The following is a 72089-nucleotide window of genomic DNA, read 5'->3' as shown; positions in this document are numbered from 1 at the left end:
GAAAGATGCTCGTCTGGGTGAACTAGTAAGTGGGTAGCTCACAGCTTTATGGAGCACTCCCCATGGGCTGGGCCTTTTATTTGCATTACGTTGCTTATCCTCGCTTTACCCCTAAGAAGGTATTAGCATCTCATTTTAGAGGGGAGGAAATAGGCTACTTAGCCCCAAGTCACACCGCTAATAAATTGCCAGGATTCAAACTCAGGTCTCCCTGACTCCAGAGCTCTCACTAGACTGAAGGCCCTTGAGGTCAGAAACCACGTTTACAGCTTCTGGTATCCCCGTGGCACCTTGGTGAACAAGCTGAGCACGCAGTAGGTGCCTGGTGACTGCTGAGTGCCTGGCGGACTCGGCCCGGGCACACACTTGCCCCAGGAGTGCCTGCCAGCCGGGGAAGGGGTTAACAGCCCCGGCAGAGGGAGCCTGGCTCCGGGCAACTACCCTAAATAGTAAGCGGCTGGTACTCGTGCTAATGACACGCTCCTCTCACTGCTCAGGTGTACTTGCCTTAGTAATGAATTCATTAGTGAATATGGGTGAGGAGCTCTTTGAAGTTGCAAAAGCCCAGAGTACAAATACTAAGAAAAGGAACCACATAGACTCCATCAGATAGCCTGTGATGGCCGTTTAGCTCACGGGGGCTAAACCACCAGCTCCCCCAGGACCCGTGCAGACAGAACAAAGGAAAGGAAGAAGGGACCCCCCCAGGGGTGCCTCGAATACATCCAAACACCAGGGCAGTCTCCAGAGGCTCCCCGTCACCTGGAGTCTGGCGAACAGTCCACCTGGGCTGCTCCTTCCCACGGAACACCATGGATCACCCGGCTGACCGTGTCGGGAATAATCTGAGGCCGCCTAGAGGCTCAGCAGGCACAGCGCCATGCTACCGGTGTCCTAGAAGTTGTAGGACCGGTTTAACTGCCCCGACAGGGAACAGGATCCCTGCATAACCAGGCCCCCAAACCCAGGCCCTTACTACAACCGTCATTGACTCATAACCTGCAGGTCAGCTGACTGAGGAGGGGCGTGGCTGGTGTGGTTCGGCCCTGCACCCTCTCATTCCCGTGATGGGATCAGCAGCTAGTGCGGGTGTGACCTCCTCGTGGTGATGGCGGAGATGCAAGAGGGAACCCCACTCGCTCAAGCCGCCATGTGTCGCAGCTGCTAATCCACCCTTGGCCAAAACAAGACCTGAGGACGAGAGGAGCCCAGAGGCAGGAAAGTGTCCCCAACCACAATGGGAGGACATTGTAAAGTTACTTAGAAAAGGAGCCGGACACGGCAAGGGGTAGGGCATTAGGAGAATCTATCATGAGGACCGGGGGGTAGCATGGTGGTGGCAGACCATCCAGGTATTTGATAGCCATGACCAACGATCCAAAGTCCTTACCCTGCTGTTTCTGTAAGGCTCTGCGAGAGCTCGACAGTGCCTGCCCCCCGTAAGCAGGACATGAGTGCTGTGGTTGATGGGTCCCAAGCACCGTGCGACCCTCACTTCTGCTCCCTATCTGGCCCCTGCTGGCACTAGAGGCTGAAACCACCATTGTAAAGACACTTGATCCTTAACATTGCACATAACACACATACATGTCATCATCTAGACCGAGGAGGCCACTATGGAGAAAAAGTATTGCCCATCCAGCTGTCCCATGGGACAAATAGCTAAATAGTAATGGCAGGCAGCGGTTGACCATCCAAGCCTGGTGAAGTGCAAACATGGAAACCTCATTCCGAGAAGGGACTGCCATCAATGCTGCCATGTCATACCTCCCTCTGCACCCCATAGGGACGTCCCATAGCTTTTTGGTCACTTGTAGATACTAAATATTCAGCCCAGTGCAGTGGAACACACGCGTCATGTCTCGCTCGGGGCTCAGCCTATTGGCCCGAGGGACTTGGTGGGGAGGAGGAGGTAGTTTCCCTACCTCATCTGTCTCCACTCCTAGCTCCTCCAGCAGAGACAAGGGGATTTACGGAGAAGAGGAGGAAAGCCTTCTTCCTGGGCAGGCACTCTTTAGGTCACCTATGAGCTGAGTGGTTGGCACCCAGATGCTGGTTATCTCCCAAAGCACACATGGGAGAGAACCTACAGGGTCTCCTCATCGCACAGTTTCCTAGGGTGGCAGATGCACTCTGGAGCAATCGCTTCCAGTCCCTCCACACTCACCTCATATCTCACCCCGCAACCCACCCCACAGCCCGCATGGGGCCGGGTACCAGCAACACAATTGTGCCAGACATCTCTGATGCCCCATCATTTCTCCCTGGCTGCTGCTGAAGCAACAAGTGTTAGCATCTCTCTTCCGCTGCCCCAGGCACCCCCGGTTCTGCTGGCGTCTGCTCAGCCTCTCTGGTGTACGTACAAACTGGAAGTACAAGACCACTAACACCGCCTGGAAACTACATGACCGGTGGAAGACTAAAATGGTTTTCCATGACTCTAGGGACAATCCCAAGGTAGGACCCCCCCCCGGATCAAGACCCAGTTGTCCACAGCAGGAACCACCTCAAGAATGCACCCTTAGGATTGGCTTTCCCTCCGTCTATATCATTTTTCCCAGCACCTCCACTCTTGATCTCCAGGATTACTTCCCAAAATAAATGACCTGCGTGTGAGTCCTTCTTGTAGGCTCTGCTTTGGGGGAACTCAAGACAGCACAGCAGATCACGCTCAGTGACCTTCCCCTGAAGCAACACTTGGCTTATGTGAAACCCCCACAGCCTTGTCATGCCAAAGGGATGAGGAAGGCTTCCCACTGCCACCCTGACTCTGGGTCCTGCCATTCCTTTCCAACACTCTTCTCTGCAGAATCAGCAACTCTGCCTCTACCAGTGAATTCTTCTTGGAGGGAAATTCTCATTCAGACATGAAAGACATGGACAAGAGCTAAGAGGTGTAGACGGGGCACCGGTGCCCATGTCAGTTACCCCAGCTTTGTAAACCAGGAAGTTGTTCAACAATGCAGAGTCCTAGAGCTAGAAGGTACCTCACTTCCACACTTCATGCCTCACATAACAAAGCCAAAGGGGAGAAGAGAGGAAATGACTTACCCAAGATGACTCGTAGGTTAGGGGCAGACACAAGCAGGACCAGAGGTCTCCTGACTCCCAGGCCAGGGCCTTTCCCACATGGCCATAACTCTCAGGGGAAGAGCATCACACTACAGTGAAACAGCAGAAACTATGAGGTTTTATACACAAATGTTTGGATCCTGGTTCTCCTTACTCGTGGTGTGATCTTGACGAAGTTATTCAACCTCTCTTGGGCACAGCTACATTACCTGAAAAATGGTTATGATAATGCCCTCCTCGTAAGGTTGATGTGCTCAATAAGCATGTGATTGGGAGAAGTTTACAATTATTATATAACCTCTCAAGGCTCTGGGTTTCTTATCTAGGAACTGTTGATAAATAATATTCAATATTCATATTCCTGGACTTTGGGGATGTCACAGTAAGAATATACATATGAAATCACTTTAAAGACAAAAAATACTACACATATAAAAGACATTACTATTATTATTATTATTACTTCAAAACCAAAATAATTCTATCTGCCATCATTCAAATTATCAATCTGTGATTTCTCTGTAAAATCATTGTTGCTTGGGCTTTTCACAGAGGTAGGTACCATGTAGGTACCCATTTCCCTGGAGTTTCCATAGAGTAAGAAAAAGAAAAAAGATTTGCAGAACTACCTGAGGCCCTAAGAGCTGAGAATATTCTCTTGTTACTGCTCTGCCATGGTCAGGAGGTTGGTACCCCCAAAATGTTCTTAAGTGGTTGATACAGATATTCCAGAATGAAAAGGGAATTATTGTCCCAGAATTGGGGAAATAGTGGGTGTTTTTAAAGAGATTTACCAAACCGAGGCAATCGAAACTAAACCTAAAGACAATGTTATACGCAAATAATGAATCATGGAACAGTACATCAAAAACTAAGGATGTACTGTATGGTGACTAATTTAACCTAATAAAAAATTATTATTAAAAAAAAAAGACAATGTCACCAGAACCCAGAAAATCACTGACCACAAAAGGGTCCTTTCCAGGGGAAAGTTAATAATTATCCTATATTTCCTAAAGTGCGATAAATACACCAGTGACAGTGCATAAAACGATATACATACAACAAACTATCAAGACCTGAAGCCAAGCATCCAAATATTCATTTGTGTGTACATACATGTATATGTCTATGTGTACAGACATACATATATGTCTGCATATAGAGAGAGAGGGAAATTAAATGACTCATCCTTGCTGTTGCACGAGGCAGTGGTGATGCACCTGGGTGCCTCATCCAGGCCCTGTGTTTCCAGAGCTTATCCTCTTTCCATTCTGCCTTGTTTGCTGTCTTGAAGACCTTGGCAGTCTGGTTCTACTTAGTGACCCACAGCAAAACCCTGAAACCCAAAGCCCTGTGATTTGTCCTAATAGGGAACAAGGAAGCACAGGTTGGTTTGACCACAGTAGGTTCCTCTGCTGGGCTTGTGGGGAGAAGAAGGCACCCAAGACGAGGGGCTGCAGTGGGTGGTGGCAGCTTCTGAAGGAGAGGGAAGCTGATGGGTCCCAGGGACAGGCACGCCTCAGAGCTGGTATCTGAGTGACGAGCATTTCCTGATCTGATCAAAACTGTTCATATGCCTTTGCCTTTGTGGGAAAGCTCCATCCTTATCGATATGTCTGAGAAAAAGTAACACTGATTGCTATGGATGGCGACAGTCTACACCATCAAGCGCTCACCCCTCTGGTTGCTGTGACAGGACACCAAGACCACCTCCTGGGGCTTGCTCCTGGGAACAAACAGTTAAGACAGGTCAGTGGTGTCCTCAGTGACACCCAAACCATCAACCCCACCAAAATCAGGTGAGGTGAGGACTCTTGGCCACCCCTGAAGCCTGATGCTTCCAGTTGGATCTGGAGAGCCAGACCAGGAGTTCCAAAAATGAGGAGTAGCTCCAGCAGGCTGGGGCTGGAAAGAACTTGGGGGCGGACATGGCGGGTCTGACGTAAGGGTTAAGAAATGGTCTTGTGAGTCCTGGCCAAACCCAACACACTATTTCTGCCAAGGCGCTCAGCCAGTCCAGTCCCAGGCGTAAACCTGCACCAGCCAGTCTTGGGGGCTAACCCTCTGTTTTCTGTTATCCCCACATCCTGAAATGGTCCAAAGGCCCCCCAGCCTCCCTTCTATGGCCCCGAACTAAGGCCGGTGAAACTGGAACAGTTCTGACCAGTACTCTGAGACTTGAAAAGAACTGAACCAGACTACAGCCCGGGTCACAGGGCTGGGAAGGGGGCAAAGAATAGCCAGAAACTCCAAAGAGACCCCCGCAACCAAAAGTTCACACTCAGAGCACCTAAGGAAGTCCAACTTGCGTCTCCCAGAACTTGAAGCAAATGGAGCATCTTTGTAATAGTAGTAGTCCCCCCCGCCCCCTTATCCACGGGGCACGTGTTCCAAGATCCCCACCCCATGCCTGAACCTGCAGGTACTATCAAATCTTATACAGACTACGTCTTCCTACACATACATATATATGATGAAGTTTAGTTTCTAAATTAGGCACAATAAGATTAACAACAGTAACTAATAATAAAATGAAACAATGGTAACAATCTACTGTCATAAAAGTTATGTGAATGTGGTCGCTCTCTTTCAAAATCTTACTGTCCTGTACTCACCCTTACTGAGCCCGCCTGAGATGATAAAATGCCTACGTGATGAGACGGAGCGCGTGGAATGATCTGGGCACCGCCATGCAGGGCTTTCCGCTTCCGGGAGGTGGCTCACTGTGGATGATTGACACTGAGGAGAGCGAGACCTCAGGAAGGGAACCGCGGATAAGTGGGAGTAAGTACGTGAACACGAAGGACTCAATAGCACCACCTTCTGGCAAGAAGAAAAACTACAAGCAAGGGGATTTGAAAGCATTAAGAGAAGCCACCACGGAGCAAGCAGCTCCAACCAGGAGAAGCTTCAGAAGTCATATTATAGGTCAGGCTTTCATTTAACAAAAAGGGAAACTGATGCCCTGAGAGGGGAGGAGACTTCTACAGGATCAAACAGATCGCCGGTGGCAGGACTGACGCTTGAATTTGAGACTCCAAGCTTGTCATTGAAGGACTTCCACGTAAAGCTACAGAAAGCAACCTTGTTTCTTTAGTTATAAAGAAATAAGGGAGGGGACTTCATGCCCCCACAATCACTGTGCCAAGTAGCCTGCGGATGTAGATTACTACTGTCCCCACTCTGGAAGGGGGGGGACAAGGGCTAGCTGGCTCAAGGGTCTCTAACCTCCTGTTCAGGTGTGCTGTTGCTGCAGCTCATACTCTCTGATCGCAACACCACATTGCTCCTGGTGGACTCAAAACTGAAGCCTGGAAGATTTCTATGGCAGCCGCCTCCTGTACCAGTTAAGAATGCATTCACTCAATTTATCAGAAAGTCTGATGTGCACACCTGAATTAAACAAACAGGGCTTAATCTTGCTCACCTATCAAGTAACCTGGAGGTAAGTGTTTCCTGGCGTTTATTCAATAACTCGATAATGTCAAGGCAAGCAGCAAGGCTGTTCTCTTGACGTTTTGCCCGGCTTATCACTCCAAGGTTTCGTGAAGCTACTGAATATGAGGTCATACAGGAGGGAAGCAGCATTGCCTGCTGTACATGGCCATCTTATCAGGAAAAGCATCATGCTTCCCAGAGCAGTGGGCGGATCCAGAACCCAGTGACAGAGACCCCCCCCCACCCGCCGTCCTGCAGGATGCATCCAGCTAGGAAGATGGGGGGCCCTGATACTGTCGCAGGGGTTCACCACGTCTGCCATCTCATGCTGTCGCCTGAAATCTTTAATTCCCTTCAGACCTCACCTCACCTTCGACCCCATCATCCGAATGGTTATCAAATTCTGCATTTCCTATTCAGAAGTTCCTCTCAAATCAAGTCTTTTGGTTCTGTCTCCTCTATGAGGGTATCATTCAAGGTTTCATCATTTCTCATCTGATAACTTTAAAGGTATTGGAAAGTCCCTTTGTCCTCTGGCCCCCACCTACTGCTCTATCCTTTCTTGTCTTCGCTGAAACTGCCGCTTAGAAACAACCCCAGCACGCACTAATGCTGTTACTGACTTCATTCCATCACACTCGCCGCTGCTCTGCCTCCTCGACCATAGCCTACCAGCCCCATCCCACCCCAACAAATCCTCACTCTTACTCCAGCAAATGTGTTCTCTTCTCAACCTTCAAGATGGCTTAGGTGACCATTCCTCCAGGAAGTCTTTGATTCCCTGTGTTGGTTATGTGACCACTGTGCTCCCACAATACCTAGTCATGAATTCCACTCTCACTTCACCACTGAGGGCTCCCAAACTTCCAGCCTCAGCCCTGTCTTCTCTGTGGGTCTAGATTTAACAGTGTCGTGACCTTCCTCTATCAATTGGGAATACATTCACTCAATTTATCAGAAAGCCTGATGTGCACCCCTGAATTAAATGAACTGGGCTTAATCTTGTTCACCTATCGAGTAATCTGGAGGTAGGCAGTTGCTGGCACTCATTCAATGGCTCGATAACACCAGGGCCAGCAGCATGCTGTTCTCTGGACTCTTTGAGGAGGTCCACTAGTAATACTCTCTTCCCCGCCTGAATTAATGGAGAAATAACTTGTAGAAAATCAATACATAATCCTTTTACTGATAAAAACTGACACTGGAGAATATATACTACAAATTTGAGCAAGCAGGATTCCCATCCCAAGGCCCAGAATTAGACTTCCCCATTCAGCTTCATGAGACTGAAGCAGGCTCCAGGTCCACGCACGCTCTGCCCCTGCCGACCTTCACCTCCCAACACACCGTCCCCAAGCTGTGTGTCTAGCTCTGCGTCTCCAACACACTGCTCGTCCATGCATCTTGCTCTAAGTTGTGTCCAGAGGGACCACTCTGACTTGCCGCTCCTCTCTGCTCGTTCTCTGTGCTGCAATCAGAGAGGTCTTCCCCAAAACCGTATCTGATCATGTCGCTCCACGTGCACGTGAGAATGCCGCCCCTGAATCAGCAGCGTCTTGGCCCTCATCTCTCTCCCGGATGTACGGTACACCCGAGAAAGCTTTCCAACCTCACTGATCAGTGGAGAGAAATACTTGATAGCATGTCAGAGCAATGTTTTGCAGTTATAAAATGCTCTCTGAATGGTTTCATCCCTGGGGGCAGTCCCTGGCTTTGAAGGGAAGTGGCTGTCTGACCACTTCAGCAAAGACCTGTGTTCTGGAATACACCCAGGGCATTACCTTGTCATTTGCTAAAAGGTTTCAGAGCAGGAAAACATCCCAGGTGAGAGAAATATGGGCAACTTCAAAATTGCTGGCAGCGGTGAAGCCCTGACTGCCACTGTCTCCCTGGACACAGTGTCTGGTTGAATCTTATTCTCCTCTGTCTTTCAGGACGGGGTGTAAGGACAAGATCTTTGCAAGAAGAAGCAGTCTTTGGGCTCTGTTGACAGGCTGCTGGTCTCCTGTGGGCAGAGCTCTGCAGTGTCCTTTGTGGCAAAGATCGGGGTCTGGCCCCAGGGCCCCAGCTCCAACACTGACCAGCTGTATTATAGGATCCTGAAAAAAAAAATCCACTTCCCTGAGCCTCAGTTTCCCTTTTCATCACCAGCTCTCTGGAAAGCATCTTTGTTCTTTACATCTTTCAAATCTATGCAGTACAATTTATTCCTTTCCCTTGGTCACTCAGCCCTGGCTACGTGGGCCTTTGTGCTGTTTCTAGGACATTCCAGGAACACACCTCAGGACTTTTATGCTGGCTTTCTTTCTCCCAGATAGCAAGGTGGCTCTCTCCTCGTGCCTTCCATTCTTCACTGATCATCCTGCTTGTAATTACAGACACCCCCCCCCCAACTCCCTGGGGCTTCCTGCCTCTTCTTCCTGTTTTATTTTGCTCCGCAGTAGTTACCACCTTCTAACACATTATGCCATTTGCTCACTTAAGTTTGCCTCTCTCCCACCTCCGACTCCATTACAGTGGAAGCTCGAGGAGGCAGGGATTTTGTCTGTTTTTTTCACTGTTCAGAACAGGGCCTGGCTCATTGTAAGGGCTCAAAAGTAAATAATTTCAGCACATGTTTCCTGAGCACCTACATGTATCAGACTCTGGGGCATAGAAATGTACCAGAATAAGACAACTCAAGACGCCAAATGTCTAGCAGGAGAGACAAACAAGGGAATATACAGCTCATCAATCGATAAAACAGGAGCAGAAATGGAAGGACGAAGGGATCGGGGTAATTCAGGGGGGAACTAGCTCATTCTCTCAGGAGGAGAGAAAAAAATCAGAGGATTCCCAAGAGACTGACTCCTGCCCTGAGTTTGGAAGGATAGACAGCATTTCCTAGGATTGGAGGAGCCGGAAGGCTATTGCAAGGCAGAAATTTTGTTTCAGAAAACACGAAAGGCAAGGCTCTCATTTGCTAAAAATTTTCTATTATGAGCAGAGCTGTCTATCTCCAAGATCACGTGATGGATGCTGAGTGGATGAATAAATAAATGACTCGAGCAGAAAGAGACAATCTAAGGCACCTTCTACTTGTACTACCCTACGTGTCCATGGCGCAATGGTACAAGACCAAAACCTCCTTCCAGACCAAAGACTCTCCCAACACCCAAAAAGAAATTTTACCATGATAGCCTTCTCTGAGGAAGAAATTCTTCCCAGAAGCCTCAGTGAAAATGCATGTTTGCAGAGGAAGCTGACGTCTTGAGCTCCCAAAGCAGATTGTTTTATTAAAGACCTGAATTGAGAGATGCCTGGGTGGCTCAGTCAATGAAGCGTCTGCTTTCAGCTCAGGTCACGATCTTGGAGTCCTGGGATCGAGCCCCACATCGGGCTCCCTGCTCAGAGGGGAGTCTGCTTGAGATTCTCTCTCTCTGCCCTTCGCCCTGCTCATGCATATTCTCTCTCTCTCAAAAAAAGAAATAAAATCTTAAAAAAAAAAAAAGGCTTGAATTGCCACCTGGAAATAAGCAGCATGCTGAAAGCATGAGAGGACAGGTGAATTTTCATGGAGACAGTAATGGCGGAGAGCAAGGCTGGCAAATCACAGCTTCCCACCACCTGCTTTGTGTGGCCTAAAAGCGAGACAGCATTTGACATTCTTAGATGGTTGAGAGGGGAGGCGAGGGGAGAGGAATCCAGAGAAGAATACAATTTCACAAGTGAGAATGACATACAATTCGCATTTCCACTTCCATCAGTAAGGTTTTATTGGAACAGAGGTACTCATTTGTTAAGCTGCATTCTGCAGCTATCTCACATACAGTGGCATAGCTGAGTACTTGCAACAGAGGCAGTAGAAATGCTCAACCATTTGTTTTCTGAAGACTTAGAAATGCACGACTGTGAGGTTCTCTGCGGTAAATAATACTAGCCCAGAAGCTACCAAAGGGTAAAAGTCAGGGCAGCTTAAGCTGACCCTTTACAGGCTCACTACCGGATTCTCTGAAAGCATTCAGAACTCAGACCAGACAGTACTTGTGGTGGTTAATTTTATATGTCAACTCAGCTAGCTCATGGTAGCCAAGTTCTGCTTGAACATCAGTCTAAATGAGGTGAAAGGTAGTTTTTAGATAAGATGAGCATTTAGGTCAGTAGAGGTTGAGTCAACCACCTCACCCTCCGAATGTGGGTGGGCCTCATCCCATCAGTTGAAGGTCTTAAGAAAAAACAGACTGAGATCCCCAGAGGAAGTGGGAATTCTGCCAGCAGAGTGCCTTCAAACTCAAGCTGCAACATCAACCCATCCCTGGGTCTCCAGCCTGCTGGCCAGCTCTGGATATTTTATATATGTAACCAATAGGATGTGTGTGTGTCTGTATGTACACTCATACACACACACACACACACACACACACACACACACGCTACTAGTTCTGTTTCTCTAGACTAATACAGCTTCCAAGAAAAATTTTTGAGCAGGAGTTGAAATGCCCCTTTGTCTTCTCATAAGATCTATTGTTCCACTTTAAGTGGATGCAGAATTAGAAAATGAGGGAGAAGAAAGGATTTTTCAAAAGAAAGGAAGAAGAGGAAAAGGAAGAAAGCAGCTGGTGGCCAAAAAAACACCTGTCTGAGTTCAGCTCCTCCAGGAAACCGACACTGACACGGAGCGAACAGTGTGAGAGACCCTCGTGGAGGGAATGGTGTGTTTGCAGAAGGTAGAGGCAGCAGGAGTAGGCAGAGAAAGGCTCCAGACCATGATGCTGGTCTGACGTCGGTGAAGGGAGAGGAGGGAAGAGAGAAAATTGGGTGGAAGAGCCTCACACTGCAGTGCAGCTCAGAACTTTTCACCCAGCCCAGTGGGGAGCTCCAGGGCAAGGCCGGCCTGGAGAAAGGTCCAGCCCTGGGAAGACACGGCAGTCCTCGTAGCACCCCAGAGCTCGGTTCAGGCTTTTGCTCCAGCGCTGCTGTGGATCCCGAGGGCCCTGCCGCTCTCAGCTGACTGCCCCGCTCAGGGCCAGTCTCTCCTGAAGGGGTATTTTAGCAGACACCTACCTGGCCACCTCAAGCCCTCACAGGGCTCCCCTACTCGCATGGTTGGTTGGGGAGGCTAAGCAGAGAATGGACACAGAATCCACGCTCTTTTATTCCTTTTTATGGGTCCACAAGCTTGCCTGACCAAATACTAAACTATTCATGTACTTTTAGGAATGGCACACGTAACATCATTGTTGCTCCATAATGTTAACTATATCCGATATGATAATCATGGTGGACAGACACTGTGGTGGTCCCGGCACCTCCTTGGAGAGCCACCTCTCTGTCATTCTCGACACTGCTGTTCTGGTGACACTGTCCCCAGGGCTTCAGGAAGGCAGGTGCCCTCTGCCTGGCCAAGCAGTACATTTCAGCCTCAGGCTGAGCGGGAAGTTGAGAGAGAAGCTCATGACCATCGCCAGGAAAATCAAAGCCCTGTCAGAAAAACCATCAGGAAGCAGATGCTCCTGGGTCTCTGGGATCACTGGCTGTCACGACAAAGCAAGCATGGCAATATCTTGGCCATCGTGTGCTGAGGGTCCCCAAGAACAAGGCAACAGAAGAGAGTAGAGCTGAGAGAGGCAGAGACCTAAGGTCAAGCTAAAACGACTTTTTACAGAAAAGGAGGCAAACCCAAGTTTATCACTAACACATTTTCACTGAGAAAAGTTACTAACGTGCGTGCTTCCTCTGGAAGGAAATGGAAATCAGAAAGAAAGTTCTAGAAAGAATAGTAAAAAAGGAAATTGGTCTTTTTTTAGAAAGTGGACAAATCTAAGCCAGCATTTACAAGTCAATAATAAATCAATTATTCAATTAAACCCTGGTGATTAATTGGGGATAAAAACAAGGTTGAATGTGAATAAGGGACAAGAGTAACATGTGAGGTCAAAGGAGGGACACCAGGGGTACAGTAATCCAAGTAATCCTTGCATTTTTCAGGAGTTTAGAGACATAATTTAACTTTAGACTTGTTTGGTTACAATGCACGTTAAAATTAAGGGAGACCAAAAGAAACCTCCAGGAAACTAAAACACGGGAAAAGGGATGTAGGGAAGAAACATAAAAAATGTCAAATGGAAACCACAAAATAAAGTGATGGGAGTAAATTCAAATATGTCAGTAACCCAAATAAATAATAGACTAAGCCCTCCAATAAAAGTAAAAATGGTTATCAAGTCTGGGGCAGGAGACATATAAGTCTGGGACATACTGTTCTACCAGAGAGCAGAGAACTCACCAAAGATGACAGGAGTCACTTCAAAAGGATTCAGGGGCCCCCGCCAAGAGGCTCCCACTGTTCAAAGATGGGACAATTTGAGCATCAGTAAGAATAGTAACTGCAGTCCAGGAAAACACAGAAAAAAAATTTTGCAATATCAAAACACATCAGATATAATAGCAAATATATCAGCTAATAATTGCAATGGAGTGAAATACATCATCCAGTATAGCAAGATGGTAACTTCCAAATGGTCATATTTAAGAAAATAAATTTAATTTGTTTAAACTAGTAAATAAAAGGGGGGGAAATCAAGCTTTTATCCTGCCTTTTTGAGTAGGGAAATTTCTCCTTATGGAGGAACCCCAGCTCATCAATGGAAAAAGGTATAGAACTAGAATTATTTTAAAAAGGAATACAGAATCACCATTTTGCAGCTTTCCTAGAATAATGGATCTAGTACAAGCACTGGCAATTTTTTTCTCAAAAGACCCACTAGTAAGTATTTTAGGCTTCACGGGTCATAGAACTTTTGTCACAACTACTCAGTTCTGCTGGTATAGCTCAAAAGCAGATATAGACAATACAGAAAGGAATAGCTGCGGCTGCTTTCCAGTAAAACCTTCATTACAAAAACAGGAGCAGTCAGGATTGGGCTCACGGGGCCACTGTAGTGTGCTGACCCCTGACCTAGACCGTGATCATCAGCGTGTGCTAACATCCATAAAAAGAGAGACAATCATACTGACCATGCGTTCAAGTACAGTGCAATTCATTGAAGAAAAGTAGCAAAAGAAAATGGCAATCCGAAATTATAGAATGTACTTCAAAAAATGTCAAAGAAGGAATCAAATGGGAATGAGAAAATATTTATAACCATGCAATCACAAAACGACTATTTGTCAAACTTGTGGAATTTACCAAACGTGGCCTTTAGAGGGACATCACGGCTTTAAATACTGTATTAAAAAAGAAGAAATAGTGGAAATTAATGAGCTAAGCTTGCAAATATTTAGGGAAAGGACAACAGAATAAAAACCAAAGACAAGAGGAAAAGTTAATAAATTGGAAACAAAAGGATAGGATAAAAGAAAAGGAAAGTCAAAAGCTATTTGAGAAAAACAATAAAACAGACACAGCAGGAAAACCAGATGACACCCTCACTTCAAACAGGCTGGGTCGAAGGGAACAGAGAGATTTCACATTAAAAATGCTACAAATGACAACTTTGAAAGGTTAGAAAGGAAGCTAGTGTTTTTTGTTAACGACTGATTGAAAATAATTAAGGTATATTCTGGAGGTTTGCAACTTTCTACCCAGAAACTTGTGATTCTTTGTGTTTTATTCAGAATCCACTATTTTGTACCTGATTTCTCCCTTGGATTCTCCTGCTCCACCGAACGTCCCCCTCCCTGACCCATAACCTCCTCCTTGAACTGTCCTTGAGGAAAACAAAGCCATCCTCTCCCCCACTCACGTCCCCCAATTCACTAACCCTCCTGGCCTGGACCCATTCTGTCATAAGCTCAAACCCTGGCAACCATGTTTAAATATGGCCCCTCACTAGTATTTCAGCTTATTCCTGCTCAGTGTTCCTCCCACCAGGTCTTTTTCACACCACCACCAACTTCATTAACACACAGCTGAATTAGGGCAGCAACCTCTTACCCTGGCTCCCTGATTCCTGGTTGTTGTCTCCCCCACCCCAACTCACCATGGCAACCATGAACAACTTAATTTCACTTGAAAACAAAGAAAGAGGGGCACCTGGATGGTGCAGTCAGTTAAGCTTAAGCGTCTGACTCTTTGATTTCTGCTCAGGTCTTGATCTCAGGGTTGTGAGATTGAGCCCCACATCGGGCTCAGCATTCCAGTGAAGAGTCTGCTTGTCCCTCGCCCTCCCCCTCTACCCCTCCCCTTGCCTCTAAAATAAATAAATAAATAAATAAATAAATAAATAAATAAATAAATAAATAATAAAATCAAAGGAAGGAAGGAAGGAAGGAAGGAAGGAAGGAAGGAAGAACCTAACTGTGCTCTCAAGCTCCAGAGCCATCCACATCTCCCTGTTGCCTCTCAGATGAAGACCAAGCATTGTTGGCCATTCAAGCCTGTGGCTCCTCACTCACATCCTGCCCTGCTCCCATCCTTGCCTTCTAGGCCTTTCTGTGGACCCGGTCATGGTACCATCTCCTCCTTTGTTCCTTCAGGACTGCTTTCTCAGAAATCCTCCCGCACACCCAACTTCTCCCCCAAACCCCCAAGAACATCCCCTCCATGTGACGGATTTAGAGGCTTCATTTATCAAGCACTTGATAAAATGAGTGATTTCTCCTGCAGCAAGTAATTATCCTTTCATCACATATTTACTGAGCACTCTCACCTAAAGACCTACATCAGGATATTCATGCCAGCCCTATTCGTAATCACCAAAACCTAGAAACAACCTAAGGTCTTCCTGCAGAAGAACGGACAGATAAAATGTGCTACGGAATGGAATACTATACGGCAGTGAGAATAAATGAGCGTCCATAATATGAGAGGTCTGTATGACTTCATCCCTACAAGTTCAAGAAAAGGCAGAACGGAGCTGTAGCATTAGTCAGGACAGGGGTCACCACCAATGAGGATGAAGGGGGAGGGGTTGGTGACTGGAACAGGGCACTAGGGAGGCTTCTGGGATCATACAGCTCTGCCTCTTGATTCTGGTCACAGGGTATGTTTTCTTTGTGAAAATTCACCAAGCTGTACACTTCATTTGCACACTTTTCTGTCTATGTAAAAACTTCAACAAAAAGTCTACCGAAAAAATACAATGAGTGCCTACTACGTGCCATGCACAGGGTTAGAGGCACTGGGAACGCAAAGAGGCAGTAGGTTCCTGTGCAGAAGTCAGGTGAGTAAGCAGGGGAGGAACCGCCACACCGCAACAGAGTGATGAGAGAGGTAGGCATAGGATGCAACCCATTCAATTCTTTAAGCCTCAGCTTTCCCTTCTGCAAAATGAGAATCATATTTCTTACCCAAAAGATAAAATACATGGGCATGTCCCACAGAGTGTCTGGGGCATAGTAGGCACTCAGTAAATGGTATTTAAATCTGATTCTCAACACAAATACTCAAGGAAAGCCCCACAGACAGCAGCTTCTCACACTCTCCGTCCCTGCTCACACGGGCATGCACACTCAGACACACACGCTACTAGTCATGGCTTCTTGGATTAAGACAGCAGAAGAAAACATATATTAAACTTCAAAGGTGTTTGTGGTCACGTCCTCTCATTTCTAAAAGTACCTGGGTCCCCATGCCAGCCCATCTGCAAAGACAGAAACTGCCCCCAGTCAGGGGAAGCAACAGTTTCTTCTGCTGCATGGTGCCCAGTGGCGGCCCAAAGGGCCCCCCCCAAATCCCACGGGGGTAACACCCTGTGCCCTGAGGTACACAGCTAAGAAACAAATGGCTTCATTGGCAGCACTTTCTGTCACCATGATTGAGGGGCTTTTGGGGCGCCTGGGTGGCTCAGTCGGTTAAGCATCTGCCTTCAGCTCAGGTCATGACCCCAGGGTCCTAGGATCAGTTCCGCATCGGGCTCCCTGCTCAGGGGGGAGCCTGCTTCTCCCTCTGCCTGCTGCTCCCTGGGTGTGCTCTCTCTCTCTTTCTGATAAATAAATAAATATTTAAAAATAAAATAGGATTGAGGAGCTTTTCAACTTGAATTAAAACAATGTTCTGAAATTTGCCCATGTTTAGAAATGAGTGGGGGGAGGGGCACCTGGATGTCTCAGTCAGTTGAGCGTCTCCTTCAGCTCAGGTCATGATGCCGGGGTCCTGGGATCGAGCCCCACCCGAATCTGGCTCTGGGTTTGACAGGGAGTCTGCTTCTCCCTCTGCCCCTCCCCCCACCCATATGCTCTCTCTTAAATAAATAAAATCTTTAAAAAAAAAAAAGAAAAGAAAAGAAAAAGAAATGAGTGGGGGATGTGGATGGACTGTGCTGGGTTTGTAGGTTGTGGTTCTAGCTGGTTCCACTTGACAGCAGTCCCAACAGACAGTGACCTCAGTTGGCAGACTGCACAGGTGCTGCATGAGGGTGAACAGGTCCCCAAAGCGGTGGCCAGGACGCAGGGCACTCCTTCCTGATGCCACCTGTCATTCCTCACCTGCAGATGTGAACGTGAGCCCTGAGTCATCGATAAATCATCAAACATGAGTCATCGATAGAAGGACATTCATTACAGCAGATCCGAAGCCCACCCATCTGTGCAAGAAGCCAGGATGGTCCCCTCTCCAAAATCTCTCTCAAACTCCACCCTTTCTTACCATCTCGCTTCCAAAACCTAAGCCCCCCTCACGTCTCTGCCACACTTGTAAGCTCTCCTCACCTATCTCCCTGATTCCTTCTTGCCCTGCCGGCTGCACCAACTTCCCCTCATCCCCTCAAACCCACCAAGCTCTTTTCAAACTTGGCAGCTTGCCCTGCCTGGAGCATTCCATGCCCCTTCTTCAGCTGGCTAAACCTACTCACGCTTCAGATCTCTGTTCTAATGCCACCTTCCCAGAGTTCTCGCTGACCCCTCCCAATCTGAAGGAGATCCCTGACCCTCCATTCTCTCCCTGAATAACCATCACACTAAGTATCTTTTGATCTGTGTATTTGTTTGTGTATCTGTCTCATTCACTGCTCGACTATAGACTTTCTTCACCACTCTCTTCTCAGGGCCTAGGAATGCTTCTTCTAATATAGTAGGAGCTCAATATTGCTTGATTGATTGGATTTTTGATTGATTGATGAGTCTGTGAAAGGGGAACACCACCAAGAAACTTTAAATTGCAAAAAAAGAAAAGAAAGAAAGTCTTTTCCTTCATTAGGGAAAGAGGTTTGGGAAATAATAGAAGAATCATGCTGCTTTTTACAGCTGAAGGTGACGGGCAGCCATGTGGACCAAGCATGGAACCAGACAGACCTGTTCCTGACACACACGACCTGTGTGATCTTCAGAAAGTGACTTAACCCCTTGGAGCCTTAGTTCCTTTCTGACAATTGGGAAAATAATAATTTTTGACTTATTGATAGGATCAGATGAAATAAGGAATATTAGAGTATTTTATAAAATCTTATTTTTTTAATATTTTATTTATTTATTTGAGAGAGAGAGAGAGAGAGCACAAGGCAGGGGGCGGTAGGAGCAGAGGCAGAGGGAGAAGCAAGCTCCCCACTGAGCAGAGAGCCTGACACAGGGTTCAATCCCAGGACCCCGAGATCATGACCTGAGCTGAAGGAAGACACTTAACCAACGGAGATGCCCAGGTGCCCCTTTATAAAATCTTAAAGCACTTGGAGAATTCATCGGGTCTGAGTGAAGAAAGCAACAGGGGAAGCAGAAAGGAATGGAAATGTACAAAGTCTGTTTGGGATGAATTTCACACACATACATCCACACATCGGCACTGTACTGTGTTGGACAGTGTTCCCCTCAAATTCACATCCTCCTGGAACCTGGGAGTGTGATCTTCTTTGGAAATAGGGTCTTTGTAGATGTGATCAAAAGTTAAGATGAGGTCATGCTGAATTGGGGTGGGCCCTCATCTAATGACTGGCAGATTTATAAAAAGAAGGAAATTTGGACAGAGACCCAGGGGAGCAGACCATGGGAAAACAGAGGCAGAGAGTGGAGTGAAGCATCTACAGGGTAAATAATGCCAAGGACTGCTGGAAAGCCACCAGAAGCTAGGAAGAGGTAAAAAATGGTCCTCTCCTAAAGCCTTCAGAGACAGCATGACCTGGCCCACACTTTGATTTTGGACTTCTGTCTTCCAGAACTGTGAGAGAATGAATTTCTGCTGTTTCAAGCTCCCTAAGACACTAATACACACTTGCAATTTGCCACTCTGAGTACCTACTGGTGGTACACGCACCACACCTTTGCCCTAGTGAGGGAGCCTTTGTAACCAAGGAGACAGCCCTAGTACTTAGCCTTAGAAAGCTACCAGGGAGATGTCTCAGCCAAAGATAAAGAACAAAGATTAATTGTTCCTCTTGAATTGCCTGCTCCTTGGATGATCCTTGTCAATCTTAATGCCCCAATTCCCTGCCTGCCCATAATGCCAACCAAGATTGTAGCAGCACCAGCCGACCCCAGATTTCCCTGCTGTGCAAGGCCCAACCAACGTCTGGCTTACCCTCCTCCTTACTCCAAATCATTGGGGAAACAATTCCATCCCCAGTTCAAACTGAATAGTTCAAACTGACTTCTGTTTGCAGCCCTACATAAACAGACTCTATTCCAACGACCCATAAGTAGAACCCAACAGATGTCTTGGATCCGGGTGGCCACACATCATCTTTCCAGCAGGGTACCGGACTGTGGTTTCCCTTTTATGATTGCATGTTAAGACCGGAGACTAGAACAACAGTCAACACATAACAGTGATGGAGGGAAACCCCAACTCATCCACTAAGCCCACGGCTGGGTCTGCGTCTTCTGTTACATCAGAGGAGAATACCCTTCCCTGTACCTGCTGACCACGGGGAGCCATTCTTTCCCAGACATTTCCAGCCCCTTCACCCTTACATCTTCCTACAAAGGTGGAGTGAATGTCCTGGTCCTTGAACAACAGCCATTGGTCCATATTTCTCAATAGGGGGTAGTTAATCCATCAGAGGGTCTGGTCTCTTTCTCGCTCTCTACCCAGACTGATGGGTATCAGTGACCTGAGAAAGTGTGTCTGAGGTGCCTGGGTAGCCCAGTCAGTTGAGCGTCCAGCTCTTGGTTTAGGCTCAGGTCATGATCTCAGGATCGTGCTCAGTGCTCAGCACAGAGTCTACCTAAAACTTTCTCTGCTCTCCCTCTGCCCCTCCACCCCACGCTTGCTCTCTCTCTCCCAAATAAATAAATAAATAAGGAAGGAAGAAAGAAAGAAGAAAGAAAAGGAAAAAAAAGAAAGGAAAGGAGAAGGAGAAGAGAAAGAAGAGAAGAGAAGAGAAGAGAAGAGAAGAGAAGAGAAGAGAAGAGAAGAGAAGAGAAGAGAAGAAGAGAAAGAAGAGAAGAGAGAAAGTGCATCTGCTCTGCAGATAGAAAATTTGCCTTGCGGAGGCTAGACAGGGGGTAAGCATGCCCACTTGGCCTTCAATAGAGCGTCTGCGAATTATCAATAAGAAAAGCAGCATTTTAGTCTCCATATCTTGGTCATTTTATGATTTTTCAGTTGGTTCAGAATGTGGGTGGTGAAGAGAGGTGCTATTTGGGGGGCCTCCCAATGACCCTGATCTCATTCTTCATGGTACTTATGTGATAGTTATGTGCCATAAAGTCATTGCAAACACTGAATTAGCAAATACTAAACCCCTGCTCCTAGGGAACCCCCCCACACACACACACACGTGCATCCCTCACATAGATTCCAACTTTAAATCCTAAAAACAACTCATCCTGGTAGATTGAATTATCTTGTATCCTACAACAGAGAAAACGAGGTTCAGAAGCATTCAGGGACTGGCCTGGGGCCTTGGCTCTCACGGGGCCAGCAGTGGGATTTCACCCCATCCAGCCTCCTGCACAGCCTCGCTCCGCCTGCCGCCGTCCTCTGCTCGGCTCTGCACCAGAGCTCATACGTGAAGGCAGAGTGTTGGCTTGTGCCACCTCAGCAGGGAAAATAGGCATCAGATGACTCAAACTTTGTGCTGCTCGACGCATGTCCACAAATGACTGCAAAAGTGCTAGAAGTGTTGATTGGGGGGGTCGCAAATAAATTTTAGCAAGTGGATGAATCTGCAAATATAGAGTCTGTCAGTAATGAAGATCAGCTGTGTATTATACTATTGCTCATGATTGTTCACTGTCCTCATGGTAAGGGGGTTGTACATCCTTGCCCCCTATCATGTGCCTTGCAGTGCCTCCGTGGGGTGGGGTGGGGGAGTATATGCCCCTGTCCATTTGTCATCAGGTAAGGCTGTGTGACTCGCTTTGGCCAATGAAATGCAAGTAGCAATGATATGTGCCAATCCCCGGAGAACCTCTAAAGCCGTCTCATGGTTTTACCCACTTTCTTGCTCTTTTTCCTGTTCCAAGGGAAGAGTATGTCCCAAATGAGGCAGCTCCTTCTGCCTGGATCCTGGGATAAAGAAGACACATGGATGTCAGCCGACCTGTAACACAAGCAAGAACTATTTGCTCTGGGTTTGTAAGCCGTTAAGATCTGAGGTTTGAAAATATAACCCAACCAAGCAAAAACAGACTAATATGGACCCAATGGGATGGATACAGCCTGCTGTAACCTTGTACTGTCGGTGAAAGGTAGTAATCCTCTTTTGCTTCAATAGTGGCTGTTTGGAACTTTACTTTTTGCTTTCTTCAAATCCATAAAGAGGAAAAGTTGACCTCCAGAGCATGGGTCAAAACAGAGAGCAGGACTTGATCCCACAGAAGTCTGCTATGCCAAGTCAGGCCTGGCAGAGAGCAGACGCCACAGTGGGATTCAGGGAAGGATAGAAAGGGCAGAAAAGGAGAAGCCTGGGAGGGCTTTCAGACAGGGAGGTGGCTCTGAAACCTGTAGAAGAGACAGCAAAGGGGGGCGCCTGGGTGGCTCAGTCGTTAAGCATGTGCCTTCGGCTCAGGGCGTGATCCTGGCATTCTGGGATCGAGCCCCACATCAGGCTCCTCTGCTAGGAGCCTGCTTCTTCCTCTCCCACTCCCCTGCTTGTGTTCCCTCTTTCGCTGGCTATCTCTCTGTGTCAAATGGATGGATAAAATCTTTTAAAAAAAAAAAAGAGAGAGAGACAGCAAAGGAAGGAGTAGGGAAGGAAAGCCTCAGACTGCAACTCAGGATGGCCAACCAGGGTGATAAGGAATCTTGATGCCAGAGCCACTCATTAGGGGCAGCCCGCAGTGAGCAGGTAACCCTCCCAGGCCCAGTCACTGGCTGGGAGCAGCCTGGGGAAAGCAGGACCTCCATGCTCCTGGGATGGTGCCTGGAGGCTGTCAGTCAGTGATGCTCCCTGTGGCAGGTGCTCTTGAAGGAAATCTGAGCAATGGATCTCCATGGCCACCATATTGGGAAGGTTCGAAGAAAAGACCTACGCTCTGTGGGGCCCAGAGAGATATGGAAAGAGAGGCAGATGAGGGATAAATTAGAAATAAAATCCAAGCTTGTGTCCCCCGTAGCTCTTACTGGCCACTTCTAACATATGTAATGGACTCAGCACCTAGAATATATCTCTCTCTCTATAGAACACTTGAAACCGTATCATTCCCATTACCATACAAGCAACTATGAAGGGACTACTGCTCCACCAGAGAGTGAAGCCACTCACTCATGGTTATACAGCATGGTTATACAGGCAGATCTAGAATTCAGACAATACTCAATGTCTATACCGTCCCCATGTCCTTCCCAGGAGACTTATGCAGATTCTCCAACCAAAACAGCACGAACCTGACTGGTCCTACCCATGCTTACCCATTTCCTCCCTACACAGAGGATGTGTCCTTATAGATTCCATATAGGGTCATGATACCTGTTTCCACCTCCTCATTTCACAAAGAAGGCCAGTGACACCCAGGCAAGGGGAGGGCCATACCCGGGCTGCACAATCCAGTGAGACCCTCGAGATAAGACCCTAGAATTTCCACGTCTATCCAGGATTATGACCATAAGGAGCTGACGCCTGGGTTTTGAGACTCTGCTTGGGCTGTGGTGTGTGTTTCTTGAGCATCCTACTGGGTGTCAATTGTTGCCTTCACCCTGGAATGTGGATGAGACCAGGCACTGGAGATCCTGCCTGGTCTTGCAAGTAACGGCTTCAAAGCCTTCCCAGGTGTGGCTTAGAAATGCAGCTCCAGGATTCCCTGGTTCGGTTCTAAATCCACAGAAGTAAGAACCCAGCCTTTCCCCGCCGTGTGTGAGCTCGTGATGTTTTTTCTTATGTCGGTGAGGTCAATTACTCTCCCGCAGTTTTACGGTAAAGCTTTTCAAGACTCTCCAGTCAAGGCTCTTATTAATTACTGTATCAGCTGTTTTACATACCCTAATTATCTCCCCATGGCACAGACAATGGCCTTTCTTAAGATTTTTTTTCCTTACTCTTCATGGTAAAAATAGAAAATATGAATATGTATGTATTTTTAAGCTTTTTTAGAATTGAAGCACGACATGAGTGCCATCTGCTGGTTAAAATGAGCAATATCTGCATTGGTTCCTGCAGTTTCAACTGTGAAAATTCTACTACTACTAAAACTAATAGTGAAAAAAAAATAATGGTATATTTCAAAATAATATTTTGAAATGCCATTTAGGTACCTAAGGCATTCCTCTGCTAAGTGCCTTTAATGCTCATAGCATAGTTAATTCTAAAATATTTGTCATGAATATCATAGCTAACACTCAGTAATAACCTATTATATATTACATTATATATATTATACATATTATATATTATATATATGTATAATCTCATTAAATCTTCATGACAACCATCTTTTTTGGATTCCGTTGTTCTGCACATTTTACAGATTAGGAAATGAAAGCACAAAGGGGGAAGTGACTTGCCCAGGAAGTAGGTGGCACAGAGTCAAGGCTGGAGCCCCCATGGGCCAGCCTTCTATTCTGCCTCGATGTGGTGTAATAAGTTTAACCAAAGCAAACAGAGAAGACGTTTTTCCAGTACATAGAATGAGTCACGGCTTGCAAAGCTCACCCAGGTACGAAACCTTGTGCAGTCCTCTCAAACACCTCGTCGGAGAAGCTGGGTCATTCTCCTCCCGAAGAAATTCTTGCGGAAGGGTTGAGTCCCACCCTAGTGTCACCCTCAGAGCAGAAACAGGACTTGAGCCTGGGTCTGCCCACTGAATCCCAGGTGATGCCCACCTCGTGATGCTGCTGTCCCGTCCCCCACAAGCGATAGAGAAGAAAGGGCATTTTCATCAGATTTCACCTCCCCTCCCGAGGGTCTAACAGGACCAGGCCCCATCTTTTAAAAAACAGATTTTTAAAAATGTTGCTTTCTGAAAGTTCCCGGAGCAGGAGATCCGACAACTGAAGCGGACGTCAGCCAGAAAGAGGACCCTTCCCGCATGTTCCCCACAGGGCCCCTTATGCCTTCCACAGCCGGGCCCTCCTGGTTCCCCAGTGCCCGCTGGGGTGAGGAACGGCTCTGACCCTCGGCCTATAAGCAGGCCACCCTTCTCTCTCTCTCTCTCTCTCTCTCTCTCTCTCGCACTGGCCGACTCAGCAGTTAGCTTTCCCTGACTCCCCAAAAACTCCCACGGCTAATCCTTCTCCGTGCCTCCCAAACCACACTTTGCACACCTTGCTGGTGACTCACTGATGTCCAAGGAGTGACCGAGGGGGCGGAATCCCAAGACCACAGCCATTCAGTCGGGCAGGCAGGGTCAGGGCGCAGCTCCGCCCTTCATAGAAAGTTATTGTTGCCTCTTCAAACTTTACCTTCCTCACCTCTCACACGAGGGTGGTACCCCCAAGCTCGGGAAAGCTCAGTGAGAGTTCAAGGGGCATCACACCGGAATGTGCCTCCTCCAGCCACGCCCCTTCCTGAACAATCCGGCTTTGAGAACTGCAATGCCTCCATGAACGGTGAAGCCAGCTGGAAACCACAGAGATGGAAAGACTAACCGTCATGTGCTGGAAGAATGTGCACTGGCATCATTTTTAGACAAGGAGAGTGGGTGTTCCACGACGACTCACCAATCCCACAGTTTACTGAGGGCGTCTGTGCTCCAGGCTCCGTGCCCGGGGAGGGGGCATTCAGAAGGCCCCGCGGCCCCGGGCTTAAGGCAGCCACCACTCAGCAGGGAGACTGTACTCCTTCCACTTCTCCGAAACTGACCCAACAAAGACTGATGTAAATCTGCAAAAAAGGCCACCTCCTGCTCAGCAGGGACAGAGCGTGAAAACTCCTCTCGGCTCCTCGGACTCCGCCACGTACCCACCGAGTGTCCTCGAACAAGCTACTTGTCTTGTCTACCATTCGAGTATCTGCCCAGATAATCAATGAAAATAAAAATTATATCTAAACAACAAAGCGCCAAGCAAATATTGCAGTAAAGACCTCTACCATTTTTCTCAATGTCATTTCCCCCTTTCTCCATAGCTAGGAACGTGGCTGCTCACAATAAAGACTACACTTCCCAGACGTCCTTGCAGGGAAGTGTGGTCACGTGTCTAAGTTCTGCCAGTAGGATGTGAACAAAACATCATATGGTAGATTCTGGAAGAGTCCCTTAGAGACAGCTGCCCCACCCACTCTGCCCCTTCTTCCCTACTTCCCTCATGCTGTGTTTAGAATATAGACATGACTATGGAAGCTCTGTGTTGGGTCATGAAGGCAGTGGCTAAACTCTAAGGAGAGCAGAGTGGGAAGTTTGAATGGCCACGGTCCTGAGGACTTTTCGGAAGGAGATATCACAGCTGTCCTGAATTGGATTGTCTGCGGTTGCTTACATGAGAGAAAAATAATTATCTATGCAAGCCACTGTCATGTTGAGTGTTCTATCATTCACAGCTTAATCTAATTCTAACCTATAGAAATATAGTTCACTATCATGACTTGTACAATGGGCATCGTACAGTACAATGGAATGGATGAGTAAGAAAGTCAAGTCCTGCCATGAATAATACTCAAGGAAATACCATACAAACTTCTGTTAAGGTTATTACAGAACCAAATCTTCCACCAGCTAGATTCCAAGGATCAGTAGTCCAATGGGCATGAAACCAATGTGCATGGAAGGAGCCATGACAGTCATCGATCATATCATGAATAATTCATGCAAACTATATTCCCTAAACACCTACCAGAGGCCAGATGCTGGGACTACAGGGGAGCTAAGATGTGGTCCCTGCCCTCAAGTGGCTCACGGTCTGAGAACAGCTGAGAGCACCCTGTGGGGTCTGGGTTACAACAGAAATGTTTGAGGTGTTCCAGAAACATGGCAGTAGAGATATATGGTCTCTCCAGTAGGAAACTAAAGGAGAATCAGGGAAGTTTCCATAGAGGAGACTTTTGAGCTTGATCCTAATGGGTAGATGAGAGTTATCCAGAAAAATAAGAGTGGAGAAAGAGTCCCAGGCAAAGCCCAAAGTGCAGAGGCAAGAAGGTGTGGGTTGAAACTCAGCGCAGGGATCCAGCAGGGCCCACCCGCTGCAAACCACAGAGCAACACCTGGGGGGAGCCATCACCCCAGGAGAACCCCGCCAGCCTTCAAGACAGAGTGGCAAGCCCGAGTTTCACTTTCCAGGGTGACTCAGAGCATGACGTAGGATGGCTGTGGGCTCCCCAGTGGTTTCTCATGGGGGCAACTTCTGCATTTGGAGTCCTTGCTGGTGAGTAATGAGACAGACAGGCTTTACAGATAGAAAGTGAGAAAATATCAGAATGCTCAAAGCAGGAAGAGGGAGATGTGGGTCAAGCAAAAGAGAAGTAGGCGTTATTAATTCCATTTTTAGAGACCACATGAGGGCCAGGCTCTCTGCCTCGTTGCCTGCCCCCCAGAATGGAGAATCTCGATCCCACAGCTATGTCAACCCCAGAGGTCAAGCGGAATGTTCACAGCGCCTCCCTGGATGTTCCTGCCTTTTCTTGTACATCAGAACTGAAACATCCCCTACTGTAGAGTATTTGGACATACCTTTGTGTTCTCTGAGAGCCATCCCTGCCCTGCCCTGCCACCCTGGGAGCTGCCTTCCAGAAATCCAGGACACAGCTCACAACTTCTTGGACCTGCTCACCCACTCAGCCCCTGGCCCGGCCGGAATTCGGCTCAGCCCCCATGTAGAAATGGGCTAGGTAATAAGGATGATGTTTGGAAAAACAAAACACGCCAGCCTCGTGTAAAATCCTCCGTGAGGATTCTCCCAGCAATCCTTGTGGAGGGCATGTTTATCTGCCCTGCCCGGATGAGAAACTGAGGTTTGACCTCACTGTATAAAGGCTTGTTTGTACCAAGTCAGTGTCCCCACCCCCTTACTGCTTTCCTGAGAGGGAGGTGTGCATTCCTGGTCCCAAATGCCACATTTTTGCATGGCATGTATGAGTAAAGAGGCTCCCAGGGGACACCACCCTGTGCTGGGGGCCACAGAGGTACAAAGAAATGGGAAGCACTGCCCTTATCTTCAAGGGCAAGTTCATTTAAGAAATGTGTGCTGTGTAACAGGCACTGTGCTGGCTGTCTGGCATGAATCACGTATTTAATCCTTAGAACAACTCCGGTGAGGTTGGGGTTCCTGTCCTTTTTCAGCAGACAAGGAAGCAAAGACACAGGAAAGCTAAAAGTGATTTGCCAAAGATCTGAAAAGTGGTAACTAAAAGATGTGGTCCCCAAACCTGGGTTCTTTGCGCCACACCAGAGATCGCCACTGTGTACCGTGCGGATTCCTGGGCCCAGCCCCAGACCGGCCGCATCAGCAGCTCTGCTGGTGGCACCCAACGAGACGCTTTGAAAACCATTTCTCTCCACGATTTTGAGGTTGGGAAACTGTGAGAAGCTGTCTGATGCCAGCTAACCCCGAGCTGGAGAGTCAAAAACCCAGTGGTATGAGGCAGATCCAGTGATAAGGGACAACGGGCCAAGATTTTTTACCAGGAGACTGATGGCACAGCAGTTGGGAGCGTGGTCTCGGCACGATCACGTGGGTTTGAAAGCTGGCTCTGCCAAATATGAGCTGTGTCACCTCTGGCAGGTCACATCTTCCCGGTGCCTCAGTTTCCTCATGTGAAATACCGGGCTCAAAATAGACAAGCCTATAGGGATGTCTGAGGGATTGAATGAGGTAACTGTTCAGAGTTTAGAACCCGGCCTGCCACAGAGCAAGCAACCAAAATATTGCTGTCATCGTTACATGATTAATTGCCCAAAGGGACGCAGGAAAAAGGAGAATATCTCGCGCTCTAGTTCCTGATGGAGGAGGTCAAAGGGCAGAGTCCCAGAGGCTCTGGGTGGATAAAGTGAGAAGGGATTAAATAACAATTCTTCCTTTAGTTTCAGGGCTGGTTCTTATGCGACTGTTTGTTATTGCTCAGGAAATGTCACCAAGAGCCAGTCGGTGCCGTCGAGACCGGTCGTGAATCACCCTGCAGGGCTGAATCACAGCCAAAGCACAGGTTCTGGGGATCTTCAGGTGGGGCTGGATGGTCACTTCTTGTTCAAGCACTGACTCCCTTCCCTGACAGGGGCGCTGCGTGTGCTCCGGATGGCCACCAGGGGGAGACAAAGAGGACTTAACCGACTGCGAAGGGGATTCTTCAGTTCCTTGGGGATGTGGGCTATCTCCCACTGCTTTGCTTTCAGTCATGCCATTTCCCAGACTTAGCATGGCCTCCCTTTATCCTTGGAGGCGTTGTCAACTTCCTAGCCTAACTCCTCGTATTCAAACCGACACTTGTGTTAAGGGTCACATGGGATACAAAGACCTAGGAGGCATTGCCCTTACCCTTGAGAGCAAGGGCACGTAAAGAATGCTCACTGTGTACCAGCCTAACATAAATTGTCTCACTTAATCCTTACAAAAGCCATGATGAGGAAGGTTTTGTATATTCATTGTTCAGGGCTCGGTTCAACAGGGATAATATTCACGGCATGATTACTAAGTGCCAGGCATTGCACTAATCCGCTTTATGTGGGTTAGTTCATTTAATTCTCATAACTACCCAGTAAGTAGATACTACTATTACACCCATTTTACAGCAAAAGAGACTGAAGTTTAATGAAATTAAATAACTTCCTTGCCCAAGAACACAGATCTACTAAGGGGGATAGAATTCAGATAGGAACCCATGGAGTCTGATTATAGAACAAAAGCAGCACCCTGGCCACCCCACTGATCCTTCCAGAAAGCCTTTGACTTGTGGCCATGCTCTGCTCTCTCTTCTCCAAATTCTGATCCTACTTACAGCCGATCCAATGAAGAGATTTGTGCTTATTTCTTCTCTCTCACACACCCGGCTACATTCGACTGTCCTATCCTATCCCCACCCTATCGCCTTCCAGAGAGTGAGTTCCTTGAAGGCAACCACCCTAGCTCAGCTTCTTTCCATGTAGCTACCATTTATTAAGCACCTCGTGTGTCTACTATTATCAGGGGCACTTTTGTTCTTTAAATTTGTCCTCCATTCGTCTTCACAGTAATTCTGGGAAGGAAGTCATGTCACCCACATTATACAGATGGAAGAGTAAGTCTTGGAATTACATGACTCTAGACCAGTGAATATCAGCTAGCTAGTGAGTAGAATAGGCAGGACCCCAAAGCCTCCCAGCCCCCACCCCTTCCTCCAAGCTATGTCTGCCCCTCTACCTTGCACAGAGCTGCACCCAGAGTGAAAAAAAAGGCGTCAGCAATTGAGCATGAAGACTTCAGCCCAAGTCCCTGGTCAATCCACTAGCAGAACTTGAGAAGGTCACCTCACCCCCTGGAGATTCAGGCCAAAAGCATCATTTGTCAATCCTGTCCTGGTGCAGCTCTCAGAGTCAGGCTGTCCCCTCTCCTCAATCCCTCTCCTGTCTCTTGGGATTCCATGTTTGAATGTCACCAGCCTAGGACCTCCTGTAGGACAAGAACCTTGCCATATTCACCGTCATGTTCCTGGAGCCCAGCACTAGAACCCCAGACATGGTGAACTCAATATATGCTCTGTAAATAAAGGAACAAATAAACAAATTAATATATCTAGTCCCTTGGGCACTCTACACGCAGAGCCTCACTATGAGCGGGTTTGGCCACTTCCTACCAGTCTTCGTCCTCAATTCCATTATGCGAACTTGGACAAGAAAGGACATTGTGAGCTTTATGAAAGGCAGGGGAGCTCTCCCTCTCCCTCTTTCCTTCCCTCCCTCCCTCCTTCCCAACAATCAACTCTGCCCTCCCTGCCTTTCGAGGAAAATTCCATGGGATTAGGGTTTCCCATAGTCACCTCACACTTTGGAAGCCCATCAAGAGAGATAATACTTCATCTGTCCCTTGAATCTAGGACATTGGTAAGGACCTAAGAGACAGTCGTGGAACAAAGGAGCTGGAACAAAGATGCAGGAAGGGTTTAGTCTTTTTTCAAGAAGGTAGTGGTGTCGAGAACCCAGCAATGGCATGAAGTCAGAGGAGTTGTCCACAGTGCCAGCAGCAGCATCCTGGCGGTGCTGTCCAGGGCTGACCTTGGCTGTGGTTGCTCCTGTCTGGTCTCCCTGAATACGCAGCCTGGTTCTCCAGCTGGTGACCATTCACTGAGTGTCAGGCACTCCACATTTACTAGCCTATTTCATGCTGAATATAACCAACCAAGATTGGATCTATTGTGGTCCCTGCGAGGACAATGGATTTTAGAGATTTGAGTAACTTGTCAAAACCAACAGCTAAGAAGTGGCGTCTACTCTCCTCTCTCCTGTAGCCATGAGCCTCTCACCTAACACTGGGTACATCTAGCAGCAGACGCATGTCCTTGCCTTAGATGCCCCCTCTTTTTAACTTTAAACTCTAGCATTAATGACTGGATATACGCATTAGCGCAGTTATCCAAATACAAGCCCATTTTCTTGACTTGGCATCTTCCAGCTGGTCTGTGGGATGCACTGACCCTAAAGGTCTGGCCTCAGTGGGCTAGCGTGATGGAAAAGGCACAGCTGAAAAACCCCATGATCCCAGGTCTGACTCCTGGCCCCACCACTTACCGAGTCACTTAACCACGGTGGGCTTCAATGTCCTTAAGTGGAAAATGAACATATTTGTACCCCACAGTAGGCTGTGAAGATTGGGTACCAACCCAGCACAGGCCCAAGCACTGTAGATGCGTCTAGCTCTCTGTGCCTTTACCTATGGCTTTCCCCGACATTAGGCCAAAAGACGGACAGCCCAGTGGGACAGCCAGACATCAAGGCGTGGTGGCTATAGTTGTTGGTGGGTAGGGGTGTGGGGTGTGGGCGATACATAGGAATGTGTCGTGATCTGTAAGAATGCTCTGAGGAATTGGTTAGAAATAGAGATTCTTGGACTCCACCCATACAGATTCTGATTGAATAAATCTGGATTTTTTGACCAGCTTATAGGACATGCTGACACAGGGGGGTCCCCAGACCACCCTCTGGGGGACACTGCCCGGGGGTCACCTGATTTCATCATTAGTGCCGATCAACTCCTCCTACGATCTCACTATTTTTGGCTGATTTTTTTATTCATCATTTTTATTCCCGTCATCATGCTTCCATAACTTAAAATAAATCTATTTTTAACACATACTTCACATGAGTACCTTAAACGCAAATGTATTGAAAAGAAATATGACAGGCGGTTAACAGGAGCGTGGGCCCCAGAGCCAAAACTGCCTGATTGAAATCCCATCTCTGCTGCTTCCCGGCTGTGTAAGTTTAGACAGGCTATTTAAAGTCTCTGTCTCCACATGCTGTGTGTCCAAAGCGGGTAATAAAAGTAGAAACATCCCAAGGCCATTGTCGTGATGAACCTTTTGACTTCCGGGAAACCAGTTGCCACGGTGCCTGGCACATCGTAAGGACTTCTCACATGTAGTTATTCTTATGGTGACTAATTTTTTTTTTCCAATGTATCCCTTGCTACAAAGCGAAAATACCCACCAACATACAGGCACAACTGGGAGACGTTCTCGAAAGTTCATCCGTGAACCGTGGAACGTCCTCTGAGGATCCCGGGCTGTGTACATTCTCTGCTCGGGCAAACATCACTCCGGAAGCTGCAAAGTGTCCTACCCAGTGGACGGATGGACTCGGGTGCTATTTTGGAGTTGCTTCCAATGGAATTTCGAGTTTTCCAGTTAAGCTGAGAGCTTGCATGGCACTAGGAAAAAAATCTTGGGAATCCACTGTTTGGGTTCATCAGGAAGCAGCCTGGAGACACCGTCTGCCCGGGGATTAGGAACTGATCCCTCCTCTGTGGGAAACAAAGCAGGTTGCCCATCTCTGTGCGTATCGACAGATCTCGACGTGCCTCAAAACATTCATCACTGCTCACCACACCACCCTGCCAGCCCAGAATCCCAGTCCCCACTCTGCAGATGGGGAAACTGATAGAAAGGGCTATTAAGTGGCTGAGGAAACAAGGAGCTGGGGCAAGAAGGTAATGACTCTAGAAAGCAGGCAGGCCTCCCCACAGACTGGGTGGTAGCCTGGACGGAGATGTGCGAGGGTGAAGGAGGTGTCCCTTTGCTGTCCACAGGGTGGGAACGGGACAGGATTTCTGGAGAGCATGACGAGAGCTGGCCTTGCTGTGGGTGTAGCACAAAGTGCTACTGGATTAATGGGCAGAGGGGTTTTCCAGGAGTCCGGTTTCCCCTTCCCGTCCAGTTCCCCACCAGAGAGGGAAGATAAAGTCAGCAGGGTCCAGAGAATAGGGCAGATTTGGCTGGAAGAGCTGTGACCCAGACTGACAAAGGTCGTGACCTTTAAGGAGGCCCAGTGCCTGGCGGACATCAGGTCCAGGGAACAAGATGAAGGGTGGGGACAGCTCAGGAGCTGCGGACGACGTTCAAAACTTACTCCGGCAAGATGTATAACCTTCAGGGGAGCCTGGGTGGCTCAGTCGTTTGGTGTCTGCCTTCGGCTCAGGATGTGATCCTGGCGTTCTGGGATCGAGCCCCGCATCGGGCTCTTCTGCTGGGAGCCTGCTTCTTCCTCTCCCACTCCCCCTGCTTGTGTTCCCTCTCTCGCTGGCTGTCTCTCTCTCTGTCAAATAAATAAATAAAATCTTTAAAAAAAAAAGATGTATAACCTTCAAAATGCTTATTTCAGAAATTTGTCTAAAGCAAGTAATAAGACAGCTATATAAAGATTTCTATAAAAGTATACGAACATATCTATAAGTGACCTTGTTTGCAACAGTGTAATTTATATTAACAAAAATTAGAAATCATCTAAACATTCAAAATCAGGAATCGTTTCAAAGAGGTTATGGCTTATCTACACTATGCAGCCATTTAAAATATATTGAAGGATATTGAATTATATGAAGAAAAGTTCATCATATATAAATGAAACTTCAGAATACAAAATAATAAGCACGACCACGAAGATATAAAAGGAAACAGAGTTCTACGCTTAAGAAAAAAATTAGAAAGAAATACCACAAAAGTGTGTGGATAATTGGGGCTGTAGATTTATGTGTGACTTGAATTTTGTAAATATGTTTTTGTATATATGGATTTACCAAAATTTCAACCATACATCTGTATTACTGTAATTTCAAAATGTTAAGTTTTTTCACTTTTACTGTGAATATTGTTGGGGCTTTAGTTAGAGCCTTGCTCCACTTGGATGGCTGTGGGGTTCTAAAACAGATCCACGGACTTAAGATGATATCTGTTGCCTGGATACCTCATGGGATCCAAATAGTCAAGATGCTTTCAGCCCCATGCGTTTATGAAAGGGATCCCAGGGCCTGAGAGGGAGCCCTGTAACAGGGATCAAGAGACCCAGCTGGTTGTCCCAGGTGAGCTGCTTACCCACTCCACGAACTTGAGCCAAGCTCTCCACCTCAGGTTCCTCATTCAAAATGGGAACAACGGGGCATGGCTTGACAATCCCACAGTAGCATGGTTTGTAAAAAAGCATGCTCAAGTGGGAGTTGCCATCCCAATGGAGATGTAACACATAGCATCTGAGACCTTGAGCCAATGAACAACCTCAGAGCCCCCTTGGTAAGGTCTGCCCATCCGTGTCTACCTACTCCCTCTGTCGGCCACCCACTGGGAACAGGTGTTCACAGTTGCAACCTTCCAGGCACATTTAGCTCCTGGAAAAGCTTCTGGATCATCCAAGAAATACTAAATCAGAAGTGGAATCTTTGGAAACGTATAAGCATCTATGTTCACCAGGGTGACTCTCGGTGAGCCAGGCTGTCTTAATTAGCTGAAGTATGCCATCCATGGCAGAATCAACTGGATTAACATGAGAGAGCCACTGGTGGCGGGTGGAGGAGCGTATTGGTTACTCTGAAAAGGACGTTACTCATATTCACCTGCTTACACACATTTGGGCAGAACCAGGAGCTTCGTCTTCCTATGGAAAGCTCCTGTGTAAGTCTCAACTGCATAGCAAATATTCTCTGTGTCTACACAATTATTCTGCATTACACATATTGTCAAGCCCTGAAGAATACCCAGAGGTTTCCTGTCCACTTTTGTCCCCAGGAAGTCATGCTTCTGAAGCAGCTCCAGTAATTAATTTACTGACAACCCACCCCCACCCCCACCACGGGTGTGCTCATAGCTCTGCTGGAACACAGCCAAATACTTGTGATTGGTCTTTTCTACTTTGTACAATTGTCTTGCTCACAAACCCCCGTGTGTGAGTGGCCCCCATGATCTCAAAAGAAACATCAAACCATAAAACCATCACTGGATAAAAAGTCAAGACGTCAGTGCCATGACATTGGAAAAAATGGCTTAACTGCCTTGACCTCAGCTTCCTCGTTTATAAAAGGGAAGGTTGGACTTCCTTAACTTGCCTTAACTTTCTTCAAATTCAAACTCTATACATTGTCACTGAGCAGGATAAACCAAATCTTCAGAGCTGGGAGTAAGAGAAAGGGAGTTCTAACCCATGCCAGGTGCTTCATATGTATGACAACAGACAATGTTCTCAACACCCTCCCCCATAACATTCCCATTTTACAGGTAAGGAAAGTGAGGCTAAAAACAATAATGTCCAAAGTTACTGCTGGGAAGTGGCAGAACTGAAATAGGAACTCGAGCATGACAAGTGCATCACACCGACCCCACTAAAGACCAGAGGTCAAGGGCACAATCCCAGTCCCTTGTTCTGTGGTGTGGATAGTAGCTACCTCTCTGCTTGCAGCCACACCACTCGGGCTGCTCTCTTTACCTGTTGAAGCATTTTTGTAAGGTCCCCAATCTGGGAAATGACAATGATAGGACACCAAGAAAAAGATACCAGTCACACATGTCACATGCCCTTTGCTCCCTCTCAAATGTAGTGCTTAATAGTTCCCTCACTGCTTCCAGCCCTCTCGCTAAAGGCAGGATACTTGATGCCCGTGTGGCCCTGAGCCCCAGCGACGCCCGACTCTGGGCCACCCCAGGGTGGGGGATAGGGATGCCTGTAGCTGCAGAGGAGGACATAGAGGAATTACTGGACATGCTCCAGCACAGGCGCAGGGCGGGGGGTCGGCAGATGGAGGAGATAGATGGCATAATGATTTCATCACTTTCCTGAAGCATAAATTGTGGGCTCATGAAAAATCGAATCACAATTTTCTTTCATCTCATTTGGAAAACAAAGGGATGTTTTTGCGTCGATCTACTGATGGAAATATACATATCAAGCAGGATTCCGAACAGAAGGGCCTTAACGCAGGGCTCCCTGTCTGGCTTTCATTGGTCCCTGGTGCAGGGACACAGCCCATCTTCAGGAAATGGTTCCTGGCTGCAGAGCAACGGCCAAGATCTCTCATCTCATTTGCGGTCCCCAAGAAGGAAAAATACATCCCCACCCTTCCAACACATTGCCACGGGCACCACTCAGTTGAGAATTTTCCCAAAGATCTCCATTAAAAGGGGAAACACCCTTTTTTACATCCCTGTCCATCATTTGAACAAAAAGGGAACCAATGGCCCTCCAAATTGCTCCTGACCCAAGTGTTGCTTTTACACTGGGACTCAATCAGTGGTGCCAAAGTTCATGGAGGAATTAGAGCAATTTCCTGTCGCTCTGTCTCTGACTTCGAGGTTTATTTTCCTGATGTTTTGTAGGCTGGTGGTTTTTTTGGAGGTCGCCTGGTTGTGTTATGGGTTGTTGTATTTGTGGTCTAGAATTTCTCTGTCCACCTCTGAGCTCCCTGTTTAAACCCATGCACACACTTAGTCTCTGGCCCTGGTTGTGGAGCCCAGGGAGACAGGGCCACACCCAAGCTACGCCTGGGACCCTGTGCTTTGGTTCCTGATTCTTCACACCTTTGCCAAGAGAGTGCTTTCTTTTGAATGGTGCATGCCCACCACAGCGTCAAACAATTTATAAGCGTGGAAGGGGGAAATGTAACCTTTAAAATTCTAAGAGGAAAAAGGCTGAGTCCCTACTCGTTTATTACTGTTGTGGTTGTGTGAGATAGAATGTCACTAAGTGATTGTGTCTGAGGAAAGCCACCAGAAATTTCAACCAGGATCAAAACCTCCAATGAATTCAGATCCTCTTCATGTCTACAGCGCCTCCAAGTTGGCGACATTTTTGCATACAGACGTGATCTCCTAAATCCCCAAAAGTAGCTTTGAGCTTGCGATCTTGCATTACGTCATCAGTAGGAGGGGCTCCTGGCCATCTTAATAGATCAAATCCGTGTCATCTGAGGTCAGCCACGAAGATTCTTCACGAAGATTCTCCTTTTTATTGCCAACTTTGCAGGACCTGGCTTCAAGTTTATTAAAGGATTTGGAGACTTTTCAACTGAATTCCAGACCATGTGTTCTTTCCTGATTCTCTCCACCATTCCACCCACTCCCCAGCCTCCTGAATAGGTCTGTAGGTGGAGAGACTTGGGGTAAGAGATTATTAGAGTTTGGAGGGTACGTCGTCGGTCTCTAGCCCTGGTTACTGGCCCACTCGCAGCTATTTTCAGATTGCACTTCAACCTCATCCCGCCTCTCCTGAGATTCTGTAGTTCAAATCTCATGTCACATATTCCTAGGTGATGCTTTTCTCCCATCTCGTCATTTGAAGCGCGTTGTTCTAGACTTCCGGAGTTTGTCATGCACAGGACAAATGTCCTCAGTGCGTCTCCCTCTTCTGTGAGACACACAAACCTAAAAAGCAGGGGATCTCTACCTTTGCCCAAGCCACGGACTAAACTGTTAAAACAACATCAAGTAGAGATTATGCTCTTCATGTCCTCTCCCAAGGCTCATGTTAATTTGCTAATGAGCTCTTTCAGGGTAAATGGTTATTTGGACAACTTAGAATCCATGTGACTATTTTATCATAAAGCACCCATGACCCCAATTTGTCTGAAAAAGACCCCAACTTACCACAGAAGATCCCGTCGAAGGCCATACTGAAATTTAGACACTCTGCTCCTGAGGACATTACGAGACCACTCACCTAATCACCATATTCCAAAAAACAACCCTTAGCCTTAAGTGGTCGCCATATTGGCCAGGATGCAACAGACTCTGTTATGTTAGCAAATAAGAAGGAAATCTCCGTGGCTTATCATATACTTTATTCTTCACACATGTAAATCTAATATGGGTCAAACAGTTCTCTTCCATCTTGCTATTTTGCCAGCTGGAAGAGTGGCCTCTGAGGCTGCCATGGCAGAAAAGGGGCCTTTGGAGCCATGCCTGCTCCTGCCCCCGCCCCCTCACCATCCATTAACAGGAGTCATGTAGCTCCAAACTGACTCCAAGGACACCTGTGAAATGTTGGGGAGAAGATGGCTACGTGGTAGCACGAACCACTGGTGTAGCTGGGTAGGTTTCTGCGTGTGATCCCATGATCATACTTTCCCTCTTGTGTGCTTGGAAACCTGATCATCCACTCAGGATTTCTAGAACCCTCCACATGGAAGTCTTTGGACAGATTTCATTAGTATCAACCACTAGAGTCATAAATACCAGTACAATAACCTAGATGTTCCGAAATATTGCTTAAGAAGTCCCTTTCATGTAGCTGGAAAAAAAAATCTAATCCTCTGGCCACTGCTGGAGAAGAACTCCCAGTTCCGAACAGCGTGCTTGACTAAGTCTGATTAATGAATTTCTGAAGTTATTTTTGTTGATCCTCCCACCCTTGATGCCATAATTTGCCTGTGGCAACATGTGCGTAGATTAATGAGGCTTTCAGCAGCCAGTGGAAAAGTGTTCATTAGCTTAATTACCCACACCTTCAAACTGAGGGCAACTCAGGGCTGTCAGGACACAGCAGAACATCTGTGCTGGGGAAGAGCACCGGCTCAGTGCTGCCCAACCAGGACAGTCTTCCTTGCAGGAGCAAGAGAGGAACTGGGGAAATCATTGGGTGCGCGGGAGACAAAATGACAAGGTTCAGAGTGATGACCCAATGGCAGCCAGAATGTGCATGCATTCATTAAGCACCTAGTATGGGTAAACCCAAATAGGCAGGCACCTCCCATGCTTCGAGCCCACTTTCTCCTCATGCACAGGACAAGCACCCCCTCAAGGACCAATCTCTCCTAAATCAATGGGAAAAGAATGTATGGATCTTTATCAAGAAGGTCAAACAGTAAAGCACCAAGTCTATCTTACCCCAGACCTGGGTAATTTTATTGGTCAGCTGTGGTCAGCTCCCACCTTGGACATAGGACTTAGGACACACCTTCCCGGTGTGCCTGGATGCCATGGTTTGCCTCCAATGCCTCCCACCTAGCACCCCAAGGAGCCAGTCCTACTTCTGCACCCAAGCCCAAGGGGGAAGTTTCTCCTGCTTCTTCATGCTGCCTCTCTCCTGTGGAGATCTCGGCGTGTTGCCTCTCCCAGTCTCTCCATTGCTATGCTCCACCAACTAGGACCCATTTTTTGCTTATCATCCCAGACATGGAGCTTTCACCCTGGCCTTCTCCCTGCAGTGGTTTATAGAGCTTCCTGCTGGACGCTGTGCAGGACAGAGATGGTCCTGTGGGAGTTCCTGGCTCTTAGGAGGTAAGACTCATACATGGAGCTGATCGTTAGAGGGAAGAGGGCTTTAGCATCTTCTAAATCAGTGTTTCTCAAACTGGCTTCATCCTAAGAGGGACCTTCTACAGATACAACTTCCAAGGTTCTACCCATGAAGATTCTCATTCAGAAAATCCGAGGTGAGACCCAAACATTTTCCTATGCACGCTGGAGACCCTTATCAGGAGGCAAGTTTGCAAAACACTAGTACATGTCTACATGACAGGAGTACTGACCATTGATTAAACCTTCAGAAGCCAATCAAGGTACCAAGAAATTTATGTATATTGACTCATTTTATTACCGTGACAAACTTTTCCAGACAGGTAGCAACTTCCCATTCTACTAACAAGAACACCCAGATCCGGAAACATTGACTAATTCCTCAAAATCACATGGTTAGTAAGTGGCAGAGTTAGGATTCAAAACTTCATCTCCTTGGTTCCTGACCCACAGGAACTAAAATAACCTATTTCTAAAGGCTAAATGCTGGTGTAGTCCAGCAGTCCCCGAGCTTTTTTTGATGGAGCACCCTGTCAACGACAAAATTTCAAGCATGGACCTTCAGTGTACGTGTATGTATTTTTAATTTATATATACATACTATTATTCTAATGTATTATCAGTATTATAAAATATACATAAAATGGCTATTTAAAAAGTGAAAATCAAGATGAATGAAACGATGTTTAGTAATTTTTATTCTACTTTTTGCTTTCAGAAAATTACTGATATAATAAAAATGCTTTTAGTGAGACCAATGTGATTTTGAATAGGCTTTTCTAAGTTTTTTCAACCTTGGATTAATCTGTATGACGTGGTGGGTTAACAGCTTGGTCCTAAATTCAGTTCGTTCTGACACTTGCTTTTAGTGCCTGTCATTGCTAGAAAAGATGCCTCATGAAGATGCATTAATTTAAATGAAAGAAACGCAGCATTGTTACTTTACTCAGTCATAATGCTCATTTTTCAATTCTATCTACCAATTATGCAAAGATTCTTGGTGAAATTTGGCTAGTAAATTTCCACACTCCCTGATAACAATCCATTTTCCCCACAATTTATTGGAATTAAAAACAAAAGGGAACAAACAAAACTCCTTCAACATCAATAACATTTGGAAACTTAAAACAGACTGTGATATTCTGTTCCAGTCTTTCCAGGAATAGAGATCTCCATTATATACATCATCTTTAACAAGGTTAACGCTGGAAATTTTTTAAATCGTCAGTGCTCAAACCCAGTCTTCAGGGAAAAGGTATCATTTTTTTCTTTGTATTCAAGGGTAAAATGCACACAGGAAAATGTATACATCACAAGTGTACAGATCAGTGTATTTGCATTTAACTAGCACACCCAGTTAAAGACACAGAACTAGAAACAGAACATTATCTGCACCGTGTTATCAAAAGCCCGTTGGCGGTTGGTGGCTTTTCCAGTTATTTCCACCCTCCCAAAGGTAACCATTATCTTAGCTGTCAGGTTCGTTTGGCCTGTTCGTTTGTTTGTTTTTTTAAACTTCACGTAAGTAGAATCATACAGGAGGCACCTTTTTGCGTGTCTGGCTCATTTTGCTCAAAATTTGATTTGTGAGATTCCTCTATACCAGGATCACTTACTCTCATTGCATAGAGTATTGTCTTGTGTGACTGCACAACAATAAGTTTATCCCTTTTTCTTTTCAAGGGCATTCGGATAAATTCCAGCATATTAGCAACACTGTTGCTATGTGCATTTCAATGCCTGTCTGTTGGACAACATGTTTGTATCTCTGTCAGGCATATGCCTGGAGTGGAATTGCTAGGTCACTGGGTTTTGCTTATGTTCTGCTTTTTAGATACTACCAAACAGTTGTCTGACTCGTTCCATAAATTGACACTCCCACCACTGAGGGAATTCTGGGGTGCTCTGCATTCTTGCCTCCTCTTGGCATTGTCTTGTCTTTTTTCATTTTAGCCATTTTGGTGCATGTATGATGGTCTCTCATTGTGGTTTAGCCATTTCTTGGAAAGGCAGTTACTGTCTCGTTATTAAGTTGTGCCATTTACCCTGAGAGGACAACTTTAGTGCAGGTTTGTGGGGTTTTTTTTCCCCCCAATGTATCTGCTATAGCTTATTCCTGACAGCCACTTGTCAGCCTGGAAAAGATCAAATAATTTGAACCCTTGATTTTATTCACTTGCTATTCAAATACTTGCCCAGAAGACAATAAGGGAATCCCTGCTTGAATAAAGCATTTCCAGGCATACTCCCTAATTATTCAGTAACATAAAGATTCTGCTATGTTTTAAACTTCTTGCCTCTGTGTAATGATCTGCATCTGTGAGATCCTACTGTGTTCTGTGTTTTCGTGGCTTTAACTTGCTGACTTAAATAGTTTGCTATGGACAATGCAGCAAAAAATTTCACATAAGGGGCTAGCTCATGAAATGTGTCTATTATTTTTCCCTCCAATCCAATATAAATACCCAGAACATTGCGTTTGTTAAGAAACTCATTTACTGTCGAGAACGTAATTTCTTCTGGTACATCTTTCCTTTAAGAGCTCACAAGAAAGCGTCCTTCAATGTATTTCATTATTGAAATGAACAATCTAGAAACAGCATAAGCTGAACTGTGTTGGAAAGATCTGTACTTTCCACCAATTGCATAGCAAATCTCTCGCACTGAATTATTTTTTTAATGTTCCTTCAACTTTTCGGCCACCGATGCTGTGCATCTTCTAACAGTATTCAACGACCAAGGAGTCCATTTGAATGTGTCACTAGGTCGTGTTCAGATATTTCTTTAGCCCGTTATTACCGTAGCAAGAGAAGCAAGCATTTGACCAAAGGATTACGGCTTCTCACTTTCACTCTTAAGTAACAAATTCAAAATTGTCAAATGTCACCAAAAAGTGTAAAGGGCTGGGCTGAGTATATCATGACTTTAACCATTTGGGAAAAAAATTCTTAATGTCTTGCTAATTGCAATGGCTTCGTACCTTCATCGATTATGTCAAGACACAAGGACAGACTCGTCATTAACCGCAGTGGGTGAAAGACCATATTTCAAAGAGTCTTAATAATTTTTTGAGTCTTTTGACCAATTCTGTGATTGATGTGATTCGCCTGCCATTATTTTTATCCAGCCATTCACTAGAGAGCATCAAGTGCTCAGACTTGCAGAAGTAGCAACCTAGCCATCCTCCTGCCGTTCCCTTGGGCTTGCCTCATTAATATGATCTTCAGCTTGTCGTTCCTTCATGGAATCACTCAAATCGCTGGTTCATTTTGTGAGGATTCGTTAAATTGAAATGAGGTATCATGAGCTATAAATCCATTTAACGGGCACAGAGGCACAAATCAGCTAGCTGCTTCTAGGAGCCATACAAATTTCCATCTTGGGAAGATTCTCCTCACACTGAAGGGTTCTCTGCACTTTGCCATGGCAGTGTCCAATGTCAGAGCTCTAAGATCTTCTAGAAAGCATCTTGCCAGGCTCTTTGTCTGACAGGCGAGGAGGTGGAGGCACCAAGAGGAAGAGGGGAGGCCCGGTAGTCTGATGGGTTGGTACGCAGACCCCGGTGATAGGGAACGTAGGTTCGAATCCCAGCCTCTGCCATGTCCTCTCTGTGTACCCTGGAGCAAATTATTTTACCTCTCTAAGCCTGCTTTGTCAGCTGTATACCTAAAAAGGCTGAAGGTTACTGTATGTAAATTATATCTCCACAAACCTGGTTTTAAAAGGATGAAGGAGGCACCCAAGCCTCACTGCTAAGACCTGAAATTAAACAGAGATCTCAAATGAGCCTAGAGGCTTCTAGGGAGTAGCACTTTTGTCTTAATGATCTCTGTGGTCTGGCATGCTCAGCACGGTGCCAGGCACACAGTGGATACTTAAAATTATTACGGATTGCAGTGGATTGAATGGTGGCCCCAAAAGATATGTCCTTATCCAAATCCCTAGAACCTAGGACTATGATCTTATTGGGGAAATGTTCTTTGCACATGTAAGTTAACGATCTTGAGTTGAGAACATCCTGGATTATCCAAGTGGACCCTGAAGCCAATGACAAGTGTCCCTGTGAGAGAGAAAAGAGAAGATAGAGAACACAGAGGTCATGTGAAGGTCACATGACAGTCATGAGAAGGTCATGTGAAGGAGAAGGTCAGAAGCAGAGATTGGAATGAGACAACCGCAAGCCAAGGAATGCCGAGGACTACCGTCAGAAGTTCAGGAAGAGGTAAAGAGGGTTTCTCCCCTATGGTCTTTGGAGTGAATATGACTTTGCTGAAACTTTGATTTTGAACTTCTGGTCTCCAGGACTGTAAGAGAATGCATTTCTGTTGTTCTAAGCCACCAAATGTGTGGTGACATTTTACCTCAGAAACTAATATACTAATCCTCGTGGCTTCACATAATCATGCAGTTTGTTATTACCTGATCCAGTGATTTCCAAACTGAAGTCCTGCAGAGACCTCCGTGGCCCTCATGGTACACTAGTAAGTATGGTACCTATTTTGTATTTGGAGGTACTTTTAAGATTTCTTATAACTAAAATATCCCGCAGCTTAAAAAAAAACAACAACAAATTACAAGGACTTCACAGGCAACGTAACGACATTAAAATCGTATTTCTCAATAATCACTCTCAATGTGAATGGCCTAAATGCTCCTATAAAATGCCACAGGGTTGCAGACTGGACCTATCCATATGTTGTCTACAAGAGACTCACTTTGAACCTAAAGATACATCCAGACTGAAAGTGAAAGGATGGAGAACCATTTTTCATGCCAACGGACCTCAAAAGAAAGCTGGGGTAGCAATTCTCATGTCAGACAAATTAGATTTTAAGCTAAAGACTGTAGTTAGAGTTACAGAAGGACACTATATCATTCTTAAAGGGTATATCCAACAAGAGGATTAAAAAAAAGAAATTAAAAAATTTTATCAGCCAACCCTAAATCTTGTCCAACTCTATATGTCAACACTGAAGATCAGAGAAGTTACATAACTTGTCCAAGTTCTCTTGGAAGCTAGAGGCTGAGCCATAGTCAGCTCCAGCATCTTCCTCCCGATGCAGGGCTCTGCCTGGACCCCAAAGAGACACAATAAACCACTGTCCTTGGAAAAGAAAGAAGAAAACATTAGCAGCACTCCCATTATAGTCAAAGACAATACAATACACTCTTAATGAGCAGCACGGCCGTTCAACATTCAACTAGAGGGTCCAAATGCTGCGACAGGTAGTGATAAAGGAAGAAAATGAAAGAGAAAGAATTCAGGTAATGGGGCTGGTGGGCGGGGCTCCTGACTGGTTACAGGAGATTTAAGGAAAACACTGGTGCTATACACACCCATAACGGGAGAACATTCTTCCTTCATGGTCTGAGCAGTTAGCAGAGTCCGTGTCACCTTGTAGTCGGACAAAAGCGAATTCCACCTGCCACCCTATCGCTTATATCTGTGCGACCTTGAGCAAAATTAACTTCTCTGAGTCGCAGCATCCTGAGTAAATGGGAATAATCCCTATCTTGCAGGGCGGTTGTGAGACTTAAATGAGATGACAGAGCCTAGCGATTCTGACGCAGACTCTGCAGCTAGGCGAGTAGATCTCGCCTCTACGATATTAGCTGTAGTCTTTGGGCGATTAGCTCTCTGTGCCTGAGTGTCCTTACCTGTACAATGGGAATCATGCTACTTGCTTCCAAGGCTCAGTAGGAAGGTTAGAATAAGCTCGTAGTTATAAAGTATTTTTTTTAAGATTTTTATTATTTATGACAGAGATAGAGACAGCCAGCGAGAGAGGGAACACAAGCAGGGGGAGTGGGAGAGGAAGAAGCAGGCTCATAGCAAGAAGAGCCTGATGTGGGGCTCGATCCCATAACGCCGGGATCACGCCCTGAGCCGAAGGCAGACGCTTAACCGCTGTGCCACCCAGGCGCCCCTATAAAGTATTTAAATAGTGTCTGGCAGGTTAGTGCTCTATGAGCATTTGTTAAACTAAAAATCAATAGGAAAATGGAGCTGAGGAAGGGGTGACAGGAAGGTGGGGGTCTACAGAGGAAGTGGGAGGTCCAGTGTCTGTCCTGGCCCAGAGATGATGTAGATAGATTCCCTGACTCCCTTCCAATCTGATATGGTCACGGGGGACCAAGCGCAACACCCGTGCCTGACACGGGGGCCAGCCATATATAGGGGTGGCTGTTATTATCAAGCGTGGGGTGGGCAAAGCATGGGCGTGCTCCAGGGCCCAAGGAAGTGATCTGCCTCCTGCTTCCCACTTTGGCTGCTCTGGAGGAGGTCTCTTTGGGAGCCGGGTAGAGAGCTTTCTGTCCTGGGCTGTTGAAGGACCCAGTCCAGTGCGATGAAGGACACACCCTCTGGCAAGACCCAGCAGGCTGGTCGGAGAGTGGGAGCAGAATTCCAAGAATTCTGTGAGGCTGCCTAGCCCCCACCCAGACTCTGGCACCTTCTGCCCAGTGGTTCTTCCAAGAGGCCAAACACCCCTCGACCTGCCACACCCCCTCTATTGGGTGCTCAGATGGGAGTCCAAAGGGAAACATTTCACTTCCAAAGGAGGGGCTGTGAGGGTTTGATGAGAGGCTCCCCTCTTCAGCCTCTCTGTTTTCCTTTCAAGGGGTGAGTCACACTGCTGGAAAATGACACACTCAGCTAACTAAGATAACAGGAAGGACACTCGTGACTCAGCTGACACAGGTACCCAACCGGCAGGGCTCAGAGACCCCACACAGGCAGGAGGCTGCTTTCGGAAAAGGAGGACGGTTGTGAGTAAGGGATCCTCTCAAGATACTTTCTTTCTCATCCTGGTTGCAGACAGCATTCCCCACGGTGTTTTTTTCCACCAGGAGCCCTGTGTCTGGCAGGCATTGGCGTTACTCACAGAGGAGGGAATCGAGGGGCAGGGAGGAATGTGTGTGTGCAAACCTTCCTTTGACGGTCGTGGAAAACAGCGGTACCCTCCCCAGTCACAGGGGCCGACTCTGCCCGGAGGACTGATCTACGCCTCATTTTCTCTCCCAAAGCCTCCACTAAAATGAATTTGAACGCGGAGGTATCTGTGTGTACAGTAACAGGATGTCTGGGATTTATTTTAAAACCTAAAATTCTTGACAGGTGATGGGTGAAAGGAGATTGACCAAATGTCAGGAATCGTTAACCTGGGGGAAGGACGTGGGGGTCCACTAAACTGTTCTCTCTACTTGTGTGTCTGTTCTGCAATCTCCATGATAAGAAAACCTTCATTGTTGTCACTTAAGAGTTTCTGTCCAGCCACCCCTCACTAGGCTTTAACCTCCTAGAGTGAGCAGGGCTTGCTGGGAAAGTTTGAACACCTCCCTTCCCTACCATGTCCTCTGATAAAGGAGGGCATTGGCTCTACTGCTCTCAGAGCCATTTCCAACTCCGTTTCCCCATGAGCTGATGATCCCCATGCATCCTGACCTCTCCGCACCCCCAAGCACCTCAGGCCTGTGTTTTTGTAGCTAGCTTTCAGGGCACGCAGAGGGCAGTGGGTAGAGCAAGGATTCTGGAACCCCCGTGCCTGGTTTTGAATCCTGGGTCGGCCACACACGAATTATGGGACTTTGGACAACTCATTTAATGTCTCTAGGTATCAACATGCTGATCTGAAAAATGGGGATAATAATATCCACCTCATGGAGTTATTATAAGAATTCAAGGAGTTTATATTCATAAAACACTTAAAACAGTGTTTGCCATATGGTGTTTCAGAAATCCTGTTAAATAAAGAAAAGGAAAGATTTCAGAAGCCAGCTGATTTTCTATGTCAGACTGGCCAACTTCGTCTCCAAAGTGCCAGATAGTAAATGTTTTTGGCTTCACTGGTCATATGGTTTTGTCACGTCCAGACTGAGGGAACTTGAAGCTGATACCCTCCTCTCTTTGTCCTCACGGCAGCTGTCACCAAGGCTCCATGTCGCCGATGGTGTTACCGCTAAATGGAAGAGAGCTCGTAATCTGCAGGGCGCTTTAGCAGAGTGAGGGGTAAACTATTGTATGCATTAAGCCCCTGCAACCTGTGCGGCTCCTTTACTGATGGCAGCACAGCCTGGCCTCGCCTGACACACTGTCAGCAGCCCCGGGGGCCGTGAGAAGGCACCTGCTGCTCTCTCCTGAGTCCGCTCTGAGTTATGCAAACTGCCCTAGTTTTATTTCCGTTGCCATACACCATCTCAAATCCCTCTACCATGCCGGCTGCTGTCTTCCAAACACTTCCAATCTGTACACCTCATTCTCGAAGCCCATCCTCATGGACCATGATTCCCAGATGGAATGGACTTTCAGCACAACAGGACCACCTGCGGGAATACGCCCTAGGGTCACATCAGGTGTGCGTGGGGAGAGGGAGGTCAGATGATACCATTGATACAGATGGAGTTTCCTGTGACTCGAAACCCTTGAGTGTATGTCACTATGCTTGTGCTGAGCCCACCTTCTTTTTTTTTTTTTTTTTAAAGATTTTTTATTTATTTATAAGACAGAGACAGAGACAGCCAGCGAGAGAGGGAACACAAGCAGGGGGAGCGGGAGAGGAAGAAGCAGGCTCATAGCAGAGGAGCCTGACGTGGGGCTCGATCCCATAACGCCGGGATCACGCCCTGAGCCGAAGGCAGACGCTCAACCGCTCTGCCACCCAGGCGCCCCTGAGCCCACCTTCTTGCACAGTTTCTGTATAATTGGCTTTTCACGAGACCAAGAAGCCCTGTTACATTTCCTGCTTAGGCTGCCATGCCCCTTGACGTGGTCACCCAGCCGAGGAGAACAGGGCAACCCGGGGGGAACAGTCGGAAACCATTGCAAATATCTGCAGTTCTGTGTCTCTGACAGATCACAGTCCCACGTTCTTGGTGGGATTCTGAGAAATGACAGTTCAGGGGGAGCTGTGGTAATGGGGACTGTTCTTTCCGAGCTGAAAATCAGGATACAGATTTTTAAAAAAAAATGTTATGCTGCTTCTGTGTGGGGCCCGCTGGGGGAATCTTTTGGAGGCTGACATTGAGGAATTGGGGGAATATTGGCAGTCTTTTGAATTAGATGGAAAGCACTCTTGGCCCCGGGGGTTCCCAAGGCAATCCGGAGAGAGTGGTTATAACAAATCCTGTCCTCCAGGGCCTCAGAGGAGGAAAGGCACTGTAAGAGCTGTAGGGGGGGTGAAGGACCCGACCTCTGGGTACTATCCAGGTAGGGAGCAAAGAAACTGGACTTGGGGGCCAAGCAGGCTGCATTCAAATCCTGGTTCGACCTTTAGCTACCATGTGAACCTTGGGTGCGTCGCTAAACTTCATGTGAATTCTACTGGACCGGCGGTGCCTACTTTGAAGACTTGGGGTGAGGATCACATGGTGAATGAAGCTCTATAAACTCCAGGCTCTGAGGAGGTGTTGGAGCGGGGAGTACCATTGCTCACCCTTTCTTCTCCTTCGAGATGCCAAGTACTTTCTCCTACAAGGTACCAGGTACTTCTGGTAGATACTAGGTACTTCTCCCACTAGGTTCTTACTCCCACTGGATGATAGGTAGAAGGAACCGTAGAAACAAAAAATACTCACTTTATTTAAATGTTTTGTAACAATCTTTAGAACAGGAGACTGCCTCAGAGCAGTGGTTCATATTACATATTAGAATATGGATAAGCAATCGCATCCGTATTTTGGATATGGGAAGCTTTTTTTAAAAATCCCAGTGTCTGGGCCCACGTCCAGGGATTCTGGTGCAAGTGGTCAGGGTGACTGTGACCTGCAGCTGGGTTTGAGCACATGGCCCCTGCACCCTACCTCCCACCAAAGGGACCCCACCCACACATCACCCCCAGATCAGAGTGCTAACGTTGATGGGGCTCCCCACAGGCACCCAGACTTAGAAGTTCAGCCTTGAAGGTCACACACCATGGCCACCTGCCACGAGACTTTCCATCCTTTCCTTGAGAAAAATATGGATTTGACAAACTCTAAGAGAATACAGTATGTCAAGCGTGGGTCTCCTCCTTTCCCAAGAGATAATTTGTTGATATTACAATAAAGAGCAGGGAATAAAAGACGAGGTGTTGTTCAAAGTCTCTATATCTTGTTGTACATCATGAGATTTTTTTCCCTCCTTGCCTGCTACTCTGTAATAAACCCATTAGAGATTAGAGGAAACCCGGCTCCCAGGGCCCCCAATGTGAAAGAAGAAATAGCAATTGAATGCCATTGTTGTCGAAGCATAAACGTCTCAAGTATAAAAGAGGAAGTCAGGTCACCTTGCCCCTAGGCAAACAGTGACCAAGGTATGCCTTAGGTCCTCGACCATGAAGGAGCCGCCTCATCTCCCCTCCTAAGATGAGGGTGGGTGGGAGTGGGGAAGCAGGGAGGGGGTGGTCTTCACTGTCCAGGAAACAATCCCAGAAAAGAAATCTCTGCAGCAGAGAGCAGAAAATGCAATGCTGGTGATGCCTGATTATATCCCAATAGTATCTTGAGTAGAGAATGGAAGGGGTCTTGTTGAAAAATCCGTTTGCTGACATATGTCTCTTGGAATTCTAAACCTTTCACACCCGGCCTGGCTAATTTTTAAATTCATTAAGAGGCTGGCACAGAAAGGGAAAACACCTCTGTTCTTTGGACAAGAATTTTCCCCAAACACCTCCAGAGAGAGGACAGTTTAAAGCATGAAACAGTAAAAGTGCAAGGAACCAGGTCAGAATCAAGGTGGGTCCAGAAGAAAGCAAGCAACACAAAGGCTTAGGATGTTAACCCTGCTCAACAAACAGATGTGGCCCAATAAACACCAGTCCTTCCCAGTATCCCCAGTAGGATGACATTTCTGCCCTTCGCATGGAAACATGAGTAGAGACAGAAAAGTTCTGTCCCTAGCACTTCCTCAGAGGACAAACATATATGTTCCTGCAATTTTACACACCTGTATGCCAAGGCAAGAAGGGGGGGGGGCATCTGTAGAATATTCCAGAAATCACACCAGCCGCATAACCCCAAGGGCAATCTCATTACTACTCTTCACATGCTCCTGTAATCTTTATTCATGCGACCAACACGTACAGACCCAGGCACACAGGAGGTGTTCCAAGAACCAAAATGAAGTAGAAAAAGGGATTGACTTCCAGCAATGCTGCAAAAAATCCTCAGATATCACGGTGACATTCTGGCAAGAAACAAGGCTGTCCTCTCTGACAAACAGCCCTCTGCAGGCTTCAAAACCCCTGAGATTCCGCCCCAGCTCTGCCCATCCCGCTTCTACTCCCAGCCTGGGCTGTGACTTGAACAAGTCACCCAAGTTCTCTGCACCCCAATTCCTTGCCCACTCACATGATGGCAGTCTCTCTACCTGCCTCGCGGGGCTGCTGGAAGAATCAAGTATGGATAAAAGCAGTACAGTGAGCTGCGGGGCTATGCACGCAGACAGGGTCTATATAGAATGGCATGAGAGGTAAGGAGGTGGGGATGTGCCCAAAAGACAGTGACGACAATGAGGGGGAAGAGGCTGCTGCTGCCGGTGATGACCGGGATGACCATAGCCGTGACAATGACCCTTATAATCTCATACTACAGATTCTGTACACGGACTGAGCAGTGACAGGTCGGAAAGGAAAAGACTCATTGGCAGACCACTGCTTCTTCTGTCCCTACAAGCACACCTTGGTTTAGGGCATAATCTTAAACAAGGAGATTCATACAGTTGAGTTTGTTTTTGCAAATCATTTGCGGCATTTTCTTTTTGTTTACATTAAGGATGAGTGAGTACTCCGTGGAAGTTGTCAAAAATGCTCGGTTAGGAACGGGGGGCAGTGACGACCATTGATACCCAAGGCTCCATGCAATAATGCTGATACCCTGCCTCTCCTCGGGCGTGCACAGCAAACCAGCACAGATGGGATCTCCCACGTGCACCCAGTACTTCCTCTGGACCCATGGGAAAAGTGCCGCACTCCTCCCTCGGTGATGTTCTCCCACGATGTTGCAACAATCTCTCTGAACCAGAGACCAGAGGAGGGAGGAAGGCAACTAATGTTTATTGAGTGCTAACAAGGTACTTTACTTAACCCTCACAATTATCCTATGCAATAAAAATCATTACCCCATTTTATAGATGAAACAACTCCAGGTCTCAGAGATAAAGTGACTTATCCAAGATCACACTGCTAATAAACAGTGGAACTAAAGCTTGGGAGAGGCCTGGATCACAACACTGTAATTGCTGTGGGAAATGCAGAGGTAAATATTCTGGGGTAAAAACACCTTCAAGGAGCTTTCGGTCCAGTGAGGGGACAAACAGGTGCAACTAACATAAAATACAAGGTAGAATGTGAAAAATGGCAACATACAAGTCATGGACTCTAGGTGCCAAAGGAAGGAACAATTCTGAGCCCAGGACTCAGGAAGTCTTCGAAGAAGAGATGGCATTTGGAGGGGACCACGAAAGACCCCTAGCAGGAGGAGAATGGGGTGGGGGAGGGAGGGGCATCAGGAAAAAAGACGAGGAGGCCTGGTGAAAGCCCGGGAGTCTGAGAACACCTGAAAGGTTGCCGAGTCAGGAGGGTGGTGACCACATCACCTCCCTGCTGCTTGTTCCTTTCCTTCCAGAGTAAGGTCCAGGCTTCTGGACAAGACTCATCAGAACCTTCAGGAACTAGGCTTCTTGCCAAGTCATAAATCGCCCTGGTGGTGTCAGTCTCCCAAACTCCCCACACCCTCTTTCACATCTAAGTCATTCTTGATGACACATATTTCCACTTCCAGTGGCCACCCTTAATCACCTTTGACTGCTAGACAAAGTACCCTCACCCCAGGTAGAAGTAGGCTGCCCTTGAACAGGTTCTTGTAGACCCCCCATTTCCCATATTACGACGCTTATCAAAGTGCACAGCACTCACCAGTGTGTGCGTGTCTCTCTTCGCCATGAGGTTGTGAGCTCCATGGGAACTGGGGCCTCACTGGGCTCCCCAGAGTGCACACGAGGCAGTAAGCAAATAAAGTGGAATGGTTAACTGAATCAATGAGCCAACCAAGGAAGAAATGAGAAATGAAACAAGAAAGGAGATTGAGGGCCAGGTTTTGAGTTGGGGGTGTGGGCAGGGCTTTCCATGCCAGGTTAATGCATTGCATTTCTCCTGGGTGGCCAAGGGGGAAGTGCTGATGGGTCCCAAGGAGGGAAGCAGTGTGTCCTATGGATCAGGTTGCAATGTGGCAGACAGAGCAGGACTGGGGACAGGGAGGCCCTTTAGGAAGCTTTTGTGATGGTCTGGATGAGAAATGAGAAGACAGACATGCTATTCACCTGAAGAAGCCTTTTCAAAATGGGACCCAGAGAGCAGAGCGCACATCCAGGCTGTATCGCCCGAGTAGCCAAGAGCTGCCCTTAGGGGTGCGCTGCACTCTCGGTGATGCCAGATGTGACTGTGTGGACACGTCAGGGGAGGGTGAGAAATTGCCATGTGCACATAGGAACTCTTTAGAAATACGACACAAATAAGTGGAAGCATTGGCAAGGACACCCCTGGGAAACCGCCTATTACATGAGTCAGTCTCTGAGAAATCTCTGCTGATGGCCTGGCAGAACGTTTGCCAGCCGAATCTCTCATCAAAAACCTCAGAGGGCTTCTGGGAGCGTGTGGATGATGGGCTGTGGGAATCTTGGGTCATAAAACTTTCGCCCAGCTGCTCGAGTGCCTGGCTGGGCAATTAAGGAGGATTCTTTCAAGCAGATCAAAAGGCTCTGATGAGGTGATCTCAGGAAGCTTCCTGCCCTCCCTGAGAGGAAGGCAGGAGTCAGGTCTCATTATCCTCATTTTACAGATGAGAAAAGTAGGTTCCCTGGTGACTAAGTCCCTTGCCTCAAGTCAAACAGCCAGCAAAGGGTGGGGAACCCAAAGTAAGCGTCCTGGTCCCCCTACTCCCAGGAAAGTCTCCCATTCTGTGGAAGATGGACTGTTTCTGGGAAGTTTCACACTTGAGCGCTAGAGTGTGACGTGGTCCACAGGGGCCAAACTGACTCAGCACACACAGATATTTCCAGGTGCACACAATCACTTGGCATCTGTCATATGCAACATCAGAAGTTTGACAGTCTTCTCACACTAGCATTCTCTAAAACCCGGGACCCCGATCTGACAATAACAACCCAGTTACTCCGTGGCCCACCAAGACGCAAACCATCTCAGAGGATTCACACGATGGTAGCAGCCATCTTAGAGAACTTCTTCTCAAGTTCCTAGAGTCATACCTGGCTTCCAAGTTCCTTAACCTAAGTCTTATCCCCACACCTGTGGATTGGAGGTTGCCGATTACCTCTCTACCTGGGTGGTTGTGAGGACTCAGTGAGGTCAGGCATATAAAGAACGTAGCTCAGAGCCCAGCATATCGCTCAATAAATGTTAGCAATTACTAACAGCATTGATCCTATGAATGACTTGAGCTCAAAAAGTAATTCGTTCTCTATCTGTTCATCAGGACATAAGCCCAAATCTTAGTATTTGGCCAAAGCCCTCCCTTCTGGACTGAGGAAGTTCATTTTTACTCTTAACGATCTCAACGACGTGCCATGTTTTTAAATGAGAGGTGATTCAGAACTCTTCATGCAAAGGATACTTGCTATAGTGAGAATATTCTAAGACTCACGGAGGCGGGTCCAGCTTGTCATAGCTTCAAAATTCTCTCTGGGGTCCTGCCTTGTAGCTCCCTGGTCTTGCCATTGCTACCTAGTCATTAATGGGCCCAGCGTCCAACCCATTAAAGGCAACCCACAAAGAGAGGCCCAAGGTTGGTACGCTGACACAAGGAGGCATGTGCCTCTGTGGTCCCTGGCTCCAACACCGTCTTTGTTTGAGTCAGTTTTATAGTGTCTCGTGACCTAGAAGACTATCTCTCTAAATGAGCCCTGGTTGTTCAATGTGTTTGAGAAAGCATGGCCTGTTATTGGTTGTTAGTCCCTTTGGTATTACGGTTACACTTCGTACACACCAATGTCCTGCCTTCACCCCATCAGCCCATCCCACGGGCCACCTGCGGTGTGGTGACAGTTCTCATACACTCCTCTGCCTTCTTACTCCAAAACCTTGTTTCTCTTGATCTGAGCTCTTTCTTGGCCATGGGAGGGCACTTGGCCCTCTCTCAGGTCAGGCCAGGGAGACAGAGCTTCCATGAGTAACCCTCAACTAATACAGGACAAGAATTTGTAAATAAATACCCCAGTTGCCTCACCCCTCAGTGGGGCAATTCTGAGATAAGCCAATACTGCCTCTCAAAGCCTCCCCAGCACAACTGAGTCACAGGTGCCCACAGTGGCAACAGACTCACTCATGCACCTTTACTGGCTTCCTCCCTTCCCTGGCTTATTCCTCACTCCAAGCAGAGCTTCCTCAGATCACCTCCAAATTGACTGCTCTCATCCAAATCCCTGCTTGTAAGTCCGTGTTGGAGGAACCCAAACCAAGACAAATTCTTCAATGAAAAATAGTTTTTACATCAAAATAACACAAATTACTTAATGATTACCACATCGTTAAATAGATATTGGCAATGACACATGATACAGAGGACATCTGAGAATAAAATCCCCAATTACAACATGGGGCTGTCTCCACAGACTCCTCAATACCAGCTACTAGTTAACTGAAGGTTAGGGCCTCATTCGCTAGTCATATTAGGCCCAGCCACGGATGTGATGTGAGTGCTCCCCGAGCCTTGGCCAGCTGGTGCTAAGTGCTCACAAGTAAATTAATTAGACTTCCCATGGCCGCTCTTGGACTCACTCAATGTCAACTTCCCACCATTCCCTTTCATCCTTCTCCTTCCAGATCACAATCTCAAAAGGAAAATATAAATACATTCTCTAGTCCTTTTCCTGCCCAGTCCTCAGAAACTCTTCACTTGGCTGATGCGAGGTGCCTTCTCCATGATCTCTGATTAGCCACCTTCTCCTGGTTGTATACTGCACCCCCATCAGAAAGGTGCCTTTCACTCCACTCCACAGATGCTGCTCACAGGTCTCTCTTTTCCACCAAGACTTATTAAATTTGGCCTTGAGGAGATTTCATAAATATGTGGAACCTCATGACAATTTGAAAACAAAATTATGTAGTTAAATTTGCCATGCCCTGAAATGTTTTCTTAGATTTTCGCATGTGTCTTAGAGTGCATTAGTTTTCTGTTGCTGTGCCACACATTACCACAAATGTAGAGGCTTAAAACAACACACACCTGTGTCCTCACAGTTTCTGTGGCCAGAAGTTGGGCCAGTTGGGCTGCATTCTCATCTGGAGACTCAACTGGGAAAGAACCGACCTCCAAGATCATTCAGGTTGTTGGCAGAATTCATTTCCTGTGGTTTTCACACTGAGGGTCCTGGCCTTTTGCTGGCTGTCAGCTAGAAGCTATCCTCAGGTCCTTGGGACCACCCTGAGTTCCTTGCCATGTCAGCTTATCTACTTCATCGAGCCCACCGGGAGAATCTCCATTATATCAGAGTTTTATATGATATGACCTAATCATGAGAGTGACATCCCACCACCATCTCCGTATCTTCTCACTTAGGAGCAAGTCACAGTTCCTGCTGTCGATCACACTTGAAAACCACCTGTAATTCATATTTTTTCCTTTAATTGACTACCCCCCTTTTATTCACTTAGCTCTTCTTTGGCAATAACATCCAGTAGTAACATTTTTTTATGACACTTTAAAATAAATGGCTAATGACGGATTGTTTTTAATCATAATATGCTCAACATCAAAATTAATTTCACCCCACCCCTATCATCCATGGTACACAGGCTCTGAGATGTTCCTCAGTGCTTCTCCTTTCCTGCTATTCAACCCTTGTGTAATCCCCTCCTGAGTGTCACCTGTATCTAGTTACTTGTGTCTAATTAACACACCTTGGCAAAAATGATGGATGTCACCTCCAAGAGAAGGTCACAAAAGACTGACTTCTATCTTGTGTGTGTTCTTTCTTGGTCTCTCACTTGCTCACTATGATGAAGCCAGTACCTTGTTGGGATATACTCTGTGGAGGGGCCCATGTGGCAAGGCACCAAGGAAGGCTTCCAGCCAGCAACTCCTGGGGCACTGAGGCCCCCAGCACAAGAGCCAACAAGGAACCGAATCCTACCAACAGCCATATGAGTGAGCTAGAAAGCTCAAGCCTTAGGATGAGTCCAGCCAGCCATCTCAGAGACCCAGAGCCAGAGGGCTCAGTTAAGCCTCTCCTGGATTGCTGACCCAGAAAAACTGTAAGGTACTAACTGATGCTGTTGTAAGCCATTCGGTGTTGGGGTAACTTGTTGCACAGCAATAGGTGACTAGTACACCCTCAAACAATGCACCCACACTTTGAAAATATAATCCCAAGGGAACATGTTAAGCACTGTTCCAGTGGGGGAGGTGGAGCAACAGGGAAAAGTAGAGACAACCTGAGTGAGTGGCTCAGAAGCTTCCCGATATGCCTCTTTACACCTGCCTTGGAGCTCAGATAAGAACCTACGAGGGGAGAAGCTGAAACAGTAGAAAACAAAACAAAACAAAAAACAGAATGATTTCTTAAAAATCCCAGTGAGCTGCTGAGAGGCAGGGTGGCCCCGCTTGGGCACAGGTGAGCAGACAAGATGCAGACAGAGATGGGCATTCTCCTTGGGTCAGCCTGGAACACTGTGATGCTGGAGAGAGACAGTGGCCCACCACAGATACCAGCCAGCATGGCCTTGGCAAGGACCTCCAAAGCTTGGCTGTGCTCATCAGAGCAGAAAGCTACAGCTGAGAAGAAGGAGAGTAAACAGAAGACTAGAGCCAGAAGGACGGTTCATATGCACACAGGAACCGGCCCCTGGGACTTCCAGAAATAACGGAGGTTGAGGTCCTTGGCAGGGAACCCTAGACAGTGGGGTAAGAGACACAAGGTGAGCATTGGGGAAATATAAATATTTATTGATGACTGACAACACAGTGGGTGTGATGGCTGGGCAGACCCTGAGCCTCCCCAAAGGCTGGCATCCCCGGGGACTCAAGAAGACAAACTATCTTCTTTCTGATGATATTGTAAGCCCCACGGTGCAGGGATCCACTTGTGTTCTCGTGCGATGTTGTACACCAGACACTCGGTGAAGGATACAGATGGAGGGAAAGACACACTGGTCCTTCCTGTTTAATGATTCTAATGATTCTAATAAAAATAACTTTATGCTTCAACCCCTGGGCCTTGTCCCTTAGCTAGAAGCTGCTTTTTTTCTCTCTCTTTTTTCTGCAGGGTCTGCCAAGGGCAGAAGCCTATATGTCCAGTGCTGCACAGTGCAAATATCAGCCATCCACCTTCCTCCTCATCACATCGCAGCCAGACTCCAGCTCAAATTGTTGAAAAGTACAACCTCAAAGCCCTCCCAGGCTGAACCCACTCCTCCAGTCGTGGGTGGAACAATCAGCCCAGAAAATGTGGGATAGAGGGGAGCATTAATGCCTACATTTCCAAAATAACAAATCATACTGTTTTAAACCATTAAGTGATGGGGTAATTTGTTACACAGCGATAGATAACGAATACACCCTCAACGGATGGTTTGTGCCTCACACTCAGAAAATGCCATCCTAAAGCAGCAGCATTAAGACACCATTCCAATGGGGTAAGTGGGACAATGATGAAAAGTAGGACGGGGGGGGGGGCGGTTAGATGAGACACCAAAGCCTTGGGTTTTAGTTTCAGCTGTCCCAAGACCTACCAGCTGTGTTACTCAGTGAGATCATTTCCTCTTCTGTAAAGTGGAATTAATGATAAATGCCTTTCTTACATCACACTGTTATTATGAGGCTAAAATTATAGAACCCGAGTAAAAGCTTTGTAATATGTGAGGTTATATACCAAGTAAGGGGTTATAATCATCCACAGTATCATTATCATCTTTATTGCTGGCTGTTATAAGGTAAAACCAACAAAAGTTTGAATGTCTCAAAGTCCAACCAAGGAAAACAGAAACCACTCTACATATTTGTAACAAGAGGAAATTAATGTGGGGAGTGGGTTACACAGGTGACACAGGGCTGCAAACCCACCAGGAAACAATGAGGCAACCCAGAAATTAATAGCAGCAGGAAGTCACTACTGCCCCATAGCTGGAGGGACAGAGGAGGAGACAGGGTCATAGGAAACCAAGTCCTGAGGTCACCTATAACCCTGGTGGGATCCAGAGTCAAGGAAAAAACCGCAATCTCTGAAGGCAGAGGGGAGGAGAAATACCCTGGTTTCTCCTTTCCTGACTCCCCTCAACAATGGTCCGCTGGCCCCCATTGACTGGGCCAAGCCAGAAACCAATGGACACGGGAGTGACAAATGGATCTGGAGCCAACAAACCCTGGGCCAGAGAAGCTCTCTATTCAGCGAAAAATGCAATAATATGCTAGAAATGGAAGTTACATAATGAAGAGACTCACAGTCCCACAGTCTCAGATCCCAAAAGAGCATGGGAATTCATCTGGTCCAGGCGCTCATTCTACAGGCAAGATCCCAAAGAGGAAAATGATGCGACTTGACCAAGAACATGACACAGGTGGCATGGGGCAGCCGCGAACCTCATCATCTGAATTCATAGCTCTTTTCACAACATGAAACTTTACAATAACGAACAGCAGAGGCCCTTCAACTCGACAAAGTGATTTGTTCCAATAGTTGATTTCTAAGACAGTTGTGTGGACCATAGAATTCATTTCCCCACAGAAACAAGGTTATCTTGGCTGATTATGTTCCCAGACTGGCTATTGAATGCCTAGTTAACCCAGGACATGAAAGGAAGGAACCCTCCTCCTTGGAATTAATGAGAAATCCAAAAACTGATCAGCATCTTTCTCCCCCCAGGGCAGAACAGAAGAGAGAGCTCTCCCTCATCTCCTCCCTCTGCCACACCAGCTGATGTTTCTCCTTGTTCCGCCATTGCCTTCTGTCTGGTGAGCAGGTCCTTCTCCTTCACCACCCTGTCCTTTTCCCGTAGTCTTTTTCCTGTGTTTGCAGGGCCAGCAACAATGGGACCAGGGGCTTCTGGAGGGCTGAAAGTACATCTTCTTTCTTTCTTTCTTTTTTTTTTTTTTTTTTTTTTTTGTTCCCTTACACCTTTGCGCCCTTGGAGCCAACTCAATCCTGTGTTTCTCACCACCCCCCAACCATGCTCTGCCTAGTGGGGTCTGAATTAACATCTTCAGGAGGGGCATTCGGGAAAAGTATAGTCATTCTAGAATAATTTTCTATTTAGAAAATGAAAAAAAATCCTTTTGTTTTCATACTGTAAGTTAAAATGTGCACAAAAGGCAGACAAAGGGCTCTTAGACGGCGAGGGCGCTAGGGATTGGGGAAGAGAAGACGGTGCTGCTTTCTGTGAAATGAGTACTCCTTTCTCAGGGGCTGCAGTGAGTTCATTCCCTTCCGGTTGGGCAGAGATTTCCTCAAATGGTTGTCAGGTTGCCCACACTTGATCGTCTGGCTTACACATGCCACCTGCAGCTGGTGAGCTCCAATTCCAGGAACCAACCACCGGAAAGAGAGGAACTACCCATCCAGCCAAAAATTAGAACAAGGGCAAAATTCCTGGGAACTTAGAACGAAATGCAACTTGGTAGCTAATGGAGAAATGGAAACTGAAATGCATTTTCTGCTCCGCTAGTTGAAATGCAGAGATGTATTTCCTCAAACCTTGTACTGCCTCCCAGCTGAAGAGGACAGGAAATCAAAGTCTATACACATTCGCATGCCAGTGCCCTTGACTGTGACGCTTCCGCACTCTGCAGAGGCGGAAGTGATTGTTCCCCATCCCTCACCCCTTGCCCCGGCCCCTTGTTCCCATCTCACTGGTGGAGGCCATCAAATATGGCCACACAGGCAGTGTGCTGCACAATTCAAAAGGTGCCATTTTCCACCAGTTGCGGGTGAATTGTTCCCCCTGGAGTTGTGCAGTGCTACTATTAGAACAAAGCTTGCCAACTGCCTTGTATTGAGGCTGACACCTACAAAGCCATGAGCTTTTAGCCGAGTTACAGTTGCTTGTGTGTCCCTGGCCCCTACAACAGTGCCTGGTACAGAGTAGAACCTTAATATAAAAGAACCTTAATATAAAAATCCCAGGGATTTAAGAAACAACGAATTCAAGGAGAGAGTCAGCACCACTCTTAGACCAAAAAAAAAAAAAAAAAAAGAAGTAATTATTTGAAATGGGAGCAAAATCCTAATTAGAGTATGGATACTCCTTGAACTAACCTTAGATACTTTAAAGAATAAATAGAACATAGTGGTTAAGATCATTAGCTCTGGGGTCAGAAAGATCTGGGTTTGAATCCCAGCTGCACAACTTACTAAACCATGCCAGGCACGTTCCCAACCCTCCCTAAGCCTTAATTTCCTCACCTGTGAGGATCAGTTGAGATCACATCTTAGCACAGCGCCTGATATATAGTAATGGTCAATACATCTTAGTTGTAATGATGAGGTATGTTGTGAATGGCGATTAATCAATGCAACAATAATTCCAGAAGGCAAACTTTAGCCATCCATTTTTATAACCCGCAAGAAAAAATATGCCCGAGGCGTAGTAGGTGCTAAATTAATGCTTACTGAATGGGGGAAAGGGGGAGAAGGAAGGAGTGGGTGGGGAGAGGGTACTGAACTGGGAATCAGAAGAGGTACAGCTTTCCATTTGCCGTCACTAACACCGTGACTTTGAATAAGTTCCTTTCTCAGTCTCAATGTGCTCCTTTTTAATAAAGGCATGAGATACTGTCTCAGGTCCCTTCTTCAAGATCCCCTCCCGCAGAGAGCTGCGCTCCTGCTTCTGACTATTTCTGCAGTGTTCCCTCATATCCTGCAGGTGGTGCTGCTGAGTCAAGAAGGAAACCTGTTTTTCTGCAGCCTGGTTCCCAGCTGCCCAGTTTCTGTGTTAAGAGCCGACTGGGAATTAGGGAAATCACTTACTTGTTGGCTGAAAATGCCTGAAGCAATAAACGAGTCATTCCATTTCCTTTCTTGCACTTGGCCTCTCCCGGTGCCATGAAAGCAGCATGGGTGTGGGGAGGCAGCTGGTGCTGGATTCCAAGTCCCGTTGCACTACCTCCGGCCGGTGACCTTGGGCAAACGCATTTGCCTTCTCGGAGCCCCTTTTGTAGTCTGCAAAATGACGATAAGAATACCATTACCCCTGGAACGTTGGAGGAAATTAATTAAATAGCGTTTGTCAAGTAAAGAGCACTGTGTCTAGCACATAGTAGGTATTCCAAAAAATGCTAGTTCCTTTTCCTTGCCCACCTTTCATTCCCTAGGGACCATGGTCAGTGCTGGAGAAGAAATGAGCAGGGTGCAGTGCTAGAGCGATGAGGAGTCAGCTTTCCGAAAGGGCTGCCAGAGGAGAGGACACACCATCTGAGACAGGAAGGTTGCGGGGAAAGGTGTCCCAGGCAAAAGAACCAGCAGGCGCAAAGGCACTGCCCATCTCATCCAGCTTCCCCTCCCCTGCCCCTTACACCCTGAGCCTCAGTCCAGCGGCTCTGTCCTCAGAGACCCGAGGCACACTCTAGGACAGCAATCATCTGCCCAGTTGTACGTTTTATGGACCCGGTCATGTCTCTTTGAGGACCAAGAGTGGATTCCATTCATCTCTGTCTCCCCAGAGCCTGGAACAACAAATGCTTTGATGAACAAATGAACCAATGGAAGGGCCGCATTGGTCTTCATTCCAAGTCTCTCATTGGCTATGTTTGTGTATATGCACCCTGACCTTTAGCTGCCGCCCATCTTTGCATATCTTGCACTTGGTACATGGTGGGCACCCAATAAATGCTTACTTTGTTGAACTCGAATTGCATTTTTATTTAGTGAGCACCCACTGTGTGCCAGGCACTATAGTGAGCACTGGAGACGGAAAGATGCATGGAGGGTCCCTTCTAGAAGAATAAAATACAGGCGCACGTACTCAGTCCACATCTCACGACTATGTGCTCTTCCACGAACACCTCACGAAGCTCTGCAAGGTAGGTGCTATGATTGCACCATTTCACAGATGGGGAAACTAAGGCCCTGGCAGGGAGACTTGCACAGGGTGGCAGAGCCAGCTGGAAAGCCAGGTGTCTGGAGCTAAACCCCATGCCAGTCAGCACTTTGTTGGGTATATATTATTTAGACATGTGTTCAGTTTGAGAGAACCAAGGAGCGGGGATGACAATTGGGCAAGAGTTCCCAGAGGTCAGTAGGCGTGAACTGGACCTTGAAGGATGGGAGGAGTTTTCCAGATAGGATCACAGTGGGGGTAAGGAAGGGCAGAAGAGAGGGAGAAAGAATGTTCTAGACAGAGGGAAGAGATATAGCAGCCTGAAGAAAAGATGGCAATGAGGGAGTGACCCAGAGCTGGTTTGGGAAACACAGGCTGCTCCTCTTCTCTGGAAAGTCAAGAGCTGGATCTAGAGCAGGCCAGCTGGAAAAAAGATACGCAGGACTGGAGACGCTAGAAAAACACTTTCTAGACGTAAGTTTAACAAATAGGAACTGTCAGCATTTTTTAGTAGCTGATCTGTGTGACTTGCCTGCCTTTAGCCGGGGCAGTCAACATACAAAGGCCCCAAACACTTATGCACCGTTCACTAAACACCTGCTGTGTGCCGAGCACGAAACACCGAACCTCCAGTCTGCACCGCTGTTCTCGAACTAGGAGACGCAGTGGAACAACTGAGTTTCAAACCTCTCTGGGCTTGAATCTCTAGTTCAGGACGCATATGTCACCTTGCACAAGTTATTCCTCTGTGCTCAGTTTCCTCATCTGTTCAATGAGACTACCGATCACAGCTCTCATGAGTTAATAATGCCTGTAAAGGGCTGAGGACGCAGCCCGGCAAAGAGTAAGCACTGAGTACGTGTTGGTCACTACACGCGTGTGCTACTACTGAGTATACACTCCGTATGTGACACCTACGAAGTGCCAGGCACGGGGCTGGAAGCAGGTTTCATGACGAGTAAGACCAAGCCCCAGCACTCCAGTGGGTCAGAGTCTAGAAAGAGTGAGGCTTACAAAAGAAGTGATCACAGCAGAGGGAACTAAATACTACATTAATAATAATGAAGAAGGGAGAGTGTCCGTGGTGGGATTTGTGGGTGCCGGGTACCATGTAAAGCCAGCATCAACTCTTTCCAACCCCCAGAGCTTCAGGGAGACCCCCTAGGTTGTAGGGTCTCCTTAAGGAACCAAGGTCCCTCAGCAAGGGATGAAGCTGGTGTCTTGAATCAAACCAGAGGTTGCACTTGTAACGCAGTGTGCAGAGCTCTGCTGGCAGGCGCGAGGAGGAACAGGCTTGTCCCCCCGGGGATGAGTGGGGAGGCCATGCGGAGGATGCCATATTTAAAGGATCTGTGATTTAAAGGATGCTGAGAAAGAGAAGAGTTTCCGGACTGGCAAGGGGGCACGTGACACAAGGTCTAGTGGTGGGAATGGTGCTGTCATTTATAGAAGCAGAGGGCAAGAGTGGGAGGTCTGGCCCAAAAGAGACCTTGAACGCCAAGTACAGCGTTCAGCCGTGATGCTGGAAAAGCAGGAATCACTGAAGTTTCTATCAGGGGGATGCTGAGCAAAAGGAAGCAGCCTCCCCCCACTGTTCTGTACCCCCCACCCCCAACCCCCAGGAATCTGGGCCAACGCAGGATCTGCAGGCTTCTAATTAACACACCCCATCAAGGAGCCTGTCCAGCCTCCATATGGTGCGTAAATAATTTACAGTGACGGAGCGTGTTTATGTGGGATGGCAGCCAGCTGCCTCGCTTCTTCAGCCTGAGTGCTTCCTCTCGCTAGGCTGGCCAGCAAGGACCCACGGGGAGGAGTCTGGAGGCCTGGGAGCACCCAAAGACTCCCTCTAGCAAGGCCCGTCCCCGGGGAGGCAGAGCTTTCACAGTCCAAGAAGGCTGCAGAGCCCCCCGGCCCTGGTTCCCAGAGAAATGACATCCAAGTCCAATGCCGTGAAGGCCTGACGAGGCCTTGTGTGTTCTCAGCACATTTCTCAGAAGCAGGCCAGAAAGGTCTGACATGGCCAAGGGGCCAGGGCTGAGGGCAGGACCCAGACGTGAGGGGCAGGGTGGCGGAGGCATGGTGCACAGGGCTGCCGTAGGGTGCAGGGGTCCCGGCTCAGCTTGGTCACCAGCGGCTTCAGCAAGGGCAGTCACTGCACCCTATTTCCCTCCCTACCCACGGAGCGGGTCCCAGAGCACCCCGAAGCCTAGGTACCATCTCTCCCTCCATGGCAAAAATTACATCAGTCTACCAAACACAGTCATCACAAATGTGATTGAGATTCATAAGAAAAAGACTTTTGTCTCCGTCCCTGTTCCAGGCACAGATCTCCTAAAACCCTTGGAATTTCCTAAGTGAGAGGGTGATCGAGGTGTCTTTTGTTATGTTAAATGAGGTAACTTTTGGAAAGCCCCTAAGTCACACCTAAGGCTGGGGGCTGGTTGCCAGGGTTGGAAGCTTGAGCTCCACCCTCTGACCTCCTGAGAAGAGACCCGGCCTGAAGGTTGAGTTCTGTGGCCAATGGCCAATGATTGAATCAATTGTGCCTATATAACGAAGTCTCCATAAACCACCCTCCAAAAAAGGGTGTAGGAGAGCTTCCAGATTGGTAAACCAGAACACTGGACACGCTGCTGGCCCAAGAAACTCTATGGGGACAGAATTTCCTGCATTTGGGACCTCACCCAATGCGTCTCTTCATCTGGCTCTTAATTCATATCCTTTAATATCCTTTGTAATAAACCAGCAATCCAGTGAATAACCCAGTTTCCTGAGTCACGTGAGCTACCCTAGCAAATTTATAGAACTCGAGGAGGGGATTATGGGAACCTCTGATTTATAACCAGTCGGTCAGAGCACAGGGACAGCCTGGACTTGCGACGGGCATCTGAACTGGCGACAGTCTTGTGGGACTGAACCCTCAGTCTGTGGAGTCTGACATGACCTCAGAGAGCAGCAGATAGTGTCAGAATTTAGACTCTAGGACACCCTGGTGTCTCAGAGAACTGCTTGATGGTGTCAGAAAAAACATCTAAGTTGGTGTCAGAATCTTAGTGATGAAAGCAAAATAATCTCCAATATAAAATTTTCCTATAGTCCATACCGAAGTCACATCCAGGGATGCTGCGACACCAATTTCATTAGACGTACATCGGTGTCTAAACCAAGTTGGTGAGATGTTGCGAATTCAAGTGCGTGTGGAAGCTCCTTCAGGACGAATAGAAAAACGCCTTCGCTCGAATCTCAGCAGAAGAGGAAATGGTTAAATTGGATAAGGATGGCCAGCAGATAGGGTTGGTAAGAGAGCTTCCAGAGTTTACCTATCTAGGCTTGGATTTTACTAAACTCTTGCTGCAACTCTGAATTATCTTGTTAAATATAATAACTTGTAATATTGAGCAACAGAAATACTTGGCAGGGCTTTACTGTTACTCAGAAGCAAGCAAGTGCGCAAGCGTGTGGGCACACTCACATACACACACACACACACACACACACACACACACCAGTTCTCATTATTCGTGGTAATTATGTTCTATAAAGTTGCCACGAACACTGAATTAGTGAATGCCTCATCGTTGCTCCTAGAGGAAATGAAAGGTTAGGGTCTGGGAGCCTCAGGCCACAACACTTTCATCAACCCATCCAGACATAAACCTTGTTATGTGTGTGTTTCTGTTTAAAGGCACCTTATTCAATACATACTGTTGATTCATCCGCACCGAACTCACGGCCAACAGCACTGTATCTCATGATCTGAAAGCAGCTTATCTCACACACCTGCTTTCTCCAGAAGGCACATCACAGCCTCTGTGCCCCCGAACACGGACAGCGCTCAGGCACTGGCTTGGGAGCCATTCTAAACGGCGAAATCACAGGGGGAGAGGGAGAGGAAGGCACCAAGATGCTCAAAACATGGTACTGACAGGCTACAAAAAGGGCCCTGGTTTCCAGGACAAGAGCTGAAAGACAAAGTCAGAGCATCCTCCCACAGTTTTGTCACGGCTCTGCACATGTCCTTGAATGGCTGAAAGGGCCACGAGTATTGATTTGAGGGTTAAAAGCAAATATTAGCCAGTAGGCAAATGTACAAATACCAAATCCACAAAAAATGAGGTTCCACTCCATGCACGTGCGTGTGCATATGTATATATTCCACGTGCATATAATACTATGTGTGTAATATATATATTACATGTATATATCGTACTTCACTGTGGTCCCCAGGAGCACCAGCCGCCGGAGCTCCCTCCCCAGCTTCCCCAGGGCCCTCTGGGGAGACGGGCCGAGCTACAGCTACGCTTGGCAGCTCTGGGATAGCAGAGCAGGAATGTCACTCGGAGGAGCACTAACGCCACACCTCGTGCAGTGAGCACGGAGCCAAAGCTGTCTCTGTGGACTCTTGCAAGCAGCCTATGCTGCCCTCTGCCCAGAAGTCATGCCCTCACATGACCTCTTGGTTAGTGACAATTTAGGCCCAAAGTTGCACCCAGCCCCATTGTCCTTGAAGCCCTACCCGACTTCCACGCAGGCAGCCACCTGTGTATCCTGCGTGGTAATGAAATTCCCTGTATTGCCCCTTTCCTCACGGAGACTGTTAGACCCAGCAGGCAGGAACCCTGCCTTGTGCATCTTTATACCCCTAGCACCCGGCACAGCTCTCCAGGACCAGCAGCTGTGGAGTTCCTTGAATCGTGGACGCCAGAAATGGCAGGGTCATTCATGATCAGCCAGTCCCAGGACACTCAAAGTGTGTGTGTGTGGCGGGGGGGTGTCTGTGACCAAGTGGCAGCAGCAGCCTCACCTGGGAGCTTGCTGGAAATGCAGATTCCCTGGCTCCTCCCCAGACCTTGTCAGAAATGGAATTTCTGGGATGGGGCCCAGCAAGCTGTATCATAACAAGTATTCTGGAATATTCTTATGCCTAGTAAATTTTAGAAGCTCTGAATCTGTTCTGCTCCCCTATCCCCGTGGAGACTTGGTGAAGGAACCTATTTCCCCAAAGTCACACACTTGGTTAAGGGCATCTCACGGGGAGGAAGCCAACAGGTGCCTCGGTGAAGGCAGCCCTTCACAGGGCTTCCCCTCAAGACAAGCACGGCTCTCATGTTGGTTCTCATTCGCGGGGCTTCCCTTCTCTGCTCTTCTCTTATTCCCTCTTCCTCCTCCTCCTCCTTTTTCTCTTTCTGTCTCTCTCCCTCTCTCCCTTTGTCCCTCCCCACTTCCCGTACCCTCCCTTCTCTTTCTCATGGCCGGGGGAATAGCTTATTCTCTCTGGGCACCTGTTCACCTTGCATGTCCCACAGAACTAACCCTGCGTCCCCTGGTCAGCTCCAGTCAATCCAAAGAACACGTTCCTTGCAAGGGGAAGTTTTCATGACGGTTGGAGAAAGGGACGGGGAAATTCAAGCAGTCCACTCCAAGCGCAGGAGTTTTATCTCGAAACTCTCCATTCAATTGTAATCCTTGCCCCCCCCTCCTGTCCCCAGTCCCCCCACCCCCAACCTTGCCACCCACTCCTTCAGCTGTGACAGCAGGGTTTGTTTTTCTCTGCAGTGGGCTCTGGGTTATACATACAGGCAACTAGGTGAACGTTCTGGGAGGCCCGTTAGGGTTTCTCAGAATGAGTCATTTTTTCAAAAATAACAAAACCTCTCGACATCACTTGATTTCAGCATTCTCGCCAGGCTCTTGTAACCTCTTTTGCAATTGCATTCCAAGCACGCCTGACTTCTTTCTCAGGCCTGATGGCAAGTCCCCCCCTCCCCCCCACCCCACGACTTCGCTGAGAGACAAAGAACCCAAGCTCCAGATCCACAGGTCCTGCTCCAGAGCACATTCAGTTTGCAGATGATGGGAGGAAACTGTCCGAGGCTCCGGAGGGCAGCGGGTGAGGGGGCCCTGAGCTCAGAGAGGCTGCCCCAGCTTCTGACCTGCAGTGACTCGCAGGGATTGGACAAACCACCCTGCTACAGTGCCTTCGCCTCCTAATTAGTACTGGCTAAGAATCCCAAGAGAGGTACCTGCCATTTTTTTTCACACGTCACAGCTGTACAAAGCACACTTCACCTCCAACGCCTCGTGCACAGATGAGAACAACTGAAGCTCCTGGAAGCTTGGAGAAATTGAATGTCTTGCCCCAGTTCTTACCGTGATGATGGTCTCTGCTTCTGGGGCCAGGCACTGTAGCAGTGGAACCTTGAGGGTAGACCTTTTATTCATCAGTGCCAACAGGAAGGGTATTATTCTGGCCATTTTCTAGACGGAGAAACTGAGGCTCAGAGGGGTTAACTAACTTGCTCAAGATCACACAGTGAAGGTCAGCACTAGAACTGAATGCAAATGGGCTTGGTTTCAGTGCTTATGTCTTTTAATGCATCCTAGACAAAGACTGCTCTCAAAGCACTGGGCACCTTTCTCTGCTGGTACTTAACACCATGGATTTTTTTTTTCTTTTTCTCTTTTCAGAGAGAGAGAGCGAGCGAGAGCATGTGCAAGCGGAAATGGGGGAGGGGGGCAGAGAGAGAAAGAAAATCTCAAACAGGCTCCACACGCAGGACAGAGCCCAACACAGGGCTCAATCTCACGACCCTGAGACCATGACCTGAGTCAAAATCAAAAGTCGGACGCTTCATCAATGGAGCCAGCCAGGCGCCCCTTAGCATCATGGATTTTAATGGACAGTTGAAGTATCTTTGTCCTGTGAACTCTTTAAAGCAAAGAGCATGGTTTGCTCATTTCTGCAGCCTAGCACACGGCTCCCAGGGTGATATACACACGCAACCACTGCTGGATAAAGGCAGGGGTGAACTCCACCTCTGGCCTCAGACTGCAAACCTGGTCGTGTCCCCTCTATCCACACCACCACTCCCGTTCCAGAGCCATCAGAGCTTGTGGTCCCCGAGGAACCTCGGATCTAAACTTGACTGCTTTACCCCCAGGCTCTCACAGATGAAGGCTCTGAACATATGTTGAGTTTTCTCAAGAAGACAGTGTCTAGCACATTGGTTGGTTGAATAACATTGTTTTTGCAAAAAAAAATAATAATAATAATAAATAAATAAATAAATGAATAAAGGTGGAGCCAAACTCCCAGAGTTTGTAACTTTGGCCCAATGGTGTTCTTCCCATTTACTTTTGTCTCTGTTAGATCCTTGCACAAAGGAGAAGTGGAAACTCAGAAGTCTTAATGCTCTGTGACTAAAATCCTGTGTGAATGAGATATATCATGCCCACCCAGTATCACTATTGGTTTTTGCTTCCGCTTTGAGACTCATGCTAGATGTCACTTTCCTACCGCCCCCACCCCCTTCCTGTCACCTCCATGCCCAGGCTGAGCCAGGCTGGATGACCGTCGGGGCACACATGACATTTGCAGTGAAACTGCCTGCTCGTGTACCCGTCGGCCAGGAGACGGTGCACCCACGTTTGTGTGTCTGTTCGCGGCTCCCCTCTGTGCCTGACGGCTCTTTGCATCTCCAACACTTAACCAGATGCAGCCCAGAGCTGCCCCTCAAGAAACGTTTGATGATCGCACACCGTCACCAATTCCGTACTCCTGCAGGGTTCTTGGCTCTTCTCAGGGTACATCCATGTGCTTCCTCCACATGGTAACCTTAGAACTCGGTGGTATTTCTCTCCTTATGACCATTTTTAAGATGAAGATGCTAAGAGTCACGGTGCAGACTGACCTACCCACCACCGCACAGCCAGGAAGGGGGAGAGCCCACACTCAAATCACAAAATCACAGACAGTGAGGTTTGGGGAAGACCTGGAAGGCCACCTAAAACAGAATTCTTGGGACACCTGAGTGGCTCAGTCAGTTAAGCATCTGCCTTCGGCTCAGGTCATAATCCCAGGGTCCTGGGATCGAGCCCCACATCAGACTCCCTTCTCAGTGGGAAGCTGGCTTCTCCCTCTCCCATTCCCCCCGCTTGTACATACCCTCTTTCTCTCAAATAAATAAATAAAATCTTAAAAAAAAAACCACACACACACACAGAATTCTTTAACCTGTTTTTAGCCAGGGAATCTTTGTTTTTGTTTTTTCCTTCTTTCCCTAATGAAATCTTATTCAAAATCATAATATGAATAGGACCTGCTCTTGATGAAGGAAAAATAGAAAAAGTGAATACCCCTCAGCCCAGCTACTCAGCCTAGCCTCAAGAGGAAAGGAGAGGGGTTATGAGCACCATTGGAGAACCATGGGTCCAAATAAACATTCTAGAATGGCTAGGTCTACGTTCAAATCCCATGTTCTTTCAACTATAGCACCCCACCTCCCTGAGGTTACCTCCCTCATTCAAAAGCTCCCTCTCGGTCATTTCTGTGTCAAGTACTATGCTAAATGCTGTCAAGGATGCCAAATATGTTGGGCCGAGGGTCCGTGGACCCACGTTGGTCCCCAATCCTACCGTTTTCTGGCTGAGAACCTTGGGGACGTCACTCAGTCTGTCCCTGAGCCTTGGCTGCTTCATCTGCAAAATGGCCCCAAGGCTCACATTGAATCAGAGCCAATTGCCTACAAACGTCAACACTCTTCAGGGCTCGAGGCCCGCACACGCTCTCAAAGCATTGATGGCCTCTGCTCTCCCAGGGCTCTCCACGGTCCAATGTGGAAACCACTAGAAGGGCCTGAGATCACTTTTATGAGGATGTCCCCTTTTTACCTTAATAACTGTGCCTTTAAACTTACAGCAGCTTGCCCTGTCTCACAACGGAGTTGGGTTTACATGCACGACCCCGTTTCTGCTAAAGATCTCGATGTAAGGATGTAAAGGGGGTTGACTTCATCTCAAAAAGCCAGGTGGCAGATGGGAAACAGAGGCAGCCAACACAGTGCATCCGCAGCTCAGGAGCCTGACAAGCAGAGAGCCGAGGAGAGTCCCAGCGAGGAGGAAGAGCACACGTAAAGGGGAGGGCAGGGAGGAGCCACCCTCTCTAGGCACCTTGTGCTCTCCCCATCTCTGGTCGCTGTCTTTCTGGAGGTGATGACAGGTGCCTCAGCAGCACCAAGTATTCTGCCTGGTAGCCCTGTATGTGTTGGAAGCCTCCCAGATTCCCTGCAAGCCTCAAAGGGTAAAAAGAGACAACGATGTCACAGGCAGAAGCCTCCAGGAGTGGCTTTTCCTCTCCTGCATCCCGTATCTTTGGCCTGATCTGATAACAGCGGCTTGCTGGCAGGGCCTGCTCCTGCAGAAGCCCTTGTTGTCGAAGCTGTCTATTCTCTTTAACAGTAATAATAGTCCTCTAACAGGTGCATTGTGCAGCCGTGACTTTTGCTACATTGTTTTACTGCCTTTTAAATCTCATGTCTTGGGGAAGAAGAAGGCTGGGCAGGGGCCATTAGCCCCCAGTTGCTGGGGGTCCCAGAGCGCGCAGGAAGAAGCACCTGGACTGGTACCTAGGGTTTTCACTCTGACTCCAGTTCTCCTTCTAAATGCCTTTCCTTCTAGAAACATCCAATAACCTGAGCCCTTTAAGGCAGGGCAGGGCTTGCAATGCCCCTTGCCTTGCAGACTCCTCTGGTCAGCCAAGGGCTCTGGCAGACTTGAGGCCTCACTGCATGACGGCATTGCCCCGGGGCATCAGAACAGCCGGGCTTATCCAGCGGCACCCTTGTGAACTCCTGGACGGGCACTCCGGGCCTCGCCAGCACACCCAGGTCTCTTGTCTTCCCTCTGTGTTTGGGTCAAGGGAGGCAGGTTCTCCTGGGGCATCCACTGCCTTTCGCTTTCTTTCAGTCCCGGAGCCCTGAGACTGAGGCCAAGTTCCAAGGTCTTGGGGCCAGAGTGGAAGGCACCTGACGCGAAGCAGATCAGGGTTCAGTGTTAATTGAGGAGCTCCTGCAAAATGTGCATACCCACCATGCTTTCCTTCACATCACCGTGTCGGAGTGAGTGGGTGGTGTGTTTGGGACAAGCTCTCCAGCTAACTCCTACTGGCTTCACCACAAAACCTGGAGCCAAAGAAGGCGCTTCATTTTCCGAAGAGGGAGGCAGAGTCCCAGAGAGGAGAAATGCCGGGCAGGAGTGTCAGCGTGTGTATCAAAGGAAATTGGGGCTCTATGACTCTGGCCCAGGACCAGGGACTCTCCCCTCTGAGTCTCAGTTCCCACCCTAGGACAATGTCACTTTTTTTTTTTTTTTTAAGATTTTATTTATTTGTCAGAGAGAGCGAGAAAAAGCAAGGGCACAAGCAGGAGGAGCAGCAGGCAGAGGGAGACGGAGAGGGAGAGGCAGTCTCCATGCTGATGCAGCACTCAATCCCAGGACCCCGGAATCATGACCTGAGCCGAAGGCAGATGCTTCATCAACTGAGCCACGCAGGGGTCCCACCAATGTCACTTTTAAGTCCCTTCTAGCTGACAATCTGCTCTACAAGGTGTAAGTCCAGCCTTGGTCCCCCAGAGCCCAGCAGAGTCTCACATGGAGGAGGCAGAGCCCCGGAAAGAACAATTCTTTGGAGACCTTCTTCAATGGAACAGAGACCAAGCTTTCACAGTCCCACCCCAAAGCCTTGAGATTCCTCATTCTCAAAACAGGCATAGAAGACAGAGGAAGAAAAAGGACAATGAGGGAAGGCAGGACAAGGGCAAGTGTGGTGCCTCTCAGTGCTCATTTCCGTACTCCTTCCTGCTGGTTTCCATCCCAGGGG

At 47.5% G+C, this 72089-nt stretch overlaps 2 long non-coding RNA genes across 4 annotated transcripts in view; both read right to left on the bottom strand.

The window, feature by feature from the left end:
* LOC105238300 overlaps positions 1-5822 on the bottom strand; it is a 58293-nt gene extending 52471 nt beyond the window's left edge. For 2 of the 3 annotated variants that reach the window (XR_004627903.1, XR_004627901.1), the window contains exons 1-3: positions 5691-5772; positions 4752-4801; positions 3052-3161 (exon numbers count right to left, since the gene is read on the bottom strand). This is a non-coding gene — a long non-coding RNA (uncharacterized LOC105238300). Of the gene's footprint in view, positions 1-3051; positions 3162-4751; positions 4802-5690 lie in introns of all 3 variants that reach the window. The other variant, XR_004627902.1, reaches the window with a different exon arrangement.
* Positions 5823-32396: 26574 nt separating this feature from the next.
* LOC117803812 lies at positions 32397-67790 on the bottom strand. The gene is made up of 3 exons (XR_004627900.1): positions 67583-67790; positions 60361-60552; positions 32397-32451 (listed from the first exon to the last, which is right to left on the bottom strand). It is a non-coding gene; the product is annotated as an uncharacterized LOC117803812 (long non-coding RNA).
* Between the last annotated feature and the right edge of the window lie 4299 nt (positions 67791-72089).

The sequence above is a fragment of the Ailuropoda melanoleuca genome, chromosome 9 (genome assembly GCF_002007445.2).
Source record: "Ailuropoda melanoleuca isolate Jingjing chromosome 9, ASM200744v2, whole genome shotgun sequence".
Lineage (NCBI taxonomy): Eukaryota > Metazoa > Chordata > Mammalia > Carnivora > Ursidae > Ailuropoda > Ailuropoda melanoleuca.
The sequence above is the reverse complement of the archived record's forward strand: the minus strand, read 5'-3'. Positions and strand labels throughout refer to the sequence as shown.